This window comes from Trifolium pratense, linkage group LG7 (assembly GCF_020283565.1).
Source record: "Trifolium pratense cultivar HEN17-A07 linkage group LG7, ARS_RC_1.1, whole genome shotgun sequence".
Lineage (NCBI taxonomy): Eukaryota > Viridiplantae > Streptophyta > Magnoliopsida > Fabales > Fabaceae > Trifolium > Trifolium pratense.
This window is the reverse complement of record NC_060065.1, coordinates 7,300,678-7,372,766: the sequence shown is the minus strand read 5'-3', so window position 1 is coordinate 7,372,766 and position 72,089 is coordinate 7,300,678. Positions and strand designations below refer to the sequence as shown.

General features: G+C 31.5%; 4 protein-coding genes across 7 annotated transcripts in view; 2 read left to right on the top strand and 2 right to left on the bottom strand.

Annotated features, from left to right (window-relative positions):
- The first annotated feature begins 25,965 nt into the window (after positions 1-25,965).
- Positions 25,966-29,784, top strand: LOC123894265 (AP2-like ethylene-responsive transcription factor ANT). Its single transcript, XM_045944218.1, has 9 exons — positions 25,966-26,462; positions 26,574-27,255; positions 27,435-27,517; positions 27,650-27,658; positions 27,894-27,982; positions 28,087-28,160; positions 28,262-28,312; positions 28,428-28,504; positions 28,855-29,784. The coding sequence occupies exons 1-9, from the start codon at positions 26,144-26,146 to the stop codon at positions 29,484-29,486; spliced, it is 2,016 nt and encodes a 671-aa protein (XP_045800174.1). The 5' UTR covers positions 25,966-26,143; the 3' UTR covers positions 29,487-29,784.
- A 12,064-nt stretch (positions 29,785-41,848) lies between these two features.
- LOC123894264 (probable xyloglucan glycosyltransferase 12) lies at positions 41,849-46,215 on the bottom strand. Its single transcript, XM_045944217.1, has 5 exons — positions 44,468-46,215; positions 44,048-44,356; positions 43,560-43,850; positions 43,352-43,465; positions 41,849-42,928 (listed from the first exon to the last, which is right to left on the bottom strand). The coding sequence occupies exons 1-5, from the start codon at positions 45,230-45,232 to the stop codon at positions 42,299-42,301; spliced, it is 2,109 nt and encodes a 702-aa protein (XP_045800173.1). The 5' UTR covers positions 45,233-46,215; the 3' UTR covers positions 41,849-42,298.
- A 17,702-nt stretch (positions 46,216-63,917) lies between these two features.
- Positions 63,918-69,210, top strand: LOC123894256 (squalene monooxygenase SE1-like). Its single transcript, XM_045944207.1, has 8 exons — positions 63,918-64,333; positions 66,175-66,286; positions 66,451-66,625; positions 67,053-67,221; positions 67,806-68,024; positions 68,151-68,426; positions 68,564-68,842; positions 68,931-69,210. Exons 1-8 carry the CDS (start codon positions 64,097-64,099, stop codon positions 69,033-69,035), a joined length of 1,572 nt encoding a protein of 523 aa, XP_045800163.1. The 5' UTR covers positions 63,918-64,096; the 3' UTR covers positions 69,036-69,210.
- Positions 69,211-69,489: 279 nt separating this feature from the next.
- Positions 69,490-72,089, bottom strand: part of LOC123894262 (dnaJ homolog 1, mitochondrial-like) — a 3,979-nt gene continuing 1,379 nt past the window's right edge. Inside the window, exons 4-8 of one of the 4 annotated variants that reach the window (XM_045944212.1) lie at positions 71,631-71,869; positions 71,137-71,173; positions 70,611-70,668; positions 70,410-70,520; positions 69,490-69,925 (exon numbers count right to left, since the gene is read on the bottom strand). In XM_045944212.1, the coding sequence (XP_045800168.1) occupies positions 70,441-70,520; positions 70,611-70,668; positions 71,137-71,173; positions 71,631-71,869 (414 nt within the window). In that variant the 3' untranslated portion in view covers positions 69,490-69,925; positions 70,410-70,440. The remainder of the gene's footprint in view (positions 69,926-70,409; positions 70,521-70,610; positions 70,669-71,136; positions 71,174-71,630; positions 71,870-72,089) is intronic. The other 3 variants (XM_045944214.1, XM_045944215.1, XM_045944216.1) reach the window with 3 other exon arrangements.

The window sequence follows — 72,089 nt, the reverse complement described above, 5'->3', positions numbered from 1 at the left end:
TTTCTTGAGGCATGACACATCAAATGACATTGCAACCATTTTTAGTATACAACAAATTAGATTTGTCAATGTCAAACTGTTTTAATACTTTTGCTATATAATCTTATTTAAATTATAAATTTAAATGAGAATATCTCATAAGCTCTTCGGGAGTCTAGATGATATTTTATCATTAATATAAGCCTCAGATATAAATAATTTATTGTCAAATATAACTAAATCCTTCAGGGATCATCATTATCAAGTGAGCCAGTAAAATACGTTAAAACACATATTTCACATGAATTGAGTATTTCAGATGCTACTCAACTTAATTAATTTTTTGAATTCACTTCAGGTGAATATGCTTCTTGAAAATCAATGATTGACATTTATCAATATACTTGATAAACAATTCAAACTCTAAACATTTTGTTTTTATTATTTTTCTCTTGAAAACTTATTCATATCGATTTATCTCCATCTGCAGATGAAATTGACTACTGGTCCAAAAATATTTCGCTGTGCAAAGCTAGTTTAATTTTGTATCAATTGCGTCTATCTATTTAGTCAATCATTTCATTGTCTATAATCCTTAATAGACTTTGATTTATGATCCTCATTGTCATTTATCACATATATAGCGCTTTATTATGTGCAAAAATATTGTCAACGTTGACTTCATCTCGGTTCCATCGTATTCCATTCATGACATAGTTTGTCGAGATCTCTATATTTTCGTAAATTACAGGTACCTGATAAGTTCTTCTGGAACTGGAAAATTAATTATGTCAAATACTATTTTCATATCCTCACTCGGGTCATCTTTGTTTTTAGCTCCTTTTCTTATTTGAGGATTTTTATCTTTGGAACCGATTTGCTTACCATGCTTCACGCGTGGTTAGGAATCATTTGCAATATTAGATTGTCCAACAGGGACATTCATTTTTATTAGAGCATTAGCAGCTGTTGATTGATTTCATAAACTTTGCAAATGAGTTATCTTTCGAACTTCTGGTTCATATTGATTTCTAAGAGGATCAAAATAACAATTATTAATTTATTTCAAAACATTTCAATTGAACTTCTAGTTCATATTTTTAGCTGCTTATTATCTCCCCCTAATATTGGGAAAACTAATTCACCAATTGATAATCAACCCATAAAGCTGTAAAAAAATCTCCAATTATTGGCTCACTTTGGAGATTCATATAAAAATTATTTTCCCAATATTCTTTTACTACCCATTTAAATGCATTATATTGGAGCAATTGAAACGTACCCAACACATCCAAAAATGTTTATATGGGAAAATATGTTTATAAACTAAAATTCAAATAAATTAGGGGAGAGCTTATGTATATAATAATTTGTTGGCATGATGCTATTCAATATCTCAACATACATGTTTGAATGTTCCAAACTATAACTTAGAATGGATCTTCAGGTCCATTATTTTTTTGTTTGTATGAACATATTTCATAAGATGTTTGGTATAAATTTCAATTAACATATGATATTTATCAAATACTTTCTAGAATAATATATATAAAATGATCTCTTAAAAATAATCTCATAAACTTCTGGTTGTGAGTTTATAACAAACATACATGTGACCATTTGGTTGATGCATCAATTCAAATTTTAGAAATCTAATCGGTCCACATGATCGGTGTATTGATTTACAAATATCACCTTATATATATTCTAAAAAATAAGAGACGCTCGTTTTCTTAATTTATCAATTTTCTTTGCGAGCTAGTAATACACAAAAAAATATTAGATTGAATGAACTTCTGGCCATTCAATACATATCCATAGAAACTTTTCGCATCATAATAGATCAGAGATGACCCAACTGATCTTGCCAATTACAAACTTATTATGATTTGTAAACTTCTGGTTTACAAGAACATGTGCTTCAATTGCACAAATATATATAAATATACCCCAAACTAGAGGCAAAAGTTGATAATATGTCTCGTAATATATAGAGATACAAGATCTCATCCGTTTCTTGTTTCAATATGATATTCATTTATGCGAACATCCTTCAAACATAAAAAATTTCTTTAAGACTTAAAAATATACAATACATTGGTAAAGTGTAACTTTGTTTCTCGATAGAATAATGTATTGGTTTCTTTTTTATTTTGATAAGAAATGTATTGGTTCTTCTGGAGCCTTCAATAATTTATTTATTTATTTATTTATTTTTTTTTACTACCAAATATAAAAATTTAATTCCTTCCAAAAAAAATATATAATCTTTAATTTTTCATGAATAGCAATAATTTACTTGTATGAGAATTAGAAGAAATTTTTATGTTGATTTCAGCGGAATAAGAAAATAGTTACATTTAAATTATTATTTTTTATTTGAAACCATAGTAGCATTTAGAATTAAAATCAATAAATTGATTTAAATAAGTAACCGAATAATTAAAATTAATTTATATTTGCAAACTGTAACCGAATTATAATTATAAGTAAAAAAAACCTATTCAAAAGCTTAACGAAAAATAATCAACATAAAATAAACTCAAAACTTAATGTATTCAAAGAAAATTAGTAAAATGTAACGTGCCAACATACATAAGGCTCAAATATATCATGTAGTCTTTCACATCACAAATGTGAATAACGTTTCAAAGTATTCACAAAATTATTTTCTCAAATTTGCTACTTCAGGAGCATATTCACGAGACATAAATAATTTTTCTGTTAATTTTCTTTAATTTTAGTCCAACTTATACTAAGAACAAATGAATCATATGGACTTTAATCGTATTGTAAAAATTTAGTTCTTCAGGAACTCAACAACAAATCTCTATTTAGAATGGCTGGAGAAAATCAGAATTTTACAATATTTCATGAATGTTTAAATCAGTAGTTCTTCAAAAAGTATACCTCTAGTATTCATAAAAATTAATTGATTATGAAAAATTATTCTTGAGCTATACTACAAGAATGCTTTAATATTGAATTTTAAGTTCTACAAGAACTATACAAATTATTTTTCATTAACGGTGGTTAAGGAAATTCATATTCTTTGAGCAATCTATCATAATATTAAAGCTTTAATTCTTCAAGAACTATATCACAAGTGATCTTCATATAATGATCACAATGATCTTCATAATTTCTTCAAGGGAATTTCATTCTTTGAGCAATCATTAAAAGATGCTTCAATATATTAAGGTTTTTCCTTTTTCTTTTCTAGTTCTTCAGGAACTAGATAATGTAACATATATTTTCAATAGTTTTGCTAATTTGCCCACTTTTTCCGCGGCCATGACTATTACCACGACCATAACCACAATTTTGTCCATGGTAATCGTGTGTTGCTACATTCACTTCTGGGAATATAGTAACATCAGTGGATCTGACTTCATTCACTTTTGAGAATGATTTTTCATTCATTTATCATTGATACCATCATCAAATAATAAAATTAAGCAAATAATTAGATAAGCATAATAAACATAGTCAAATAAAAAAAATTCCAATTAATTTTTATTAATACTAATATAATGTAACGTACTAAAAGTTTATAATGCAAATTAAATAGTAGTGTAGTGAAATTAATAATAATTATAATGTAACCTATACTATGAATGAGATTAATTAGTAGCTTATTGATTTTTTTTTTTCATATAACGTATTGAAAATAAATTGTTTATGCTTTTCAATTTTTTTATAGATATACTTTTCAATATCATATACATACAAAATTGGCATATGATATACATTTTTTTTTTGTTTTATACAATATAACAATAAATAGATAAAGCCAATGAAAATTGTAAATTGCCAAAATTTTATAAAAATTGATAAAGTTATCCCATGGATATGTATATTGAATTCTTCTCGAATTCTTAGGAAATAATTTGATTTTTCTTTTAAGTTCTTCAGGAACTATATAATATTGTTATAATGTAAGAATAATCCTTTATGCAATCCTCATAAGAATAATCCATATTCTTCGTTATATTATAATATATCTAATTGTACAATCCTTCAAAGATGTATCCGTAATGAATTCTTCAGGAATTCGTGGGTAATACAAATTGATTTTAAAATTGTTTAAGAACTGTATAACGGATCAAATATATATTCAATCAGTTATTTATCCAATCCTTCAGGGATTGATGTTCATTTTACTTATATCTATGAATCTTCAGGATTCATATTTTAAAATTTCATCATACTATGAATCTTCAGGATTCATATTTTAAAATTTATCACACCATGAATCTTCAGGATTCATATTTTAAAATTTCATCATAATATGAATCTTCAGGATTCATATTTTAAAATTTTATCACACTATGAATCTTCAGGATTCATATTTCAAAAATTTCACCACGATACTTCTGGATCGAAGGTTTGTGAATCAATATAAAAAAACAAGAAGACAAAAAATTATCTGAAAGAATAGAATAAAAAAAATCATACATAAAATAAAATTGTCACTTCCCTTTGTTGCTATACCTTTCTTGAAAGGGGAGAGACTACCGTGCTGATAACGTGTTATAAACTATTTCTAAAGAATAACAAGAATATAGAAGGAGAAGAGAATGGGAGAAGAGAAAGGAATAGACCATTGTTATTATTCTATTCACAAGTGTGTGTTTACATGGAAATAAGGGTGTCATTTATAGGGCACACTAGGGGACAAGAAAACCTATCTCATAATGGGCATTCATTACATATTATTCATAACACTATTATTTTTTATTTTTTTCTCATATATATATATATATATATTCAAAATAATTACACATGAGTGAAAGACAAACGGACAACAAGTTTCGCCTTTAATTCTTTTTGAATGGCAAAACCAATCTTTTTGAAAACTACGTCCATAGACTTAAGAGAGACAATATTAATATACATGGTCTTTATTAAAACCAATAATAATAATAATAATATTCATTTTAAAACAATTTTTTTTTTCAAATAGGTAGGAGTGAAAGCATATCCTCTCAAGTCTCAATTGCGCACACATCCATTTATTTTCTATTACTTTGTGTGGTTAACCTAATTGAAAGACAATTAGATAACCATGATGCATATTGAAGAGGATTTGGTGGACTCGGTAGAAGGGAATATAGTTCTTTTTGGGTAGGGAATATGATTTCTTTTAATTCACAATAGAATGGGGTTCAAATCCAAAATCGTATACATACTATATAAATCCCTCATCGGACCAAATTTAACTACGATGGAATATAATTTAGATAAATTTATGTGTATTTGCAAAATTAATGAACATCTATATCCATTGGGTCAGAGGGATTCCCCAACTACTTACCCAACGTATCCTATCATGCCATGTGTACATGTCTAATAAAATGGTTTGTGGGGTTGGCTTTCTTTTTCATCACATTCCTGCCATGTCAGTATTGATGTTTGCTTTTAAATACCTACAATACCGTAAAAAGAAACATTTTTTCATAGGTCTTGTTCCACTAACAAGCTTGTGAAAATACAAGTCAATGTAAAAATTACTCCACAAAATGTCATTTTAAATAGTATTTATGGTGCCTCAAAAGAAAATAGTATTTTAGGAATATTTGTTAAATATACTAAAAAAATTAATATTGAGAAAATAAATTTTCACATTTTAAGTATGAAATACATATATTCTAAAATAAAATTGTCATATTAATATATTTAACTAATATCTTGGCAACATTTTTTAATATTTGCTTAAAATAATAGGAGAAATAATAAGTTTAGTTTAATGTGTTGTCATCATGATGCGAAATTATAAAATGAATTTAATTATATGCACCATTAGTCTAAAGTTATTTTGCACAAGCGTCCAATAATATACCGACACATTATGTATGGTAATTAAAAACACATGATGTGTCACATTCATTAAATGATTTGACAACGCGTCATTGGATATATGTGTAAAAAATATTTACACTGATTATGCACAACAATTAAACTCTTATAAAAATAACTTTTACAAAAAAAAAATTAACTAGTATAGTGTCGGGATGCTAATTAAAAAAAATATATAACAAAATCACATTATAACCTTCTTAGTTAATATTTATAAAATATAAACAAATATTATTTTCAAAAGCAAGATATATTTTTTTTTATATTTTAACTAGTGCTCTCAAGAAAGTATGATTAATAAAAATTAATGTAACCATTTCAGTTTCAAATGTAAGAAAAAAATATCTCTTTTTTAGATTTATTGAATAATTGATATATTCAATTTGGTTATATTTTAGACTATATACATGATCATTCTATAAATTTGTTATTCAAAAAATCATTCTATGAACTTAGAAAGAGAATATTTGCTTATATTTATAAACTCGTGGAAATATTGTCTGAAATTTTGAATTAAATATAGGATAAAATATATTTTCAGTCTCCACTTTTATAGCGAGTTTTGATATCCGTTTGTAAAATAAAATCACTGTTTTCATCCATACAAAAAAAAAAAACTTTTGTTTTTACTCCCTAATGGGCAAAATTTTGATATTTTCTTTACATTTTTTAACATAATATGGACTTATGTAGGTTTAACACGATGCATAGACATAATATAGACTATTTTAAACATAAAAATGTCATGATATTGACATTAAAATTCCAAAATTTTCCTCATTAGAGATTAAAAACAAAAAAAAAAATTATATGAATGAAAACAAGTAATTTTATTTTATAGGAACGAAAACTAAAATTCGCTATAAAAGTAGGGATTGAAAACATAGTTTATGTTTAAATATATTAACTTCCTTTTTCATAACTACTTCCTTATTGTTTTGGACTAAGATTAGTCCAACATCATATCTATTTGGCCCAACATGGTGTGCCCCACCACATCCACCTCAACAGAGCACGGTGGATCATCTCTACCAGAATAGGAGTAGAATGCTGCTCCCCCCACTATCTAATTCTAAGGGAAATATCATGGCAGTCTGTCTTATTGGGTCTAACAGATCCAGCCCATTAAGAGGACCTTTGGCCCAGTGTTGTGGGTTATATAAGCTCTCATATACAAGAGAGCAATGTAACTATTCACTCACTTACTTTCTCTCTTTTGTATCTCAGTGCTCTCATTGTCTCTCTAACTTTGGCATCGGAGCATCTGCAGGTACAACCCCCTCCGTGGATCAACTGCTCGACCCGCCTTCAATCACCTGTTCAACGGACTGTCAGCTGACCATCAACCTGTTCGGATCAACAGTTAAGATCACTTATATATAAAACCAAAATACATTTTATGAATTGTGTTGTCCGTTCTTTCCAGTTTTATGTTCTGTGCAGATTTGAACTGTCTATCATTAATTTTTTACCGCTAATATTTAATGATTTGGGATCAAATAGGATCATTAAGTTACATTACATAAGAGGATGCGATTCCATACAGTATTTTGTAGGGTATGGATTGTCTCGGGGTTTATCTAAATCTTTCATTTGTTTTTCTAATTATTGGAGCACACGAAGAAGAAGAAAAATGACTTAAATAGTTAAATTTTTAATGGAAATATAATGTGTAAAAACATCAGTGTGACGAAGACAAATAGCGACACCTTGTTGTATTATGTATGTATCTGATTTAACGACAAGGCAAGGGCATGTATTATTTTTTGAGCAACAAACCCAACCTTATCACTTTTGAGTAATATCTATCTACCTACCTATGAATTTCAAAATCCTAGCTACATCATTCATCTCCCAACTTCCAAGAACAAAGTTTGATATCCTTTTCACTCTTTGGGAAACTTGTGTACAGGGTGTTTCCTTTAGGATGAAGTTAGTATTGTGGATTTCAAACTTTCAATACACCCTTTTTCAGATTCCTCTCACATCATTCTATTTTCTATGGTTTTTGATAACAAGTGCCCATATTAAAGAATTAAAAAGGGATATATAAAAGAGTTTTGTCTTAAAAAAATCAAAGATTAATATTTCTAACTCATACAAGACAAAGTCGCTAGTACGCAGAGAAATGAAGAATCTAAAATTCGAATCTGACCCGCTAATAATATCTCTATTAACTACCTAGCTACTAAGTTACTCTTACGATCTTACGGACTCAGACACATTTGCCTTTATCTAATTACATTATGTAATGGATCAGGATTATCTGTTGTAACTGCGTAAGCAATTACATGCAGTAAACAATCTCGGGGACCTGGATTCCATGAATTCGTTTTTTCGGTGCATTCATGCAGTCGGGCTGTTTGTAGGCGTCCGATCAAAATCGGATGAGCATAATTTAAAATTGTATTTATTGACTGCATTTGTTTAAACCGTCCGATCGTGATCGAACGGTTATAAAATGACTGCACCAAAAATTCAAATTCACTGAATCCATTTTCGTTTGGTAAAATTTGGAAGGTAGTAAGATGAAAGAAACGCAGTCAAGTCACTACAAATGTCTCAGCATTTGATATAGTCTCTCTCTCTCTTCATTAAAGAAAGAAAAAAGAAAGAACAAAAAGAAACAGACTCTTGATAAGTTGAGAGAAAGAGAGAGAATCTAAGGTGATAGTGACTTGACATAGAAGCTTAGATTTTGACATATCATCACAGGCTGTGTTTGTGTTATAGGGGAGAGATGGGGGGGGGGGGATGACGAGCATGAAGAAGACTTGGAATAAAGTAAAAGTCTTTATTTATTAGGGTAACCAATAATAGGTCAAAAATTGCATGGCATAACAATAGTGAAATGAAAGTGTATTTAAATATAGAATTTGAATAGCCAAACATGATGGCAGAGTGGGAGCACAAAGGGGTGCAGAGGGCCACAACAAAAACAACAGAACAGCTAGATATTGAAAAAAGAAGAGTAGCCATCAGGAGAGCAGAACAGAACAGAAGGACAGACAGTGATTTCATAATCCAAACTTACTTTCTTGTGTGTGTTTTTCGACTTCTTTTTCTTCTGTTCTGCCTGCCGTGTGTGATGCTATGGATTTTGTTTTGGATTTTCTCATCTCACGTGATTCTCATTATTTTATGTTTTTGGGCTGGGCTTTAGCTTATTTCATACACTAACTAACTAACTAACACCATGGTTGTTTGTTGGATATCTAGGGATACAAAAATTCAATTCAACAGCTTTGTCTCCTCTCTGTTTTTTAAACTATTTCCTACTCCTTTTTTAGCATTAATTAACGATATCCCCGAGATTTATTTTTGTCATACTATCGATTACTCACGCGTCATACGCCTTTCTAATTTTACTATTCTGCTACTTAAGTAGCGGACGTTATAAAAATAAGAATTTTTTTAAAAATACTATCTGCTACTAAAGTAACGGATGTTATAAAGGTAGAGTGTTTTTAGGGGCGTCCATATCCGCTAAGTAGCGGACGGATTTATTATGATAATTTCATAGGTATTTTGATACTTAGTTTTTCCTTTAATATCAATAGTAAACTCTTATGATTTTAAGTAGAGATGTCAATTTTTGTCAAAAAAAAAAAGTACAGATGTCAAATGAACCGACTCAGTTCATAATTTCTAATTAGGGTTTCAAATCTTTATTAAATTAAATTAGATTAAATGCTAGGTAGTTAAGATGACAATTTTTTTTTAATCAAACAAACTTAACTAATTTTGTTAATAATAATAGGTTCAATATATAGAGGAATACAATCAAACAAAGTGCGACTAGATCAAGAAATGACCGCTCTCGCTAAGGTATGAGCCGCCATATTCGTTTGTCGCTTAATGAATTTAATCTCAAAGTTCAAATTACAATGTAATAATAATTTAATCAGAGTGTTTCTCATCATCTCATGATGTAATAACAAATTATTGACACATAAATCATACACATTATGAGGTTGAGGGGCTGCAAACAAAAACTATCTTCCCTCCGCAACCAAGGGTCAGTAATAATTTTAATTTTACAACCATTTCCAATCTTCCACCGACACCCACTCATAAGGGCGTCACTAGACTTCCAATTATTATGATGACAAATTTGTAACCCTAATTTCATCCAATATTACGTGAGATCCAAATTATATTTTAGGGTTAAATATGTTTTTTGTCCCTATAATTTTTCATAATTTTAATTTAGTCCCTGAAGATTTTTTTTCCGCACTTTTTAGTCCCTGAAATTTCCTAGAATTTTTATTTTTGTCCCTACTTTTCATTCAACTCGTGCATACCATTTTAAATTTTAATTTTCTTTTTCTGCGGTCATGTTTAGTACATTATATGAATCTCTGTTATAAAAATTTAAATTCTTTTAACAAAAGATGAATTGAATATGAATTTTTTAGTTTTTTGCACATAAAAATTCATAAATAATTTATCTAATGTTAAAAAATTCTAAATTTTTATCGGAGATGTTCTTATAATATTATAAACATAAATGCAAAAAATCATTCAAAAATATGAAAGTATACACGAGTTGAATGAAAAGTAGGGACTAAAAACATTGATGGAAAAAACTCCAGGGACTAAAAAGTGTGAAAAAAATCTTCAGGGACTAAACTGAAAATTTTGAAAAACTATAGGGACCAAAAACATATTTAACCCTATATTTTATATGGTTATACACTTCGCATATTGCATGAAAAGTAAGTGAGATGTTAAAACATCAAATGTAAAGTGGCAAAATATATAGTGTACATGACAAGTGTCATTTTGTATGAGATGCAAGTGATTTACTGAATATTTGGTGTGTTGTATATATGAGATGCAAATAACTGATGACGTATTGCATATATTTGGTGTGTTGCATGAAATGCAAAGTGACAAAATATATGTAGATGACAAGTGACATGTAATACCCATCTCCTATAAAAATGATCTTGCACGGAAGGCAGAAAGATTATGGTTTTTGAAGTTTTTTTGTTGTTTGCGAAATTTAAGTCTTAACAAATATAGGAGTTAATATAAAATAGGTTTGTGAAGAAGTGAAAGAACATAAATGAATTGTAAGAGCATGCAGCATGATAAAGTGTTTGGAAGTGGAGTAGGGATGGCAAAAAAAATAAAACCCGAGAGATCCACCCGAACTCAAATTCAAGTTAACGGGCGAAACCCGATTTGACTGGGTTTGAGTTTGGGTTCGGGTGACACCCGATAATATGGGCGTGGGTTTGGTATCAGTCAAACCCACACCCGAAACCCATACACCACCCGAAATATTTTATAAATACTTAATTACCCCCATAGTCTCCATCAATTTCCTTGAAAGACCTTAATTTTAGTTGTAATTTAATTTCTTAAAAGTCTATGTTGTAATTTCTTGAAAGTCTATGTTTGAATTTCCTTGGAAGACCTTAATTTTAGTTGTAATTTAATTCAAAGTCTATGTTGGAATTTAATTTCTTAAATTTGCAAATTATTTTCAAATGTGATGCGAGTTTGGGTTTGGGTGGAAAAAATCCGAACCCAATGGGTGTGGGCGTGGGTGTTGTTTTGCCACCCGAACAACCTTTGGGTTTGGGTGATAATTTTGGATGTGGGTTTGGTAAGTGTCAAACCCGCACCCATGGGCGCCCGTTGCCATCCCTAAAGTGGAGTGATGATTAGGTTATAATCAGTGGCGGAGCTAGTCCGAAAAATTGGGGCGGGCCGTTACAAATAGAAATCAAATATGCAAAAGAAATTACTAAAAAAAAGACATATCATATTGAGAGTCTGTCTAGTATGGATATCTCAAAAATAGTCAAAAGATAGACCATTAACATGTTTAATAAATAAATTTTTAAAATATATTATGAAATATATTTTATGTCAAATGTGTAAACTTCATACTTTTTAATTAGTTCTTGTATTTATGTTTATAATATTATATGCATCTATCTAACAAAAATTTAAATTTTTTTAACAAAAAAATTGATCAAACATGAATTTTTATGCACAAACTCTATTTTAAATAAAAATTTGAGTACTTTTTTCTCCAAAAAAATATAATTCAATAATTAGACAAAATAAATTACACATTTTAAGACATCTATAAATTATTAAACAATAAAACATTAGAAGGGATGCTTAAAACATAAATTAAGAAGTATATTTGAATTATTAATATATAGTAGAGAATTCTGGGACGTCAAATAAGCGGGGGTTTAAAACCCCCGCAAAATGCAAACCTGTTAAAGAATACTGGATTGTATGGTTTGAAACCCCCGCAAAATAAAATGTAACAAACTACTCAGAGTATTTAGCGGGGGTTTATAACCGCCGCTAAATAGTATAACTATGAAAAAAAAATTAAAATTTCTGGGGCGGGCCATGGCCCTGTCCAGCCCATGAAAGGATCCGCCCCTGGTTATAATAGAGTCCATGTGAATCGTTCAATCCATTACTCCAAACAAACAATTAATTTCTTTTTTGATTTCTCTTTTGAGAATAATATACTTCTACCTAAATATCTTTGAAAATTTTAAATTTAGATATATTTTATATTCAAAATAAGATATGATTAGAATTTAAGTATTTATAGGATTAATTGTTTTTTTTTTTTTGTAAGCAAAAAAAATATTATAAGGGAGTACAAGGGGTACTCAATCCCTTACAATATACAAAGCAAAAAATTATATGCTTTGAAGACAAACAAGTGGATCAATACACCAATTATAAAAAGAATAAGCGGATTGACGACCTGATCGACCACTGAACCATATCCAAGAGATAGTTTTAATGTTGTCCAATAAAGAAGAGATATTAGGGATAATCCCATTGAACACCACATTATTTCTAAGCTTCCAAATGCACCAAGTAGTTGCTAACCAAATCAAGTGTCGGACACGATTACCTTTCTTTGATTTAACCATGTTCTCAAAATAAAGAAAATGGTTCCAACCTTCCAAACCTTGCGGCATATATTGTCCTAACCATCCAGACACCTTTTCCCATACACCTTTAATAACATGACAATGGAAAAAGAGGTGGGAGCAATTTTCACTATCCAGAAAACAGAAAATGCAAGAAAGATCATGTGAATTGGATAAAATACCTCTATGATGCAAATTGCCCTTGTGGGTAATTTTTGTAATAATAATCTCCATCAAAAAATGCTAACCTTAGAAGGAATATCGTTCTTCCAAAGATTCTCAACAGCCCCCAATACATTTGAATCCACGGTAATAGAATTTCGTGATTGAAGCAACAAAGTATAGCAGGATTTTACGGAAAAAAGACCAATGGAAACCGGCATCCATCTCAACTTATCATCTCTATTCGGTTGTATAGAAAAACCAGTTAACAAATTTTGGAGTTCAGGAAGTTGTTGTTGTTCATTGTCTGATTGAGTAGCACGTCACTGCCATGACCCCACGAGGAATTTGCCATTCCAAAGCAACCTATCCGCAATCATAACTTCTTGGTTTGCATCTTTAATGAAGAGATTAGGAAATAATACACTAAAAGAATGATTACCGAACCATTTAAACTTCCAAAAGCCAATGTTCTTACCATTGCCAACACAGCAACCCACATTTGACATAAAACAGTCGACCTCCCCCTCCCTTGCCGTGCCAATAACATCTTTCCACCAAATTGATTCCTTATTGCCATTCACCGAAAGTACCCTGCTCAATAAACTCGTTGCTAAGTGACCGTACTTAAACCTCAACAATTCAGACCACACCGCTTCTCCTTCGGTTAAAAACCTCCATTTCCATTTGCTTAAAAGAGCCACATTAAAAAGTTTTAGATTTTTTATCCCTAGCCCTCCTTCCTCCTTAGGTAAGCAAATTTGGTCCCATTTAACCCAACACAACTTCTTATCGTCCGAACCACCTCCCCAAAGAAAGTTCCTTTGGATCCTCACTAACTGTTTTAGTATGCACTTAGGAGCCTTGAAAAAGGAAAAAAAAAAAAGAGGGATACTTGCTAGAACTGAATTGATTAAAGTGACACGTCCACCAAAAGATAAATGACGACTATTCCAAAAGCTTAATCTATTTGTCATAGCCTCAACCACAGGTTTCCAAGTCTCCCTCCTTCTAGGATTGGCCCCAACTGGTATTCCGAGAAATTTAAAAGAAGTAACATCTGATCGACAAGATAAAAAAGATGATCCAACATCCAGAAATCTAGTATCAACATTAACACCATAAAACTTGCTTTTCAGGAAATTAATTTTGAGGCCTGATACTAGTTCAAAACTTCTTAAAAGAACTTTAATGGTCCATAAGTTTTCCCATATGCCTTCCCCCATCAATGTAGTATCATCTGCAAATTGAAGGATTTGAAACTGGATGTTATTATTAACCTTAAAACCTTTGAACCTGCCAATCTCAACTGTTCTTTTCATCAAACCTGCTAAACCTTCAGCCACAATTAAGAACAAGAAAGGTGAGAGTGGGTCACCTTGTCTTAATCCTCTTTCAACAATAAAGTCTTCTGTTGGGCTTCCATTAACTAAAATAGACATTGAACTTTCAAAAATACAAGCTCGCATCTATTTTAACCATCCTTCAGAAAAACCCATTTTGATCATTATACGCTCCAAGAATTAAAGATATGATTTAGAAATCTATAACTTATATATAGGATTATATAGTCACGATGAATAGATGAATAGATAATATTCCCATCAGTATTAAATATAAGCATAAGTTAAAATGTATTTAGCTCAAATTTAGGACCCGTTTGATCTAGTTTTTTTTAGGTGTAGAAACTCTTTTAATCATAAAGCTAGAAATAATAATTTTTTAACTAAAGTTAAAATTGTTTGATAAATCTTAATTTTTTTTTAAAAGTTGTTGTTTTTTTTATTATAATAGGGTTAAAAAATATGTTTGATAATATATTATAATTTTTCTAAAATATAGAATGTTTTTTTTTTTTTCTTTTTCTATAGCTTTTAGAAATTGTTGTTTGACCTAACTTCTTACTTTTAAGTAAAAAGAAGAGGAAAAAAAGTTAGGCCAAACGGACCCTTAGACTAAATACATTTTGACTTTTGCTTATATTTAAGATCGAATGGAGTAATATATAAGAGCGCGTTTGATCTGCTAAAAAATAGGGGACTGGACTAGACAACTTTTGTTGTACCCTGTTTGATTTGAAACTGGTTATGGGACTGGACAAATTAGATAGCAAGGGACAAGACAAAAACAAGATTTTTTGTCCCTCACTAAACCACATGAAAACTTTTTGTTCACAGTACAATTATAAAAAATACGAAAATACCAATTTTATTTTCGAATATAAAAATATTATCGTCTTATATCTCTCAGGTACAATTTTATCTTGTCATGTATTATCTTGTTCTGTCATGTGCTGTTCTGTCCGGTACATACCGTTTTCGCCATTTAATTATTATATCTTAGGAGAATCTTCTCGGTATAAAAATATATTACCTAAATTCACAGTAAAAAAAACATCATACTCGTCATGTTCCTCTTCCCTCGCAATTTTGGACTAGCACCTTTTTCTTTCATTATTAATCGGAATCATTGCTATTTGAATATTTGTCTCTATAAGACCATAAAATTTTCCATGCAAAATCTGCGCGAAAAATTTATAACTTCCACTACCAAGCAAAAAATTTAGTGCTACACTGTCTTGGATCGGAAAATATACATAAATCGAATATAAGTGAAGTCGAATATATTTTACAAAGATAAGTGAAGTTGTTAGTAATATATTTGTTTAAATAAATTAACTGTAATGATAAGAAAATACACTTTGAACTAAGGATGTCAGAACCAGACTGGTCATCGAACCGGCGAGCTCACCGGTTCAAGGTTCAATCGGGGTCGAACCGTTTTTGATTAAATATATATTTTAATTAATATATAAATAAAAATATACGAATAATTGTTCAATATTTCATAATTTTACACATTAAAAAGATAAAATATCACGAGTCAAAATAAAATAAAATTTATAATTCAAACCAAATGAAAAATAGAAGAAAAACAAAAATCTTTCCTATTCGTACGACGTCGTTGTTTTGTTTCATATTTTTTTTTAAAAAAAAGAAGTTAAAACGACGTCGTTTTGCCCTATTTTTTTAAAAAATAAATAAAAAATCTGCAAAACCGCTTGAACCGCCCGACCAGTTCACCGGTTCGACCCCAGTTCACGCGGTTTTTTACCGGTCGATTTCCTATTCATTTTTTGCTCAAAACCGAACCATTTTCATGACCGGTTTACGGTCCGACCGATCCGACCGGCCGGTCCGATTCAGTTTTGATAACCTTGCTTTGAACATAAAGTTTGTTTTTGGGACCCTTTATCCATCATTTCTGGATTATTTCAAGCTTAATAGACCCACTTCCTCTATTTGTCTGATAGTAGGTGTTGACTACACACTTGGAGACAAAGGAAAAAAAAGTAAAGGGTTGTTTTAGCAGTTTACAAAAACAATTAGATGTTATTTAAATCGCATAAATGTGTAAAGTGTGTGATTGATAAGAGCATTACAAATTTTTATTTTATGAAATTAATTTGGCTTAGTTGAGTTTGAAATGAATTGTTCCATGTTTATTTTATTTTTTAAAAACAAACGGAGTCAAAATTTTATTTTATTGATTGCTCTAAACATATGACATATTTTCACCTCTCATTCGATAGCGTTCACAAGTCTTCAATATTTTTTTATGAGAGACCAACCTATTGCACTACCCCTCTTTCTATGCTTTAAACTTTGAACGATCACCTCTACATTCACTTGTATTTCCAATTTCACTATGCCTCTGCTTGGTGCTAAGTTAATTCGTTCATAATTCTTTTTTTTTTTTTGGTACAAATTTCGTTCATAATTCTACCATATATGCAATAGTAGTATCAAGCCTTATAGCCTCTCTAATTATATGTTGAAGCACTAATTAAGTTCAATATTGTTTACCACCGTGTTCAACACGGATCAAGAAGTTTGGTTTAATGAAAGAAGAAAAAAAAAAAGTCAATAATATTTTCTCAAAGATAACATTATATATATAAAAAAAGAGGAGGGTTATATTGACTCCAAGAGTAAGTTATAAAAGCTACTCCAAATCATGGCCTTTGATTTTAATATTTATTAATGGCTAAGATTGATTGATCATAAAACACAAAGTGAGTCTTATTTTTTTATTGTATTGAAAAATTATCAAAACATACTTTAAATAGAAGAGAATAAATTAATTATAATCATTAATTGTGAAAACAATGATTCCTCTCTTTTGCTTTTTTTTATCAGCAATGCTATATAGTGCGAACCGGTTTCCACGAAATTTCCACGAATGCTTTGATTTGGTTTTCTCTCACATGCACAACATTTGTTATCTCACTTTTTCCCTTCTTCTAACTTGGTCTTTACACTCATACACCTTAACTTGTTAGTCGTCGTTACTTCTACCATCAATGCTGCCACTGATTCATAATTTCATATAAGTAAAAGTGACACAATTTGTTTATCAATTATCACTATGCAAAAAGACAAGACAATAAACTCCATAGAACTCATCCACCAGAACCTAACGATCTCTAAGGTAAAATTAGAGAAACAAACAGACAAAAAAGCTACAAAGAAATAATGAGGTACACCAACATGACACTACAAGTAAGACACGGCAACAAGAGGACCTCCTAACTCAACGAGACCCAACAAGACACCACAACAAACTCTATCGTTTCCAAAATAAAGTAGGGTTTATACCCCACTCATAAAAAGAACACCTAAAAACCACTTCCAAGATAAAAATTTCACCCTATCTACCAAACACTTGATAGAAAAGGTCTCTTCCGAAAACAAAATACGTTATTTTGGGATTTCCAAATAATCCACACTAAATTAAATTGACAAGCTTGATAAAAGGGGAAGGGCGGTGGTAAGTAAAAAATTGTTTTCACACATTGAAACCTCTGCAAGATTGAAAATAGGGTGCGCGCAGTTTTTATCACCAAGATTAAATCTTCAATCACAACCGTTCAATTGGGTATGACCCACAATTTCCATAGCATGCCATATCATTCGCAAGGCTTCGTGAAATGTTTTTTTCGCTCTATTGAGCATTTTCCTTTTTTTATGCATAGAAAATTAACAGCAAGAAATAAAATACAATTGCATAAAAACAAATAATTGGTCTAGACCATGAAAAAAAATGGGTACATGTTCTTGTATAAATACTAGCACAAGATGAATCAAGGCTAAAGAGGAACAAGAACCTGCATACAGTAGAAGAAAACCATCATATATACTAGCTACACAACTCATTCTACCACCAATCAACAGCAAAGAAAAAAACTAACAATAATCCACTAACCAACCCCACCACCACACCTAATCGAAACAACATAAAACAAAACACTAACACCCTCCATGAGCTAATGAGAAATTAGTTGCCACAAACATTTTCAAAAACCTGCATTTGAATTTGAACAAACGTAAAATTAGTTATTATAATTATCAATTCAAATGAAATAAAATAACAAGGACAACATATCAATAGATTAGTGATACGCCATTTCAGTGGTGTGGAATCTTCTTTTTCAGTGCGATAAAAAAATAAGTCTCAATTAATGATTATAATTAATTCATTCTATTCTATTTAAAGTATATTTTTTTGTACACATTTAAACTATGTTTTGATAATTTTTCAATACAACACAAAAATAAGTCTTACTTTGTGTTTTATGATCAATCAATCTTAGCCATTAATGAATATTAAAATCAAAGGTCATGATTTGGAGTAGCTTTTATAACTTACTCTTGGAGTCAATATAACCCTCCTCATAAAAAAATATATATTTACATTTTCATGAATTATAAATACCTTCTATGCATTGGCACTTTTTAAAATATATATATATATATATATATATATATATATATATATATATATATATATATATATATATATATATATATATATATATATATAAGTTCTAAATATACACGTTTAAATGGCTCACTTAAAGAACACGAAAATGAACTCTGCTAGGGCACAAAATATGAATACGAAGAAATCATAGGACAATATTTTTTGGTTGGAGGTTGTTATTAGATAAATTGCCAACAAGGGAAACTCTTTTCAATAGAGGTATTATCACCAATAATCATGAGAGGTGCTGTATTTTTTGCTTTAGGGAGGTGGAGGACTCTCAACATATTTTTTTCGATTGCCAAGTGACTCAACAAATGTCTCATAACATATATAGGTGGATGGACATAAACCGTTTATCCTTTGAAGATATTCCTCAACATTTTATTTTGTTTGGAGACATTGCAAGAGGTAAACTTAGCAAATGCTTTCGACATATTATTTGGTTAGCGACGACATAGGGTATATGGCGTATGCGCAATAATATATTGTTAAAAGGAGATCATGTTAATATAGCTACTTCAGTGGACCAAATTATTTATATTTCGTGGTTTTGGTTAATAGGCCGAGGTAGTGATGTTAATGTAGTTTTCTCGAAATGGTACAATAATCTTTTAGCTTGCTTTCAATGTATTTAATGCGATTATTCTTGAATTGTATGGGTTGAGTACCCTTGTACTCCTTGTAATTCAAATTTTACTTATCAAAAAGGACAATGTTGATTTACAGGAATGGAGCACTAAGAAGATCAAAGGAGGTGAACAAGAATTTTTTTTTTTTTTTAGCATTCATCACAACTTAAAGATTATAGTGACTTGCTAGAGCTACAAAGGATCAAAATATATTTATTTTTTTTAAAGTTTAAACAAACCTATTCAAGAATATTCTATTGAAAACTAAATGGAAAGCTACTTTTTTATATTCACATTTCATGGTATGTGAAATGTATATTTATGTTAATTGTTAACCCATTTCATTTTAAAACAAAATTTAATTAGTAAAAATTTGTACTAAAATATGAAAAGTCAATTTAATTATATATAATGAGTAGGTAAACAGATTGTACTAATGTTTTTATGTTTCCCCCATTGTACACATTGCATGTTAGTAATTGTCTTCGTCACGTTGTTGGAATTTTGGCATTCATTCACTCTTTTTACTATCAAAGCAAAGCACCTAATGAAAATATAGATCGGGTAATATAGTCAACATAGGTCAGATTGGATGACACATCAAATAAACCTCTCTTTGTCAAGATAGACAGTGGACGATGGGTTGTTACCCATTCACCGTGCCAGCGTAGTACTGTAACATTAATATGTACTATTGGTCTGGTTTTTCAATTTTTATTATATAATTTTTGTATTTACACTATCCCTATTTTTCAAAAAATATCATATACAAATACATCTCAATTAATAGATGCAGAGATGTTTATATGCAGAAGTTTCAAATTCAAAGTTTTCAATGTAAACTTCACACTTAAGATGTAAATTTAGTCAATAAATTAAACTACGTGAAACAATTTTTTTTATTTCAAAGTATAATTTAAGGGTATCTCTACGGCTATTAAGTGAAATGTACTTACAAATATTATTAATGTTTTATATATGGTTTTATATTTTAATTGAATCATGATTTATGACATTTTATCCGATAGTAAATGTAGTACTTTTTTATTTAGAGTAAATGTAGTACTTCTTTCAATTGAAATTCGAATGTTGGATAGTAACTTGAGAGTTTTTTTTTCTTTAACAAAAAATAAATGATATCTATTAATTCAAATTGATAAAATATATCGATGCAATACAAATGTAAAGTCGTTAAAAACAAAAAAAAAATACGCGAACAAACTCATAACATCAATGTTAATAACATAAAACGACAAATTGCACAAGTGTACAAATATGAGTATATTGAAGTGTCCGGAATATTCATGTCTCCGAATATGTAGCGTCGATAACATCAAATGCGACATTGAAAATGAGTGGAATGAACACCGCGCAAAGACGAGACAAGAAAATGAGTGAAATGCCATACTCCCCTGAAATTTTAAAATTCGTCAAAGACCCCCATAAAATTTGGAAATAGGCATATACCCCCATGAAATTGTAAAACGTCAATCAAATTGCTCATTGTTTCGTTTACTCTGTCTATTTTGAGCCTTCAAAAGCATATTATTTGAGCCTTCAAAAGCATATTATTTGAGTCTTCAACCTTTTTGCAACCAGGTGAATAGCAATGAACCAAAACAGCAAAACTATCGCCACCAGAATCACATCATCATTATCATTGCTTTCAAAATCATAACCAATATGTTCTAATCACCCAATAGATCAATCTGAGTCATCAGATTCAGAACCAAACAAGAAACATAAACCACCAACATCATACTCTTTATCAATTTTTGTCTCATCCATCTTTTCTTCTCTTTTCCTCATTAAAATAGACGGAGTAAACGGAGCAGGTGCAATTTGATTTACGTTTTACAATTTCAGGGGTGTATTTGGCTATTTCCAAATTTCATGGGGTATTTGACATTTCACTCCAAGAAAATACATCATATGAAGACGATAAATCAAAACAAACAATTATGTAAAAATCACACTTATTTATTATAGCGAGAAAGAAAAAACGATTTGGAGGGGTGATTTCAAGCCAAGACCTGCAAGCATCCCTCTTTGATAGACTAAAAAAAAGAAAGAAAGTTGTGACGACTAGGATTAGAAAAATAAGAAGAAAGAGTAACTTGAAAGAGTGAAACATATTCCTACTCTATTTTTTTTTTTGGACCAAACTTATGTACAGTTCCATATACACAGTTCTTATTACTTTGCTAGATACATGGGGGAAGTTATTTTTATTTAAAAACAATTTTCTTTTTCTTTTTTTAATTAAAAATATAAATAACTATCTTTTTATGAGAGGAAAAGGAAAAACTGCATCTAAAGAAATACATATAAGTTTTCTCCTTTTTTTTTACTATACTCATTTATACATAGTCTTTAATTTTCTCTCCACTCTTCATTTTAATATAGTTTATTAAATATTTTTAATTAATATACTTAAAAATCCATTAAACGAAAATAGAAAACTACTGTCAGGGAGAATTTTAGTTTGATTCTTGGTGAAAACAATACTTCGGTAGGCTTTACTCATCTCATAGTTGAATTTTGGATTAACAGAGCTTTTTTCTCTTAAAAATCATAGGGTTAAAACTATATATAAAAAAAGTTCAGTAAAATAAAACAGATGAATATGAGAAATAAATTGATCTTATAAAAGTAGCTCGGTGGATAGCTACAAAAAACTTTAATGAAGGGATGAGGATTCAAACTCCAAAAATCATGATACTAAATATTTTAGTACACTATTTAATAACAAATACTTTAAAAAAAATTAAAGGTTAAAGAAGGTGAGACACTTGGTCTGGTGTACTACTATTTGGAGTATTTGAAATCTTAGAAATAATAATATTTTTAAAGGAGACCCGATCATTATAAATAATATAGTGAAAATGATTAAATTAATATTTCTCTTGATTCTGGTTCGTCAGTGGGAGTGGTAGAAAATCATGCTACTCCTTTACTAATTGGTGTACAAATTTTTTAAATTACCTTCAAAATATCTAAACTATCTCTTGTAATGGTTAAAGTACCCATAGCTCTTTGTTTTTTTTTTTTTTCTATTTGAGATTTGAACCCGTGGAACTGAAAGGGGCGGACTTATATGTATATATTGATATATATTTTTATTTTTATGGATTTAGACTTTAGCGAGATCGACACAAATTACTCGTATTCCGTTTGTTATTGCCAACTTGATTGAAAAATAAATGAATCATTTAATCTATCTTTACTTATTAAAAAAAACAAACCCAAAGATATACCTAGTTTTTTTTTGGTTTACAAGATATATCTAGTTCTAAAATAACAGGAACATGACATTTTTTTTGAATGTGAACGTTAAAGATATTTATGATAAAATGAAAAGCGAATAAATATGAATTGAAATTATAGTGTAGAAAAAGCAGAGAGTGGTGCAGAATGATAGTACTGTATGAGATGACCGCATGGGCAGATATGTCCTTCCCATCAAAATCTAAGGTGCACAGCTACGTTGTCACTGTAACACAACACAGATTCATAAATAAAAGGCTTGTGAATTTTTGTTAGGAGAATGTTAACTTGTGCCCTTAAGGGTACATGTTAAGAAGATAAATGTGGAAAAAATTTATTGAACTTGTGGTGTATTCAATTATCAAAACATTAAATTCTTTGTATCATTAAATACTATATTTCTATTTTTAGGTAGCTTACCATGTGTCCTTAGGGCACAAGTTAACATGACCCTTTTTGTTATTATCTTCAAATCATTCTAAAACTCATTTCCCCACTCAAGAGTAAGACCCCACTCGTCTATGCCCACTTTTTTTACAGTATAATTTTATCAATGCCATTAAAAAAGTACAGTAGTATAATTTTATCAAAATACAAATATTTTATTTATAAAATTCAAAGTTGATTATTACCAAATTATACGATGTAATTTAAATAATACTCTACATATAATCATGACTTGAAATCATTAATCCTAATATTATGAAAGCTTAATTAGTTTTTTTGTCCCTTAAAGATATTTTAGGTTTTACAATGGTCCCTTAAAGAAAAAAAGGTCCGGATTGGTTCCTTAAAGACACATCCGTTTCTCAATTGGTCATTTCCGTTAATTTTTTACAAAAAAACGTTAGTTTTAGTTGACTGGATTGTGGATGTCATTAAGTGTAAGTGGTCTACCAAAAACCTTATTAATTTTTAAAATTTTAACCATTGGAATTTTTTGTTATATTTGGAGTTAAAATTTAACGGAAATGACCAATATGACAAACATATATGTCTTTAAGGGACCAATCCAGGCATTTTTTTCTTTAAGGGACCAATCCGAACCTTTTTTCCTTTAAGGGACCATTGTGAAACCTAAAATGTCTTTAAGGGACCAATAGACCAATTAAACCTATTATGAACGAATATATGTATCGAAAAATTTACAATATTAACAAAAAAAATTTAAATTATTATTTAAATTAATATTTGTACGAATATATAGATAAAATAACCTAAATTATTTATAAATTTTTTATTTTTGGACTGGGCTGGTGTGTGTGGCTATAACCACACCTCGTCTTAAAGAGATTTGCCCTGATCCAGACACATTTTAAAACAAACAAGACATTAAGTCTTAGAATAAACAAGACACACCTCATCAACAAAAAATTAGAAAATTGTGACAATGAGTCCGTTTGACCTGATATAAGTACTTGATGGAACAGTACAGGATGGTACAAGACAGAACGACACATGACAAACATTTAAGGTATTGAATAAATTTTGTGTTGTACGATGTTTCGTTGACAAAAGTTGTTTTGGTATTTTAGACAACTTGTGCAGAGGACAAAAAGTTGTCCAGTGATTTTGTGGGGACAAGCATTTCAATTTTTGTGTTGTCCCCAACTTATCCAATACCAAAAACAGTTTTAAAATCAAACACAGTTTAACAAAAGTTATCATGTCCGTTCGAGAAGGTCTTTGCTCCCTTCTCTTACTACCTAACAAACAAGGACGCATGCAACCATGGACGGATCCAGAAATTTTAGTAAGTGGGGTCAAAATTATAACGTAAAAAAATATAAATTGTTATTTATATAATTTTAACATTTTCTTGTACAAAATTATTTATTTTGATTTATTAGTCAATACTTTTAAGATACTCATTAGTATTATAAATTAGTCTTGCTAACTTTATATTTGTTATAGTGCAATAAATTGACTATATAAAAATGATAATACCAAATATATGGGGTCACATTGCATAAATAATACTAGTATTAACTAAATATATAATGGAAAATGCTAAACAGTGCCCCCGGGCACTGGTTAAGCATGTTAAAATAGAAATTCTGTCTCGAAATGCGTGAATTCAATGCCTCAAAAGTACAAAAAGTTGTCTTTTCAATATAAATTTTTTTTTTTATTTCCTTTTTAGGTATGCTTAACAAGTGCCCCGGGGGCACTGTTTAGCATGACCCATATATAATAGGCAAGTGGAGTCGGCTGACCCCACTACCCCCACACTAAATCCGTCCCTGGATGCAAGAGGGGCCTTTGCCCCCTTTCTCCCTCTCTTATATACCGTAGATTATTCATATTATTTATATACAGTATATAGTTTTTTTTTTGAACATATAAATAGTTATTTAATCATACTCCCTCCGGTTTCGAATATAAGGAACAAAAAAAAAAATTGTTAGTCTCAAATATTAACAAAAGTTCTTGCAATCATTATGTTTAATGTCATAATTCCAATTTTACCCAAAAGAAAGATAATTAATTAATTTAATTTAAAACAAAAAGAAAGATAAAAATTGAAAATAAAATACTTTTTTTCGATCATTAAAAACACTTTACCTATTTTCTTAAAGGGAGTGCTTTTTTGAATTTTTGCTTACATACTTCTTTCAACGTTAGTTATTCAATATATATATAAAATTATATTTTTTTATAATTAAGGTCGGAAGAAGAATAAGACCGAAGGGAGGGAGTATCTAATATGGTCACTCACTAGGTTCAGCTAGTATATAATTTGAGCAGCATAAATACAGTCGTTTCCAATGCATACAGATTACAGAGTTGTGAGTCACAGATAGAATAGCCATAGCCATAGCCATAGCCCCACTAGCTGACCAAAATAGTTAATCAACCATTTACATTCTCGTCCCTTCTCTCTCATCTTTTTCGAGATTTACGCCTTTTTCTTTTTTGTTTTCTGTTTCCTATCACCACTCACCACCGTGTTTCTTAGTATTTATATTCTGGGTTTAACCAAGGTTTAACAAAATCCTTAACATAACTTACTTGTGTCTTATTGTTAATGTTAAATTGAAGAACAAAATACAAAGAGGTGTCTTTTTCTCATAACACAGATCCCTATGGAATGAATCAAGTGTTTGTGTGCTCCCCACCCAGCATTTTCCTTTGCTTCACTCTCATAACAAACACTTTGCTTTCCTCTCCCATAATTTATTCATTCCTTTTGTTTTGTTTAAAGAGACCACTTTTCTTGTGTTTCTTAACAAGACACACACACAAACACATGTTTCTCTTATAACTTCATCCAACATTACTTACAACAATGAGTTTATGTTTCTTTTGTTGGTAGTAAACAACAAATTTCATTTTCATAGTTATAGATTTATAAAACCAAAGTCTTCTTTCTGAGCAAGAGTTAGATTTTTTCAACATGATTATTACTAGTATGAAATCTTGATTGTGTAACAGATAAATAGATTCTGTTAGGTAATAGCAAAGTTGAAAACTTTTTGAAAGAAACAAAACAAGATGAAATCCATGAATGACAGTAGTAGTAACTCTGATGACAGAAACAACAACAACTGGTTAGGTTTCTCTCTCTCACCCCACATCAAAATTGGTGATGAACTTTCTTCTTCTCCTCTTCATAATCATTACCAACAACCTTCTTCAGCTTCCAACACTGTTCCTACATCTTTCTATTTTTCACCTTCTCATTTCACCAACTCTGCTATCTGTTATGGTGTTCCTGAAAATGCTAACTTTCATTCCCCTTTAACTGTTATGCCTCTTAAGTCTGATGGGTCTCTTTGTATCATGGAAGCTCTTGGTAGATCACAATCACAAGGTTGGTTTTTTTGTCATAATTAAAAAAATGTTCTTTATTTAAAGTTGTTTATGGGCCTTTAATGATTATGTTGTTTTTTTTGTTTTTGTTTTTGTTTCCACTATGATGTAGTGATAGTGTCATCATCTTCATCTCCAAAACTAGAGGACTTTCTAGGTGGTGCAACAATGGGAACTCATGATGAATATGTTAGCCATGAAAGAGAAGCAATGGCTTTAAGTTTGGATAGTATTTACTATAATGGTCAACAAAATGCAGATCCTCATCAAGCTAATAGAGACCATTCACTTGAACTTCTTTCAGAATCATTCAGACAACAAACATCATCACATCCATATTATGCAGCACTTGGTTATCATGGAATGTTTCAAACACCATTAGAGGTAGTAGTAGAATCAAAGGAAAACACAAACCATGTTGACGTTTGTAGTTCTCAAATGCCTCAAAATTGGGTGTCATCAAGAGATTATTCTTCTTCTGCTTCTCTGACTTTGGAGCAACAAATGAACAATGGTGGAGCTGGTTCTGGTGCTGCTGATGGTGGAGGAGGTGGTTCTGTTGGTACTGTAGGGTGTGGTGAGTTACAATCTTTAAGTCTTTCAATGAGTCCTGGTTCTCAATCTAGTTGTATTACTGCTCCTAGTCAGATCTCACCTACTGGAACAGAATCAGTGACTATGTCTATGGATGCTAAAAAAAGAGGAGCTGCTAAGCTTGGACAGAAGCAACCTGTCCATAGGAAATCTATTGACACTTTTGGACAAAGAACTTCACAGTATAGAGGTGTCACAAGGTATGTGTTTGTTTGTGTTGAACTTGATTTTCATTATAGTGTGCTTTTTATTATTGTTTGATAAGGATAGTGATTTTTAATCATACATGTTTGTGCTTTTTGAAGCTTTCTTGTGTGTTAACTTTTTTATAACAAAGTAAATGTCAATCAACTCTCTTAAGTTTTATTCTCTCAATTAGGCATAGATGGACTGGTAGATATGAAGCACATTTATGGGATAACAGTTGCAAGAAAGAAGGACAGACTAGAAAAGGAAGACAAGGTTAGTGAGAAAAAACAATTAATAGTCAAAATTTTTATAAACTTTTTTCCTACTTAAATTTTATACTAACTTTTTTGTTATGTGTTCATGCTTTTGGATGATGATTAAATCAAACTTTGCATGCATGCTCAGTATATTTGGGTAAGTCTTATTTTTTTCCTCCTTAGTTAAGTAAATGTATGTTTGGTGTCACGGTGGATGTTTCAGAATCACGGTGACAGAGTGTAGTTTCTGCAAAATCACGGTAGATCACTTTGATTCTGGCTAACTACCGTGATGCTATAAACATACGCTAAAAATAAGATAAAAAATACTTTCAACATTATTGCTACTATTTCTAATTTTGAGTTGGTTAATTTTATTTTTTTAACTTAAGGTGGTTATGATATGGAAGAGAAAGCTGCAAGAGCTTATGATCAAGCAGCACTTAAGTATTGGGGACCTTCAACACATATAAACTTCCCGGTACATTTTTATTTCCTTTGCATTTTCTTGCTAGCTTTGGAATTTATGTTAATTATTATGTGCCTAAGAATCACATTTTTGTTTTTCTCTCTTTCATTTTGCAGTTAGAAAATTACCAAATTCAACTTGAGGAAATGAAGAACATGACTAGGCAGGAATATGTTGCACATTTGAGAAGGTACATAAATCTGTTATTACTGTAATTATCAATTATGTTGTGAAAAAGTTACCAAAATTATATGATAATCATGATGATTTACTATTTATTTACTTTTACAGAAAAAGCAGTGGTTTTTCTAGGGGTGCTTCAATGTACAGAGGAGTCACAAGGTTTATTCAATTCTCTTGTCCTTTTTTTTTTCCTTCATTCAAATTAGCAATACTGTTGTTTGTTTTGAGATTTGAGCTAAATTCACTTTTCTTTGTTTTTTGTTGTGTTATGCAGACACCACCAACATGGTAGGTGGCAAGCTAGGATTGGAAGAGTTGCTGGTAACAAAGATCTTTACCTTGGAACATTCAGTAAGTAGATTCCTCAAACATTGTTACATAAAATGTCTTAAGTTGTTGTTAACAAAAGATTTTAGCATTTGTATGAATGCTTATACATTGTTAAATTCATTCATATGACTTTAATTTATTTATGTAATTTCTGCTTCATTGATTCTTTTCCAAAACACTAGTAGTGAGTGGTGACTGATAATGCTTTTATAAGGCTGAACATTTTGCTACTTTGAGCTCAAAATTTCACTTTTTCTAAGGCTGAAAAGTGTATCTTGAATACAATGGTGCAAGGAAAGTTTAGAATTTTGTAATCTCTTTTGTTTTTATGTTTTCAAAAGAATAAATTTTTCTTGGAAATGAAATTTTAGGCACTCAAGAGGAAGCAGCAGAAGCATATGATGTAGCAGCAATAAAATTCCGTGGATCGAATGCTGTCACAAATTTTGACATCTCTAAATATGATGTTGAAAGGATCATGGCTAGTAATACTCTTCTGTCCGGCGAGCATGCAAGGAGAATCAAAGATAACGTTCCACTTATCGAATATAACAACGATACTAATGTATCGAGCCAGAACATTGGAGAAGCTGCCCAAGTTCGAAACAACAATGAAAATGATTCTAAATGGAAGATGGTATCAAATAGTTGTGACCAAAAAAATGTTGTGAATTCTAGTGGAAGTTACAAAAATTCAGATTTCTCTATGTGTTTACAAGACCTTGTTGCTGGCCAACAACATGTGTTGGATGATTCTAACAAGATTGGGACTCATTTTTCAAATCCATCTTCATTAGTGACAAGTTTAAGCTCTTCAAGAGAAGCTAGTCCTGATCATAAAACTGGTCCTTCTCTACTTTTTCCAAAGCTTCCAATGGAATCAAAAATTGCTACTAATGGTGTTAGTTCTTGGTTTCCTTCACAAGTAACAAATCAAATGAGGCCAACTTCTTCTATCAATTTGTCACATTTTCCAGTTTTTGCTGCATGGAATGATGCCTAGAAAAAAAAAGGGTAAAATGGGAAAGAAAATATGTATTGAAAAATCATATGGGTATATTTATTTTTCCAAAGGGTAGATTGGGAAATTGGGGGGTTTAGTTAATGAATCAATGTTTTAGACTTTGGTCCACTTTGTATGTTTTCATTATTATGTAACACAAGGGTAACATTGGACTTTACAAACATAGCCTTTTGGCTATATGTTGGAATGAATGAGAATATGCATATTGGAGGGAAAAAGGAATTAATTAAAGGTGACACTAATGATTAAATTCTATATGAAATGATATTTGACAATATGGAATGTGGCCCTCTAAAAATAATTGAATTTTCCTTTGGAGTTGCAATACAAACTTTATTTTGGTCTTGTTAAGTACAAAACCAACTCATTGTTTCTCAATAATGCATATAAAAAGTATAAAACACCTTGCCTTTGACCACATCATCATGTTCTTTTTTATAGCTACTAATACCTCCTTAATCTTCATAACATTATCATTACATAAACCTTTCTTTTTTTAGCTTTTATTCAAAGTTAACTAAATTTTCTATTCATTATTCAAAAAGGAAATATAACTAAGTGATTCTTGCATCAAAGTGGCCAAGTTTTGATGATTAACTAGGGACACTTGTATTTTCTTTTTTAAAAGAAAAAATCTTTCATTGTTAAAAAATTTCTTTAACTTTTTTTATTCCAAGTGTGCCACATTCAATAGAGAAATATAATAATTTTTATATTATTGGAAGGTAAAAGTGATTTCATGTCTTGTGTGGATATACTTTAGTGACTTAATAAAATTTGAGTCCTTATTGTTATCAAGTGTTTTCCCACGTGTGTGTGAGTTTCCTACGTGTGCATGTACATTGTGCTTGATTGCAAGATTGTTGATTCTTGACTATAACAATATTATGTGACAACAACGAGGAATCAATGCCGGAAATGCTGGAAAATTGTAGTTTGAAATTGAAGTGGTGAATAGCTGTTTTTTCTGCATGTTCTATAAATAATGTGTTGATAATAATCCAAAATATTTTATACTAATACTTTCTTTAATTAACAAGAAGAGAAAATGACATGTTGTAGTGATTGATTTATAATGGGGTGTGGATTAATGATACATTGATCAAGTTAATGAATCCAGCTACCTTATTGATACAGTTTTGTTTTGAAAAGTTGTTTTCCTAACCAATTACAAAAAAGTAGTGCAGCCACATCAAATTATATTAGATGGGTTAGGTATTAGTAACTGTTTGTTCATACCACATTCGCCACTATAATTAGTTAATTGAGATAATTTGAGTAAAAAAAAAGTTAGTTGAAATAAAATAAAAATGCACAGTGCAGATTTCTGTTCCAAATTAATAAATAGTGCAGTTTTTTTTTAATGTCAAAATTCATTAGATTAACTAAGGTTTAAGGCACCGTTTAGAAAAAAACACTATAAGCTCTAAGGCATAAAGTATTGGGTCACCGGGACACCCGGATGATCATCTATATTGGGTTTAGAGTAACTTTACAAGTAAGTTGGACGTCACATTTTTATTTAAAATTTTAAGACATTAAGTTTATGAGTTATTTTACGTATAAAGTATTCAATATTTGCGTTTCTAAACAATATGAGGCTTAACTCATCCCACAACGCAAAAAGATGATAACAAGGCAAAATAAACCCAAGGATTATCACAATTCACAATAGAGTCCCAAGACAACTTCACAAACATATAGTGACATGAATCGGATTATATTCGATCACTATTGCATGTAGTCGGTTGATTAAATTCTTTAGATTTTGTTGGTGTTTGTACATCAAATGAGTTCCAAACTTTGTAATTATCCGAATTATTGTATTTTTTTTTTTTGGAGTACAGTCTTTACTTACCAGTATTTTGATCTCATGTTGATTGGTTTAAGGCATTGGCATCACAAACAAGAAATATTAAAAAAGTGAAGCGCTAACTATGTTTGCATTATTTCTAGGTGGATACTCTCCCTTTCTCTATTTATTTATTGAGGAAGTATAGGGTACTCACAATAGTTTGGATACATAATCTAAGCACTCACACTGTCACACATACTTGAACAATAAAGAGAATAGATATATTAATTTTTAAAATAAATATATTTTTATGTGTGCGCTTTATGTATTATTGACATCCATATATAATTACTAATCATTAGTTAATAAAGTGTTGATTGACACTATATTTGGTAAGGAAGACCACGATTCAATCCTTTGCAATTGCGATTGAGGAGAAGTCTGAAATCATATGATGTCAGAACTGATCCCCGAATTAAATTAGACAGTCTAATAAGCTGAATATTGATTGTGAAAAAAAAAAAAAAAACATATACAATTGTGATGATCAAAGTTCAAACTCAACAAAAACGTCCGTCATAATAATTTCCACATCATCAATTAAACCAATCTTACATTCGACCACTCAAGTATTTTTGAATTTGTTTTGTCAACATTCTTTTATATTTTTAACTTTCTTAAGATGTACACTTAAAACTCAAGTCAGCAAGATTTTTAAATTAATAGATGTTTTTATTATTTTATTTTTACTATATTTCTAATTTATAAATTTTCTCATAGAACAAATTAAAAATATAATAATAGTTGTACAAAATTATAAAAGATACTCCCTCCGTCCCAAAAAGAATGACCCATTTTGAATATATGCACTATTCATATATATTGTTTTGACCATATTTTTCTACTAATAAATAAAAATAAATATTAACATATAAGATGTTGTTAGATTCGTCTCGATGAGTATTTTCAAAATATCAATTTTTTATAATTTTTACTATTATACAATTAAAGATATTAGTCGCCAAAGTTATGCATTGGCATGCGTGTTTCGGTCAACTGAGTCATTCTTTTTGGGACGGAGGGAGTATGGAGGTAGACCAAACATTCCATCGAATACACACATTTTTCTTTCTCTTTCTTTTGGCGGTAAGCTTACTTTTTTTTTTTCCACATAAAAACGGTGCAAATGAGAAGACATTATTTATTTTCTTTTTTACTTGTTTAATCCAAATTAAAGTATATATTTTGTATTAAAAGTGAAACCTTAGTAGCTTTGAGTTTTGACAAAGGAAAAGGAAGAATGTCTAAAAGTGAAACACAACAATATGTAGATTACATGAAAAACAATCGATGGTCAAAAAGCTAGCAAGTCTTGTAGAAAAGATAGGAAAGTTAAAGATGCACACCTCACTCACTCTTCACAGTGGCAAAAAAGTAAGATCCACTTCAATTCTATTGTTTTTTTTCATATCCAAAGACAATTATAGTCAACAAATATGATTACAAATTTTATTATTGTGGACAGCTTCATCACATAAACAAATAAGACATATTTGGAAAAGCACTTGTGCATGAGCTGGATTATATTGATTTATAGTGCTAGCTAGGTTACATGAGATGTTTTTTGTTTGTTTTCACCACCACTAATATCCGATCAACTGTACTGTTTAATCTGGTTCCGGCAGTTCTACATCAAATGATTTCAGCCTCCTCCTGGTTGCAGTTATGAGAATTGAACCGTGATCCCCTTATTAAGTTCAACGTCAATCACCACTAGATTAACTAATGATTGATTATTTATATAAGAATTTGAAAAACGTGAAGAAAATTTTCATGGTTAATAATGCATGTAGTACTTGCATTGAAGGCATTGAAAGGACTTGACAATAGGATGTGAAATTAAATAATGTAAATGTGGTAGTTGAATTTCAATGTGAAAATAATAAAAGTTGAACAATTAATAAGGTACTCAGAAAAATAAAGATGAAGCTAGTTAGGAATTAGGATGTTTCATATTTGAGAAAATTGAGTTGTAAAGATGCATAGGTCAAAATTACCTGCGGCCCATTAATATCTATAGCCTTTTGTAGTTTACCCTTTGTCACAGAAAATCTTCCATGATTGGGGGGTAGTAGTTGCTTAATTTGTGGGGTGCACATTGCTCATTCTGCTTGTATTTCTTTCATACAAGGCAATGCAGCACAAGCAATTCAATTGTTCATACGCTCACAAGGTGCATATGGATTGATCAATGGAAATGGTAGTAGAGTGTGTGTAGTATACAATCCATAAGAGCTTCGGAAAAATATCGAGTCAAATGATCTAGAAACACAAAAGAATAAAACGTAACATTTTCATCAAAAACTTTAAGACATTAAGTTAATGACTCAAATCTCTTATAAATTCAAAGTTTGCTTTTAAATCTTAGGAAATAGTTGTATAAATCTTACCCAACATATTTAGAACTTCTAAATATATTTTATAGCGAGGTTTTTAAAAATAAATAAATAAATAAAACAACACAATTTTATAAAACTAAAATAAATGTTTTTTTGGTCGAGTTAGATAAGTGGGATGACTATGGTTCAAACCCCGACCCGTGCATATATAATGCAATGTTTCCTGAGTCAAGCTCAAATTATGTTTTAATGAATGTAATGTTTTGAACATGAATTAAAGAGAATATGAGGATCTAGTCTTAACTAACTACAAAGATCTATCTATATATATATAAGGAATAAACATCTACAACTAATTTGTATTTGTATATTATATATTTAATAAATAAATTGAATTTTTTGATAGTTTTTGTTGGTCCAAATTTTGTTGGCCTAAAACTTTGGCTTGGCTACTGGGCCATTAAACAGCCTGTTCTGAAAATCTATGATCTAAAATGTCTTCATTTTTAGATTCATTGTATTTTGGTGTATATTTTGTTTATTGATGCTGAGTGTTTGAAATTAAACTACAATCATGTAATACTTGGTCAAAGATATTATAAAAAAAATGCATTTTACACGTTTCGATTTTAAAATTCAAATGTATAATTTTTTTTTTAAAAAAAAAAAATTAACCACAATTTAACCATGACAAAATTAACCGTGGCTAATTTTTCCCCTCATCCTAAATGGAGGGATTCACATAATAAGTGTCCGGAGTATATAATCTAAAAGTAAAGCATCCGGATTTTAAAATTCGAATGCTTTTAAAAGGTATTATTAGATTTTTAGGGAACACGAAATGCGTGGGGGTGGGAAAATAAATCTACTTGGGCTGATCCGCTTCGTCATTGCCCAAACAAATTGAAAACGAATTATATTATAGTCCATGTGAGGGCTTATGAATTAAAGATCTTCGATAGTAGGGTTTAAATAGAAAGTCTTAACTAATGATTTAGGCCAAAAATAGTTTCATGTAATTTTGACCTAAACTGCGACTTTGGATTTTTTGATAAAATAACACCATGACTTTGGAATTTAAAACATTAAACTAAACATGTTTTCAGTATTTAATTTTCATTTTGTCAAACTACATCGTTATGAGTTGTTGACCCCTAACATTTTCCATAAGTTTAAGATCATTATTGTTGATCAAATGCCAGTTTGATAAAAAATCTGGACGGGAGGGATTCCAAAATTTCCACTTTTACATTTATAGTGAGTTTAGCAGTAGATTATTGGACCAAAAAAAAAAAGTCTCAAAACATAATTCGTATTAAAAATTACGTTCGGGTATCGATCTATGAACTTTTTTTTTTTCATACACAAGATACAATAATTAAACTCTATGTTTAAAGAGAATCTAAAATCCTTACCACTTAGATCAATTCATTGTTAGTATATATAAGTGTCTAATAGAATATACAAATAAAATTATTTAATTTTAAGAGATAAATTTATATGCATCCTGATGGTGATCTTGTATACAAATTAAACCCAACAACAAGGGTTTTTTGTATTAACTCTCTAATTTTTAAAGGAATGAACTTTTTCATCCAAAATTCAACGGACTACACAAGACTAATTAATAAGAACATCTCTATCACCGATAGACTCATAGACACATGTTTTCTTTGGATCTGGATTTGCTACAGTTATAAAATCACACAGTTTTCACGCAGTTTCAATCTCGGCCATTACTTGTTGATCAGACGATTCTGATCAAATCAGCTGTAAAATCCATCAAAACAATCACAACCATACATATCAGATCGGACGGTCCACATTTAGAACTGCGTAAAAACTGCGTGGAATATTACAGCGTGAAATCTGGTTCCGTTTTCTTTTCCACTCAGCTAGCTTTTTAACCAACATATCAATCATGACACATTTGCTATTCCTATTATTACCATGCAAGCACAAATTAAATATATTTTTTTTCCTGAATGATACAAACGAAATATTTCATGAATTGAAACTTAGAAAAATGTGAGTCACAAAAAAAAGAAAAAACATTCACATAATATTATAAGATGATAGGAAAGCAAACTAAAATGAAAAAGAACATGAAAAGATAAAAATGATGGTTCAGTCTTGTGCAAGTTTTTATGTGCATAGTCTACATTGCATCAAGAGTAAATTTGCACACCTCAACTTTTCCAGCAAAACTTCATTTGCCATTCCACATCTCCGATTGCGTCTTGCGTCGTAACCTGCATGCAGGAATATGCTTAAGGAGAGGATAACCACATCTCCGAATCCGATTGTGTCGAGGATAATCATGACCGTAGACATAATGTTCACAGGACCATTAATTGAACTTGTTGAGTTTTTCTTCCTCTGAAGAGAACGTTATGTCACGTTTTTTGCAATGATCTTTGAACCCTCTTTGAAAGTCTGCTTCAGTGAGCTAGTATTCACAATGTTAAGGCATAGAACACATGGAAACATTAAAAAAAAAAATGAACACAAAAATTAAAGACATGGTTCAATATTATTATCAGTTGCGAATAAGTGATTACTTATAAAACAAAATGCATAAGAGCAATATGGTAGAAAACAAGCTCTTCATCAAGGAATTGATTCAAAAATAGTAATTGGGGAAATTACTCATGTATCCATAAACTAAATTGAAATAATTAAAAGGCACGAGTGATCCATTAACTCAGTTTTAGGATGAAAAAAGTCAGATCATATCATATGTTTGGAACAAGAAAAAAAAAAGGAGTATTTGTCGGGCCTGTTAAAGCTGAAGGCAAGAAGGATTGAAGAGTTTACTTATTTCACAAGTTATTTCACCCGTGAGGGAATAAAAAATAATCTTTTTCAATCATTCAGATCATATCAATCGGTTGAGATTAAAATAGAGAACATATGTGTACAATAGTCTATACATAATTACATATATCCTGTCATATATCTTTTTCTTCGCACAATAATATCTAATCGACGGCGGACACAAACTCCGGTGAACGCCCACACCACTGACACTGACTACGCACACCAACGACAGGTAGGGACAGACCCAGAAATTTTGAGCAGTGGGAGCAATGTGTATATTATACTATAGTCTCGAATATAGGTAAAAAAAAAGTCAATTTTGTTTAAAGAGAATGCTAACATGTGTTTAAAAAATTCATCTTAAAGATGTGAATTTAATTTTTAAAAATCAAATTTTTATTTTTCTGAGTATAAATACGCCGAGGCGATTGTTAATTCTGATGTTAACAATAATGAATTTGAGGTTCAATCTGATGTGAACCATAAGACCCGGACAATTGAATCCTAACTGAAAGGAAGGATAATTGCAATAAGGATTTCCACATAACAGATAATCCCCTGCTTCTTCCTTCCAAATCAATAGACAAGAGTCATATTTGAGCATGGCCGTTATATTCTCCATTTTTTGAAACTCCAACAATGTATAAGACAAAAACAGTACATCAAGACCATAACCTTGAGCTATTACAGAGATTAGGAATGGCACTTAGGTTGCTCAGACTCCGACAATTTCAATTCAGAATAATCATTGGTCCAAACAATTCTAACTGTCAGGACCTATCGATAAAAAATGTTGTGATGTAACAAAATCTCCATTCCCCACCTTCTCCTCCTCTCTTCTTCTTATCCTTTCAAAATGGACTTCCATATCAATATGTCTTTAGAAATTAAAACTCTATTTTATGTATTTAGTCTAAAACATTGTTTTATTTATTTATTATTATTTTGAAAAGCAAAACCGGGGAAGAGTGGAGGCGAATTATTACTTATATTGTTTATGCTTTTTAGAGTATATCTAATAAAGGTATCTAAGAGAGTTTCATAGGCTAATAATACGGCACTTTATTTTTTTTTATTATTGGAGTTCCATGACGTGACACATAGGGTATCAAAATTGAGGATACTGATACCTTAAATAAGTTACCGTATCATCAATTTAATGTTATTATTTTTTTTGGTATATAAATTTAATTGAATAGCATCCATATTTGTCACAAATATTACCGTTGACATTCAATGTTTGTTGATCTTGTTTTTTTTTTTCTTCTTTTATTAATATAGGAAGATTTTATTTCTTTGGCACCTTTCATTTCATAAATTTTCATTTAATTTTGTTTCTTCCACAAGATTTCTAATATGTATAATAAAAATATTCAAGCTTACATGAATTTGTTCAAAAACCAATCTCCTATCGGTAACAACTTCCAAAATCCTCCTTTTTTATTTATCTATGTATTTATTCAATTAAATAATTTTTATTTTTATTTAGACAAAATAAAAAAATAAATATAGAAGGGACCACTTGCTATTAATGTATGATACTCAAAAAGTAGTATCACCATTGGAGCAAAATATGTATGAGTTGCATGAATATTACATGACATTATAGGAACCACTTATTATTAATGTATGATACCGAAAGTGGTATCACCATTGGAGATGCTCTTAGTTGACACATTTGTTTATTCTTATTAATATCATGCAAGTACAAATGGAATATTTTCCTTTCTTGAGTGATGGGATGCTCACGGTTCGGTTTGGATCGGTTTTGAGGCAAAACTTCATTCGATACAAAAATAAATATATTCGCGGTTTGGTTTTGGATGACAAACAAAAATATCCAATCCAATCCGATCCAAATTTATGCTGTTTAATTTGGATCGGTTTTTGGATATCCAAATTATAAATTGTAAATTTTTTTATTAAATATTAATATTATAAAAAAATACTATAAAATATAAAATAATAGTTTGACTTTTTAGAAAAAATAAATACTCCTTTACAGTCTACGGATGATGAAATATTTCATGAATTGAAAATTAGAAAAATGTAATATTCATTGTATGTTTGGTTTAGCTTTTAGACGAGCTATAGTTGACTTTAAAGGAGTATAATTGATTTTGACATGTTTGTTTATTTTTGAGTAGAATTAATTTTGACTCGAGAATTGAGTCTATTTGAAACTAAAAGTTGTAACTTATATGATTCTAGAATTTCTTGGTGTTTGTGTCCGGCCTTCTCTCATTTTTCTAATCCAACGATTATTGATTCACAAAGGAAAAAAAAAATAGTGCAGAATAGAGAGAAAAAGATGCATGTAGGGCTAAGATGAGAACATCAGAGAAAAAACTGGAGATGATCTAAATAGTTAATATTTGGCTTAAATGCAGTTTTACCCCCCCTATTTTGAAAAATGCGGAATTTTACCCCCCTATTTTAAAATGCGGAATTTTACCCCCCCTATTTTATAATTTGTTGGATTTTGCCCCCCACCAAAATTTTGCACAAAATCTGCTTCTGGGCCTCAAGTTCAAAGCTACACACAGAACTCAATTTGGATCAATAATTCACCAAACTGATACCGAAACGACCGCAATCGAGTTAGTTTTCCACAGAATCAAACTCCACTAAATTTGGAGTTACAGAGAGAGATTAATTACTGTTTTAGTGAAGGTCTGTTCAAATTAATTATCGTATGAAACTACTACTGGTATTCTCGTCATTCCTCTCACCCTGTAGCTCATTTTTTAATACTATTTACATGTATGGAAATCTAACGAAATTACCCTTGTTGGCATTTCAATTTCGTCGAATTTGGAGTTACGATGTGTTCGGTAGGCGATGTTGAATTTGAAGATCACAAGTAGATTTCTGCAGAATTAGTAATTGGACAGACCTTCACTAAAACGGTAATTAATCTCTCTCTTTAACTCCAAATTTAGTGGGGTTTGATTCTGTGGAAAGCTAACTCGATTACGGTCATTTCGGTAGCCATTTGGTGAATTATGGATCCAAATTGAGTTGTTTGTGAAGCTTTGAAGTTGTGACTCGAAAGCAGATTTTTTGCAGAATTTTGGGGACATACCTTCACTAAAACGGTAATTAATCTCTCTTTGTAACTCCAAATTCAGTGGGGTTTGATTATTTGGAAAGATAACTCGATTATGGTCATTTCGGTAGCCGTTTGGTGAATTATGGATCCAAATTGAGTTGTATGCGAAGCTTTGAAGTTGTGACTCGAAAGCAAATTTTTTGCAGAATTTTGGGGGACATACCTTCACTAAAACGGTAATTAATTTCTCTTTGTAACTCCAAATTCAGTGGGGTTTGATTATGTGGAAAGATAACTCGATTACGGTCATTTCGGTATCCTTTTGGTAAATTATTGATCAAAATTGAGTTGTGTGCGAAGCTTTAAAGTTGTGACTCGAAAGCAGAATTTTAGGGGGGGCAAAATCGAACAAATTATAAAACAGGGGGGTAAAAGTCTGCGTTTTAAAACGGGGGGGGGGGGGGGGGGGGTAAAATTCCGATTTAATCAAAACAGGGGGGGCAAAACTGCATTTAAGCCTTAATATTTACATTCAAATTTATTGTTCAACTCTCCTTTATTCGAATATATCCAAATATATATATTTTTTTAACTCAACTCAATTTTGCAAAACCAAATAGTGAGAATAATTCTTGATCAAGTTTTATTTATCTCTCGATTACCAAAGCTTCTTTCCTAAGATCGGAGGGTTATAAAAAAACAAAAAAAAAAACCATAAAAGTGTGGGTATGGAGCTGGCATAATGCTGTCAATTACGTATATAAATGGAGTGGGGACTGCAAACATAGCTCAACCAACTTCCTTCCTACAAAACGCATGCCATTGCTACCTGCCTTTCTATCCATCACACACACTAATTCACTACTCTATACACCAACCATTAAATTAAATCTCTCAATTTGTTCTACGGATCAAAGTGCTTTCCAATTTCAGCTCCAACCTAATGAGGAACTCTAATAAATATAGCCTCCTAAAAGTGCTCCAATAAATATGGAATCACAACAAAGTTAAAGATCAATGGTGTAGGTGTTCAATCAAATTTTAAAATGGCCTCTGGCCGACGATTTTTATATAACTATGTTATTGGTTTGAAATATCAAATGATTTAGTTGATGGTTAATTTTCTTAAATTTTTTTACTCGAATCCATGATCTTTGGTATACTACTTCAATTGATCACCAATATAGTGTCATGTAATATTTGTATTTTAATTTTTTAGTAACACAACTCTATTACTAAAATATATTGGGTCATGATGGGTTCAAAGAATCAAGTTTTGAGCTATAATTGATCGATGAGAGTTTCACAAAATCACATGATGCGTCGTCGATAGCTTTATTTTAATCTTTTTTATTCCGTTGTAATTTAGCCTAACGATCTCTCTTATAAAAGTTCATATATTCCAAATTCCTAAAAAGAATATGCATTTAAAAAAAAAAAAAATCATCTTACGGTATAAATCAACTTACATAAAATTTTCTTGATCTTACGGTCTCATACCAGCACAACACAACATTAAATTAAAATCACTGTAATTTAGCTGTGAGTATGATATATTTCATGTGCTACTTTGTCCAAAACAATCCCATCCCATGAGCTGCGTCACATCTCAACCAGACAAGATAAAGCAGTCATCTAATCTAACTACCGGTACATAGGATTTTCATTAAGATGTTACTGTAACCAAACCGTGGTTGGAGTTATTATGTAACCATTCATGAATCCACGTGCATGCACGAAATCACTACATCATCATCATAATATCTATCTATTTATTGTTATCACACAAGGTACATGTTTTGGTTGTCTTCAAACTACATTTCCCTAGCAGAACCAAAATATGCGATGGTCCCTTTGAAACGGTGCACTTTCAAATTAATCTCTCAATAACTTATACTTCAATTTTCCTTTTTCATACAGATAGAGTACAATGGCAACACACACACTGACACATTCATAATCAAAGCTTCACTGTGTTTCAAGTAAATGAATACAACAAACCACTAGTGGAAACATAAAAGCTAGTGAATATAGGACCACATTCAATTGCTATCGGCGCCTCCTTATCTACATATACACCTCAACAATTCAAATTCTTTATTCAGTAGACAGTACCATTTTAAAACCTGACTAGAGTAATAAATTTCATTTGGTAAAGTATTTTATCTACATTGCCAGTTGCCACATACAAAACGATGGAAGAGTGTTATGCAGAGGTCAGAGTTCGATCCCTACGGCTAAACAAAGTGGTGGAGGGAAAGTAGAAACAGGATGATGATGGCGAGGAGAATATTGTTTGTTTTCTCATGTGTTCTTGTCCATAAAATTTTATGAACCACAAATTTTCTTACAAAAAAGAATGATCCATGAAGAAAAGAATCCACATAAAATTACAAAATGAATTAGAAAAAAAGGGTAAAACATACACATTGAATGAAAAAGCCTTCAATTTGTACCCGTTTCATCTTTCCAAACCAAAATCTTCCTTTTCAGTCCATGATGATCATAACAGAACGTAGTCTCATATTGATTTTGAATTGAATTCACGAGCCTTGAGTGAGGAGCATGAGCAAGCAAAAGAAACACTCTTTAAGCTCTTCAATAAATTGTTGTCTCCGGTGATTCATAGAGCCTTGATTGTGAACCCTTTGCTTTTTCCATGTGTATAATTCGTGCGTGTATCTCTACATTGTACATAGTCCAATTATTGCTCCTGCTGTTTTTTTTAGTCTACTTGTTCACCAATCAAGTCTAGACCAACCAAAAGGAATGATACTCCTTGGAATAGCAAGAAGTAGAAGTGAATTCCTTGAGCTGAAAGGAGACTCCTTGCTGAAGCTGTTAGAAGTAAACAAGCCAAAGCAAGTTCCTTCATATACATTTTGTTATGTTTTTTCTTCTTCTTCGTAGCCACGTTTTCCTCATGTCTCCTAATTTCCTCTTTCATTTCCTCAAGATCAGGTGCTGATGACCCTCTTTGATGCTTTGGTTTCTCGATCAATGAAACTAGATCACCCTCCGAAGAACGGCCGGATTTCTTAGTTACTACCCATTCGTATGCACTTCCTAGCTGGAATAGACCTGAGATCATGGCGTTGAATTTTGTAACCGACATGGTGTTCTCAAATAGGAGATAAGGTACGATGAAGGGAAAAGCTTTTGGTGCTGGAAGAATGTTGAGAAATGACATGATAGCTGGGATGTAACAAACGACCCATGCAGGAATCTCGGCCTCTGGTACGAACATTGTCATGGGAAGAATTATGCAGAATAGGGTGAATGAATAGAATGGTAACACTAGTTTTCTAAGAAGGAAAAAGAGAAATATCATGTTGAATTTCTTCCATATGCTTATCTGCAAAAATGCACAATTCATACCGATAATAAGCACAACTGTAACAAGTTTGTCCAGAGTAAACAGTCAGTCAGTTTTTCCCTAAATATGTGAGGCGTTATCATTTAAGTCCCTAACTAAATGTATCGAAATTACAAAACATTCCTAAGTGTGTTTTCGTACTAATTTTACTGACCAAATTACTATCGGAATGCACATTAGATGATCAAACTAACTAAAGAAAGACATATTCGAGGACCAAACAAACTAACGAAAGACACATTTATGTATTTTTTTTTTTTTGCAATTTTGATGCATTTAGGGGAAATTGCGACAGCATCTCACACATTTAAAGGTCAAAATGACTGTTTACTCTAAAAATGTCTCAAGGTAACTTTCATTAAAAAGAGGGCCTTTGAGTCTTGAGAATTGAGATACACATACCTTGGCCTGTAGGACATCAGGCAAACAAAGACGAAACAACTGCATTGGCCCAGAATGCCATCTATGCTGTTGTTTTCTGTAAGCTTCATAAGATTCAGGTAACTCACATTGGCACTGGAAGAAGCATCAACAACTAATCAGAAAATGAACAAGCCAAGATAAACAAAACAAACATTTGGTGTGTGAATCAATGTGTTGTTTGCATTACCTCAACATCATTAAGGAAAATGAATTTCCATCCATGAAGATGAGCTCGAACGGCAATATCCATGTCCTCTACAGTGGTCCTCTCCAACCAACCACCAGATTCTTCCAAAGCCTTAATTCTCCAAACTCCAGCAGTACCATTGAACCCAAAGAAATTAATGAAAACACTATTCACTTGTTGTTCCACTTCAAAATGGAAACACAGATTAATATTCTGCAACCTTGTTAAAAGGTTCTCATCCTTGTTCACAAAAGACCATCTAGCTTGAACAAGTCCTAATTCGTCATTGTCCTGTAGCGTCATCACCAAGTGGATCCAAATCCAATCAATTATTAATTAATTACCAACTATATACCAAAACACATGACACATCTACCATAATTTCTTGAAGCTATACGACAACATATATTAATAATTCAACAAACAATGCCAAAAGATAAAAAGAAACTACAATGAATCAGAATCATCAATCAATTTAGTAGTAGTACCTTAAAATGAGGAACAGTTTTCTTAAGGAAATCAGGGGTAGGCTGAAAGTCGGCATCGAAAATTGTAACAAATTCATAATCTTTCACATAGCTACAATTCATGGCAGATTTCAGATTACCAGCCTTGTAACCATCTCTAATCACACGGTGTCGGTACAAAATGTTGGCACCCTCATGTTGCCATTTTTGAACCTCCTCCTGAATCAATGATGATGTTACTGGGTCATCTGAATCATCCAAAACTTGAATCAAGAATTTGGACTTTGGCCAATCCAAATTACACACTGCAGCAATAGATTGCTGATAAACCTTCAAAAACACAAAAACACAAAAACAACAAACAAACAAACAAAAAAACATCATTAATTGCATCAACATAACAACAAAAAACCAATTTAACGATTGTAATTTGTGAATTACCTCTTTCTCATTGCACATGGGGATCTGAACAAGTACCATAGGGAAGAAACCCTTGTCTCCAGATTCAAGATCTAAACCATGGCCACCTTTAGGAATAGGTTTAATTTTCTTAAACTTGATCCAAAAACAACCTAAACAAAGAACCAATCTATCCACACTCTGAATAAGGAAAAGAACAATACAAGCATTTGTAAGGAATTGCAAAGGTGGAGCAAGATACTCAACACGAATCAAAACCCATCTAGCATAAAACCAATCAAAAACATCCTTAACCCCAAATGCTGGTGCCCATAATTCAAGATGTGGAGCACTAAAATGCCAACCTTTAAAATAAGCAACAACCTCAAAACACAACAAAAACACCGACAAACAAAGAAACATTTTTATAAATGTATAAAACCTACTTTTCACAGTAGGGTTCTCATTTTCTCTACCACCACCAACACCAACACCGTCAATATCGGCGTCTGTTCTACCGGAAGCCACACGGCGTTTAACGGCGGAAACAAAACCAAACAATGCAGGAGCAATTGAAGTTAAACAACCAGCAGCTCTATGAGCTTTAAGGAGAAGAACCCAAGTGAGTTGTTTAGCGTTTTTTCCTCTTCCTTTGTCTCTTGATCTTGAAGAAGGGTTTGTTATGAGTAAATCTTCTTCTGAAGGACCTTCAAGTTCAACCATGGACCAATTTGGATTCTCCATTTTAACAACAACTGGTGTTCCTCTATGACTATCTTTCACACCCCAATTGAACAAAGGTGCCATTTTTTGTCTCTGATCTCAGAAATCAACCACACAACACAACCCTTTTTTTTATGGTTTTTTGGGAAAAAAATTTGAAGAAGATGAAGAAAAAGTATTAGTACTACAAGTTTGATCTCATTGTCAGAAAATGAGATGAAAACGAGAAATGATGACGGTGAAAGACGCGTGGAGGAAGAAAGCAGAGCAATGCGTCGCAAAAGAATTGTGACATTCGGAGGAAATCTATACGCAGTGAAACTGTTTGTTTATATTACTGAGAGAGAAATAGAAATAGAAAGAGAAAGAGAAAGAAAGAACACTATGACCTGTTTGGATGAGTCCAAAAACAACACCAAACTTGCAACAAAACGGGGTTTCAAAAACCTAAATAATAAAACATGGAAATGAAAAATGGAAAGTGGACATATAAAAGGTAACAAACTGCTCAACACGTTTATGGCTTTGATTTGAAGAATTTCATTTTTTCCGAATAAAAAAATGTATTAACTATTAAGCGAATTCAACAAGAAAATTACCGAGAAAAGCACTTTTGCCCGTCAAACACAAAAAAAGTGTTTATATTTTGGTATTTCAATTATGAGAAGAGAGAAATCATAATGATATAATAAATTGAAATTGATACGGGTAGTGACAATACTTAATGCTACAATTGATAAAAGTGTAACAAAATCATGTAACGCACGATTTTTCCTTTTTTTCACCACCAACTCCGTTTTTTTTCCTTTTTGGTTTTTTTTTTTGTTGACGAAACAAATACCAACTCCTCTTAATTTTCAATAAACATTCACAACAACCTGACAACTGGAAATTTACTCAGAAGATGAATGAAATGTTATTTTTTTTCTTTTGCACTAGTTTTTTTTTTTTTTTTTATGGGTTTGTTAAGGGTTTTGAAAATTATTACATGCATTTTCTGAATTCTGAATTTTACTGTAAGCTTGGATCCTTCTACCTTCTGGTGGTGGGTCTTTTTCTTCGCCAGTGAGACAAAAAATAGAATTTTCAAAATGTTTATTATTATGACTAATTATTTTTTGACCATTTTGCCAAAGAAGAAAAACAATTTTGACCAGTTTTTTTTTCCTTCAAAAAAAAAAAACAATTTTGACCAAATTTTTTGACAAACTTTTATTGCTATATTTTTTTTACTACGTCCTAAATAAATTACTCAAATCGAATAAATATTTATTCCAAATTACATGATATATTCAACCTTCAATACAATACTAGTTAGTATATTTTATAAGGTGAAACATATTCTACATCTTCATAATTTAGCTGTATATTTATCCATTAAATAATGAGAACAAACAATTTAAGTAGATTGTTTTTGATACCCACAACTAATTTGTAATTAACTTTTATTTCACAAGTTGCAAATACTCTCAAATTATGAAGTCATAGTTTAGAAAAAACCATTTTATAATTATATTAATTATTACTATTTTCATCCCAAAATATCTGACATACTCAACTTTCAATGCAATATTTTATAATTAGAGGAAAACTAACTTGTGGCCTTAAAGTACTTGTTAGTGCACTATAGATATTAATTTTGTATAGGAAATCGTAGATTTTATCTTTTTAGAAATCAAACATTATTTTGTTCAAGAAATAATTGTTATTTGAAGTGTCTTTTAAGATTATGAAAAATAGTGTTTTTATATTTTTAAAGAATTAATTATACAAATTTTAAAATTATTTTAATATTTTTTTTAATTCTTAACTAATGTCCATAAACATACAGTAGATAACATTTTCCTAAAATAAAAACTAATATGACGCTCTCTTGACTGTCACCAGCCAAGCACAAACCAATGCTTAAAAAAAATCCAAAATGTGTCCATCATTTTTTATTTTTTTATTATTATTATTTACGTAGGAGTGTTCATTGTCCTAAGTTAAGTCTACTTTTTTATGAAAAAAAATTCAAACTAATTTTATTCCATGGATTATTATTTATGTTTAAATTTCAACCTTAGTAGTGGAAAATGTGAAAGGGATACTGAAAAATCCGTAGCCGTCCCCCGTTTTAGGGCTGACCAGGTCCTTAATAACGCGTCGCTAATTCCAAGCTCCAAATCAGCTCTTGTCCAAAAAAAGAAAGCTCCAAATCAGCTTATACTTAATTAATTATCACGAAATTTTAGTGACGACCACTTTTCTGAATTGCTATTTTTGCAATATAGTTTGATGGCTAAATCTTCTGCGTGACCAACAAGTTTGATGGCATAAATATAACCTAACAAATTTAATAAAGCCGATGGTTTGTGGACTCAAATATATATGGCAAAAATCACACCTAACCAGATTTATCTCTTTGGTTAAAAATAGGAGTCAGGTAAAGCCATCAATTATCCATTGATCAATCAATGGGATAGATATTGTTCTACTTCTATACAAGGACACATAGGAATGGAGAGACAAACTAGCTAATAACATTAACGGATTCTTTGAGACAGAAACCCAGCTAAAGATAGACATATAGTGTAGTTAATTGTGAATTTGTGATTTTGAAGTGATATACAGTATATTTACTCATAAAAAATGCATAATAAAAGTGTTTGTTTTTACTTTTTACCAAAAATGCATAACCTTGCCTTTAAAAGGTTCGGTAAGCGTGGATGTGTATCGGTACAAAGCTGAAGTGGTTAATATGTGACAAACATTTAATGCATATATTGTTTCTTTATTAAGTTTTCTTTATTAAACACTACTTTTTTAATATTTACAAATGTATTCTTCACATAAATATAAGATGAACTCTTCGATACACATATTATGTGGATGTGTATCGACAAGTGGCAAATATTTAATGCAGATTATATTTCTTTATTAATTTTTTTATACCAAATACTACTTTTTAATATTTGCAAATATATCCTTCACATAAATGTAATCACTAATCATGTTCCACAATAAATCTTTCATCTTAAATTTTTAAGGTTTTTTTAAGCAAATAATTTTTTTACAAGATTAAAATAGTATAATATTATTAATTTTTAAAACATAGTATAATATTATTATAATATCCTATAAAATAATATGATTTTAGTTTTTTAACAACACATGGTATTCGTAAAAAAAATGGTATTATTTTCTTAAAGAAAAACAATGTACAAATCTAACAACTTATTATTATTATTATTATTATTATTATTATTTATTGGGTTAAATAAGTTTTTTGTCTCTGCAAATTACTAAATTTAATTTTTCGTCTCCATAACAAAATGTCATGTTGTTAAGCTGATGTGTATTTATGATAATTTTGTAAATATGTATGCATTATAAAAAAATTGTCCAAAAAGAAAGAGCTCAATATTTGATATTTAGGTCAAAATATTCGTTACTTTTATCTTCATATTTTGATTTCAAAAATTCATATTTAATTCATCTTATTTTGAAAAATAATAAAGTTTTATAAATGATTTTTTTATATTGTTCAAGAAATGTTTGATTGTCGAAATTTAAATTCATAAGTTATTGTTAGTCCAATTATGTGATATTGAACGACTTGATTGAGAAAATTTGAATTCCTTAATGAACATAATTAAGTATAATTATAATTCGAAAGTGATTCTCAAGTGTTGGTTGAGGCAATTCGTACCAAAAGGCGAGACAATTCAGAGTTTCTTTCAATCGTTAATGATATTATTCTTGTTATGTTATCTTTGGCAAACTTTGAAGTTAAGTTTATTAGGAGACAAGTGAATTTGGTTGCTCATACGCTAGCTAGGGCGGCCAATTCTTGGATTAGTTTTCATAGATTTGAGATTATTCCTTCATGTATTGAACTTTTGGTGATTAATGAAATGCATTAAGTTTGTTTCGTTAAAAAAAAATTATAGTTATAATGGTAGTATTTTTGAAGAAAATCAAATTTGAAAGATGTTATTAATTTTTGTTTAGAAAGGTAGTATTTTTCAAGAAAATCAAAGTTGAAGATGTTGTTAATTTTTACTTAGAATGGTAGTATTTCTGAACAAAATCAAAGATGAAAGTTGTTGTTGATTTTTTTTATTGTGCTCGGCGACATAATGGCATTAAGGGAGTGAGAATTATTCAAAAGTTTAAAACTAAAAAAAAAACTCTTCTTTAATAAAATGAAGAGGATCTGAACTCATCTATTATGTTATTTTCACATTAAATATGAATTTTTGAAATCAAATATGAAGATAAAAGTAATGATTATTTTGACCTAAATATCAAATATTGAGTTCCTTATTTTTGGACAAACTTTTTATAATGCTCTATACATATTTACAAAATTATCATAAATACACATCATGACATTTTGTTATGAAGACGAAAAATTAAATTTAGTAATTTGCAGAGATAAAAAATTTATTTAACCCAATAAATAATAATAATAATATGTACCAAAAAAAAAATAATAATAATAATAATAATAAGTTGTTAGATTCGTACGTTGTTTTTCTTTAAGAAAATAATACAATTTTTTTACGAATACCATATGTTGTTAAAATATTAAAATCATATTATTTTATATGATATTATAATAATATTATAATATTTTAATCTTGTAAAAAAAGTATTTGCTTAAAGAAAACGTAAAAATTTAAGATGAAAGATTTGATCCATGTTTTTTTTTTTTTGATAATCAAATAATAATATTAAAGAGAGTACAAGGGGTACTCTAACCCATATACAAAAGTGAGAAGTCCGGACCAAACATCATAGCAAGAGAAACTACCCACCTTCTATGAAGGGTTGTAGAATTCCGCCAAATCATGTGCTCGAAAATCGGACAGAACCCAACAAAGTAAACCGGGCTGCATGATTACAATTTAACAATAAAAAGCAAAAAAACAGAGCACTGTTTGACAGTGGTAAAACCTGCTAAACAAACAATCCTCCAAGACTAATACATGATGACAGACCCACTAAAGTAAACACACATCAAGCACAATACAGACTTTGCGCACCAATCTTCAAAGCCTCACAACTCCTCAAATACTTTGTAAGCAAGAAAGATGATTAATACACCAGTTATAAAACATATGATCCGCCTTGCGACCCGCTCTACCACTAAACCAAAACCACGAAATGAATTTAATGGAATCAACCAAAATCGAGTAGTCCACCGTCTCTCCTCTAAACAAGATATTATTCCTCTTGCGCCATATACACCAAGTAGTGGCCAACCAAATCAAGTGTCTAACTTTCATCCCCTTCTTCACCTTGACTAAAGATCCAAAACTCAGAAAATGTTTCCAACCCCCTTCCCGGTGTCTGTAATCAAAGCCCAACCACAGAAAAACATGCTTCCAAACTTCTTGGATTTTAAAACAACTAAAAAATACATGATTGCAGAATTTCAACTAGGGGCTAGCAAATACAAAAAGGGGTAAACTTGAGGGGCCAAAATCGCACAATTGAAACTTAGGGAGCCAAGATCGCACAATTGTCAAACTTAGGGGGTTACAATCACACAATTGAAACTTGGGTGACAAAATCGCACAATTGTGAAACTTTGGGGTCAAAACTGCAATTAAGCCATGATATAACTATGCACATATTTTATTAAAAAAATAGTTTTTTTCCTTCTAAATTCCCAACCACAATCCCATTGTTGCTTCAGAGGAAACCCACCAGTTCTAGTTTGGGAGAGTGCCTTTTAGGCCCATCGCCATCGTTGTAATGGCATTGCGTCGCTTTTGTTCTCGTCAATCGTCTTTTTGACTTCATGGATTTGTCGCAAGAGGATTTTCGTTGTTCATGGTCACTCAATATCCTTTGTCGGAAGAGGATTTACGTTGCCGTTTCCCTTTGGGTTGCAATTGAATAGGTTTCCACCAAATTAATGATTATATTTATGTGAAGGATATATTTACAAATATTAAAAAGTAGTATTTAGTATAAAATACTTAATGAAGAAATAAAATATTTGCCACTTGTTGTTAACCACCTCAGCGGTGTACCAGTACACATCCACATAATATGTGTACCGAAGAGTTCACCCATTTAAAAATGGGTTAAATAATTTTTTTATCATTATAAATATCTCAAATTTTGTTTTTAATTACTCTAAAATATTTCAACAAGTTTTGGTCTTTTTACTTCTTAGGTATTTTTTGTCTCAACTTTTTATCTCTTATTTTAAGTCAACTAATGTGCATCTTTAAGCCACTAGATTTGGTCTAGTGGTAAGAGATTTAAGTAGTATGCATGAGATTCTGACTTCGATTTGCGAAAATACATCTAATTAATATAAATTCATTTAAACGCATAAAGCAAAAATCATGACGAAAATTTTGGATATTTATAGCTACCCAAAACTTTTACCTGTTTAATATTCAACTTCAGGTGTAAGGTGATTTAGAGTGCAATTTAAGGACTTCATTTTTAATTTTTATATGTGGTATTCAAACCCCTTAAATTGTTTGGGAATTACGTGACATGCTTATCTCTTTGACGCCGTAACTTTTTGTCCTGATGATTTTGTTGTAATTTTACTTTGCTTAACCTCTATATTATTCACACCTTATATTAATGTAGAGCGTTTTATTTTTGTTAATATAATTGGTTTTAGAATTGGTTGCTTAAAAAACAAATAGTGCAAAGAAATTTGTGCGAGAAATTGCAAAATGAATACTAAACATCATATCATATATGACAAGAAGCTCTTGAAACATGGAGAGTGGGATGTAGGGTAAGGTAATACGGAGTATAATATTGGGGGATGCAGAAATGGAATAAAATAAAGGAATAATTTTTTATACCAATTAGAAAATTTTGGAATGATACTCGTAAGACAAAATTATTCTAAACTTTCCTTTCAAACTTTTTTCTTCTAAAATTTAAATTTGTTTAAAATAATTAAAATAACGGACTATTATGAGGAAACTTGACTGTCCCTCAATGACTTCCTAACTCAAGTGATAAATATACCACTAAATATGACTATGGACCATATTAATGAAAACACACATGCAAGTCTTGTATGAGTTGGGTTGACTGTTGAGTACTCCTCTCCTCTCCATGGGAGCCCGCACTAATTAAACAAGAGGGAAAAAAGTGTGTTTCTAATAAGAGCCATTTAGTGCGCTGGATAGGGAGATAAGATAGTATAAAATTAATATATTCTGTTTAAATATATTTTTTTCTTGCACTTCATCTTCGACCTTTCGTTAAAATCGCCAACAAATTGTGTTTCCATTTATATAATCTGCAACGCCGTTCTTTCAAACACAGCCAATAGTTCTCTTCACTCCTATTTTCCTAATTCTTGTTTAAGAGATTTTTTTTGCCTTTATGAGAAATATCAGAGAAATTGAGTTTATTATATGATTTTAATTTCACAAATATTGTTGTTGTGTTGATGGTTTTCTTATTAGTTTCCCATGAATCTCTAATTTTTATTTCGTTCATATTCCTCATGAGAGCATTACGATATGCTGTGATGTTGTTCCATTTGTTTTCTTCTTGTTCTAATTCTTTTTTTAATGTAGAAGCTGTGTTGATTTTTTGTTTTAAGACTAGGCGGCTGCGTTGATGTTGTCTTATTTTACTGCTAAATTCTTGTGTTGATATTGTTGTGTTTTTTTTATAATTGCCTAAAAAATGGTTTTTTGGAAATAATACAAGTTAATTTGAAAGAAAAAAATTGGACTACAAGACAAGACGCTTTTGTCATTTAATCATAATATATATCTTATCACGTTATTACCCGAGAGCGCATCAAACACATGATATGATATGTGTCTATCCTATTTTTATCATATCATATCTCTATCCAACTTTATATCCTATCATGTCTCTTGTTGAATGTGTAGTCTGTGTTGTTGGAATTTGTTTGAAGTCCCACATTGCTTAGGTTCCCGAGATGTGAAGTGTATAAATATGTGAGGGCAACCTCACCCTTTGAGCTACCTTTTGGGGTTGAGATCCAAGCATATTTAACATGGTATCTAGAGCTTGTTTCGATCCTCTTAGATTGTTTGTGTTGTTCTGTTGCCGAGTTCCCAAAAGTTTGGGAATATTGTACGATTGGTTAGATTGAATTCCCGGGTATTTTGAATTATTTTGTTGGATATTTCTCATGTTGTTTTGAAAGAATCGGCTGAAAAAGAGTGTTGTGGCTTCTTTGATTTTGCAAGCATCAGTATGTTGTAGAAATTTGCGTTTCACTACTTCAGTGGATTTGTTTCGGTAGCTTCAATTACCTTTGTTGGTCAACAAGTCTGTAAGTGTTCATAAGTTTCTATATGCCTCCTATTTGTGATTTTGGATACATTGCTTAATAGAAGAAAAAGAAAAGGGCCACACGTTTGATTATGAGGAAAATTGGTGGATAACGTGTTGGATTTTTTTTTTAAGGTTAGCATATTGTATTCTTTTGTCCCCGGTAACAAGAATTTTGGCAGAGCAATTTTATGACTATTGTTGAAGGGATCAGATGGAGTTGTGAAACGAGCGGTTCTATTGTTATTAGAATTGAATTGATTCAATTGACTGTTCGCCTTTATTTGAATTCTTTGTGGTATTTCTATTGAGAAGCAATTTGAATGTTTAATTGGTTGGTTGGTATATTGTTGATTGAATTCCTTATTGGTTGGCTCTATTGTTTTGGCATTGTTGGTGATTGGTTGGATTTCTACGATTGAAATAATTGTTTGTTGGTCCATTTGATTGTTTGATAATATGGCAATGTCTTTGGCTGCTCCTCTTCCTGTTGGCATTGGTATTGATCATGTATATCCACATAAGACTACTTCAAGAGTGTTTGATCTTGCTGCACAGTTTCAAAAGTTTCTCGCCACCCAGCCACATGCAACGTCTGTCTCCTCTATTAAAGGTTTGACCCCTTCTGATTATTCAAGTATTTCCTCGATATGGATCCTTGATTCTGGAGCATCGCATCATATGTCATATGATCGTAAGTCCTTTTTGTCTTTAAATTCTACATCATCCATCTCAGTTATGACTGCCGATGGCACTCCTATGCCATTAGCAGGAATTGGGTCAGTGTCCACATCTAATTTGTCTCTTTCTGATGTTTATTATATTCCTAATCTTACTTTGAGTCTTGTTTCTGTTAGTCAGTTATGTGATTCTGGATATTCTGTTACGTTTTCTTCTACTCATTGTCATGTGCAGGATCAACATTCAGGGAGGTTAATTGGGAAAGGTCGTAGACATGGGGGACTTTATGTTCTGGATGAGCTTAGAGTTCCAGATACTGCAGCCTCAACTTCTACTTCCATTGATTTATCGTCTTTTCGTTTGAATTTATCATCTTCTAACTTTTATTTGTGGCATTCTCGTCTTGGTCATGTTTCTGCATCTAGATTAAAATACTTGGCCTCTACTGGAGCTTTGGGAAAATTGCAAATTAGTGAAATTTCTGATTGTTGCGGTTGCAAACTTGCTAAATTTTCTGCTTTGCCGTTTAATAAAAGTACTTCTATGTCCAAAGCACCTTTTGATTTAGTTCATTCTGATGTATGAGGTCCATCACCGGTCCTTACCAAAGGTGGTTCTAGATATTATGTCTCTTTTATTGATGATCATACTCGTTATTGTTGGGTTTATCTAATGAAAAATCGTTTTGAGTTTTTCGGCATATATCAAAAGTTTCGTGCTATGGTTAAAACTCAACATAATGCTGTTATAAAGCGTTTCCGTTGTGATCAAGGTGGTGAGTATACTTCTAATAAATTCTCTGAGTTGCTTGCTTATGATGGTACAATTCACCAGACTTCATGTACTGATACTCCTCAGCAAAATGGCGTTGCCGAAAGAAAACATCGTCATATTGTTGAAACTGCTCGTTCTCTTTTGTTGTCTGCTTCTGTTCCAACTGAGTTTTGGGGTGAAGCAATTCTCACAGCTGTACATGCTATTAATAGGATTCCGTCGTTGGTCACCTCAGGTTTGTCTCCCTTTGAAAAATTGTATGGTTCTAGTCCTGATTATTCTTCTTTGAAGGTATTTGGTTCTACTTGTTTTGTTCTTCTCCCACAAGTAGAACGAAATAAACTGTCTCCTCGTTCTGTGATATGTGTTTTTCTTGGCTACGGGGATGGTCAAAAGGGTTATCGTTGTTATGACCCTTCAAGTAAAAAATTGTATGCTTCTCGTCATGTTGTGTTTCTTGAGCACATACCATTTTTCTCTCTTTCGTCTGATACACATACTCCTAGCTTGTCTGAACTAACGAATATTGATCCTTTCGGTGTCGATAATGATATTTCTGCTGACTGTAATTTTGAGAACTGCAGGGATGATACTAGTGCTACTCCAGATACATATGCCCCTTTTGTCCCATCAACTACTCAACAACCTCCTCTGACTGTTGTTCCTACTGCACCACCTCCACCACCAACACCACCACCTCCTCCTCGTTATCCTTCTCGTGATCGTAAGTCTACTCAATTGCCTGATTTTGTTTATTCAATTTATTCTGCTTCTTTTGCTTCTTTTCTTACCTCTGTTCATAGTTTGTCTGAGCCTTCGTCCTATAAAGAAGCTATTCTTGATCCTCTTTGGCAAAAGGCTATGGCTGAGGAACTTGCAGCTTTGCACAAGACAAATACTTGGGACATAGTACCTCTTCCGCCAGGAAAACGTGCAATTGGGTCTCGTTGGGTATACAAGATTAAAACCAAGTCTGATGGGTCAGTTGAGCGTTACAAAGCTCGTCTTGTGGCTAAGGGATTCTCTCAACAATATGGTATGGATTATGAAGAAACATTTGCTCCTGTGGCCAAAATGACCACTATTCGCACTCTTATTGCTGTTGCATCTGTTCGTCAGTGGGATATTTCTCAAATGGATGTTAAAAATGCGTTTTTAAATGGTGATCTTCATGAGGAAGTTTATATGGTACCTCCATCAGGTGTTTCTCATAATCAGGGTGAAGTATGTAAGTTAAAAAAAGCTCTATATGGTTTGAAACAAGCTCCAAGAGCTTGGTATGAGAAGTTCTCTACTGTGATTAGATCTCTTGGATTCTGCTCTAGTGATCACGATTCTGCTTTATTTGTTAGGACAACTTATCATGGTCGTATTATACTCTCTTTATATGTTGATGATATGATTATTACAGGTGATGATGTTGATGGAATTAATGAGTTGAAATTACAGTTAGCTAAAAGATTTGAGATGAAAGATTTAGGCCCTCTTCGCTACTTCTTAGGGATTGAAGTTGCCTATTCTCCTAAGGGTTATCTCTTATCTCAATCCAAGTACATTGCAAACATTCTTGAGCAAGCTCGTCTCTCTGATACTCGAGCAGTAGATAGTCCTTTAGAGTTGAATGTGAAATATGTTCCCTCTGATGGGATTCCTCTACCGGATCCTACTTTGTACCGTACTTTGGTTGGAAGCTTGGTCTACCTTACTATTACTAGACCTGATATTGCTTATGCAGTGCATGTCGTTAGTCAGTTTGTTGTTTCTCCCACTACAATACATTGGGCAGCCGTGCTTCGTATTCTCCGTTATCTTCGGGGAACTCAATTTCAGAGTCTTTTGTTTCCGTCATCCTCTTCCTTAGAGTTACGTGCTTACTCTGATGCTGATTGGGCTGGTAATCCTACTGACCGTAAGTCTACCACAGGCTTTTGTATTTTTCTTGGAGATTCTCTCATCTCTTGGAAGAGTAAGAAACAAGACATCGTTTCCCGCTCTTCTACAGAAGCTGAGTATCGTGCTATGGCATCTACCACTACTGAAATAGTTTGGTTGCGTTGGTTACTTTGTGATATGGGTGTGCCTCTTCCTGAACCAACCCCTATGTACTGTGATAACAAGAGTGCTATTCAAATTGCGCACAACTCTGTATTTCATGAACGTACCAAACACATTGAGATTGATTGTCACTTCACACGTCACCATCTTCAACATGGTACCATTACTTTGCCGTTTATTTCTTCCTCCTTGCAGATTGCTGATTTGTTCACGAAGACGCATTCTACTAAGCGTTTTCGTTTCTTAATTGACAAACTCTCGATGCTTCATGTTAACACATCGTGAGTTTGAGGGGAGATGTTAGATAATATGGCAATGTCTTTGGCTGCTCCTCTTCCTGTTGGCATTGGTATTGATCATGTATATCCACATAAGACTACTTCAAGAGTGTTTGATCTTGCTGCACAGTTTCAAAAGTTTCTCGCCACCCAGCCACATGCAACGTCTGTCTCCTCTATTAAAGGTTTGACCCCTTCTGATTATTCAAGTATTTCCTCGATATGGATCCTTCATATCCTGACCATCAAACAAGCCTTTTGTTATTACAATTCTTATTTTAAATTAGGTTAGCAACATGGTAGGATTTGTTAAACTTACACACCTTTGTCTACCTTCGATTCAGTATGTGCCTAAGGAGAGTAGAAACAAAGGAAAAATATATTTTTTTTGAACACCTATCCGACAAGTGTTGTACCAATGTCTTAAAGGTGTCGGATACCAATCTAAGTAAGAAGTGTCGGAGTAAATGAATTTTTTTTTTGGACACTTGTTTGAACCGTTTGGTACAAGTCGTCAGTGACGGAGCCAGAAAAATATATTCAGGCGAGCCACAAAAAAATTATAATATATAAATTAAATACAAAAATTATTTTACATATAAAAATTTAAGCTATAATAAGCATAAAGTTGATTATAAATTTTTTAATTAAATACCTTAAAATAATATTCTATGTGTAGCAAATGACTTGAAATCATTAACAATTAATTTTAAACTAATACTTATACAAAGTTGATGATAAACAATTATACATATCTTGCACAAATTTGATGATAAACTAACAACCGAAATCTAATCTATATAAGAAAGTTGATTGTTCTAGAAAACTCACAAATAATCTTGTTTTAAATGATGCCATGTGTCTAAAGTAAGTGTATTTGGTGTCCAAAATTTGTGTAACTAAACTAAATTGCTGAAAATCGAGTCATATTGTGAGCCAACCAAGCCATTTTGTAAACTTGTGAGAGAAAAAATTGCTTTTTGGCTAGCCATGATTACATGGAAACACATCTGGTTGCTTTTCAAACCAAGCCAACCAAGCTATTTTTTATGCTAAATATTAAATGCAATTGTCACATGTCATTGTCATCTTTTCAACTTTGTCATACACTTATCCAATTGGTCATAGTCATATTCAACTCTTTATTTTCCCACCAAAGAACAATTTGAAATTTGAATATCAAATTCCATGAATTATATTTTTTATAACTTTTCAGTGATAAAAATTTTAAGTCATGTACGGTATAAACTATTACTGATAAAAATTTCACTGATATAATTTTTACACGGGATAAGTTATAACTGACATAAATTTTAACTATCATATGTGCTATAAACTATCACTGATAAAAATTTCAAAATAATTATCATATGTGAGACAAGTTATAACTAATGAAAATTTCAATAAAACTATTTTACACGGCATAACTTATGACTGACATAAAATTCCAAATAACCATTATATACAGTATAAATTATCACCGATAAAAATTTCAAAAAAATTATCATATGTGAGACAAATTTTAACTAATTTCTTTTTCAAAAATAAAAATAAAAATTGACACGGGATAAATTATAGCCGACATAAATTTTAACCACCATATATGGGATAACTTTAATATCAAAATTTACATTAATCTATACTTAAATATTTATAATGTACTAAATAAATTAATTAAACACTGTTGTACCCAAAAAAAATTGGATAAAATATGCTATCAGATACGGGACAAATTATAACCGATAAAAAAATTCAAGATAATTATCATATACACTAATTAAATCATACGCGGGACAAAATACAATACTGATTCAAATACAAATTTTTTTTATTTATAACTACAAAATATATACATTGGTAAAAAATATGCTTTCTCATACGGGATAAATTATAACTTATAAAAATTTCAAAATTGCTATTATATATACTAAATAAATCATTAAATATTAATGAAAGTCTTATGCTTGTTTTTTTTTCTTCAAATGACTGTCTTAATGCAATATTTTATTTTCTTAATTTTAATTAGTAAATTGTAACTAAAAAAATATCGGCGTAATGTTACGACCCGTGCGATAGCACGGGTCTATTACTAGTTGTTAAATGTAGTTTTATCTAATTTTTTTTAATGTAGTAATTAATAGGTATATAGATATGAAAAAGCAAATTTTTTTTAAAAAGATGTATTTGTTGTTTTAATGTATGAGTACAATATTATATTCCTCAAAGGCACCTCTTCAAATCCTCAGGCTTCTTGTTAAATTTGTAAATTAAAACAAAAAAATTTAGTAAAAAAAAATTAAAACAGAAAGAAAAAAAAGCAAAAAATGAGGTAGCAAGGAGTAGAACCCACAACCTTCCATTCACCAAAAAAAAAAAAAAAGAACCCACAACCTTCCGTTCGTTGGGTGTTACCCGGCCACCAGGCTGTTTCAACAAATCATTTAGGCTAATATATATAGTATCTTCCTGAAATTTTATTAAAATACCATAGGCATAATAGTAATTTCCAATTATTTTGGGGTGGACCAAGGTTCAGCCTGGCCACCCCCTACCGCGAGTCGTAGAAGTGTTCCTGCTTCGTAGCTTACAAATTAGTAAACCATGAAAATGATTTCCGAAAATTCGCATAAACGCAATGAAGAGTCTAAGACCAACCAACATTGTTGCAGCAGCTTGCAGCCCGTAAGACCCTCTCTGACATTAAATTCTTATAGCACAACCAAAGCATATAGAGAATCAATTAAATTTGTGGTTGGGGTGGTGAATGAACACGTTTCTTCTGATTATGGTTCACGAAAGATAATCATTGAATCAGTGGAAAAAAAAATCTTGGTAGTAATTTTAGCTATAAAAAATATTTGTGAGGTGAGGTGAAATAATAAAATTGGAAAAAAAATATTATTTGTAGGGGTAAAATATAAATGTAGGGATGTAAGGTAAAATTTCTTAGTTTTTATTCTCTTAGATTAAGAGCAATTTTTCACGTTATCATATGTGTCAACTTTGACAATTTTTCTATTCAAGTTCTACAAAAAGAAAAGAAAAAAAAAAATTACAGGTCATTTATCTTATTTTTTTGTAACACTTTAGTCTTTTATTATTTTTTTTAACACTTTGGTCCTTTATCTTTTTTTTGTAACACTATGGTCCTTTATTATTTTTTATTTGTAACATTTATGTCATTTATTTTTTATAACTAAATAAGATAAGGACCAAAGTATACCCACTTGGGTTGGTGCATTGGTATTGGCTTGGGACCTGAGAGTGTGCTCCTCTTGAGGTCTGAGGTTCGATTATCTCTGGTGCCAATTTGGATGGGCTAATTTAGCTTCTTCAAAAAAAAAAAAGATAAGGACTAAAGTATTACAAAAAAGTAAGATAAAGGATCTGCAGTGTAATTTTATAAAAAAATATTTAACATTATGTTTTGCACTCTATTCAATCACCATATGCTACTGAAAAGAAATATGCTTACTTATCTAGAACATCATTATGTAATATGTAATGCTATCTAGATTCTTTATCATTAGGGCCCGTTTGATGCGCAGGATAAGACAATAGGATATGATAAAATTATCATATCCTGTTTAAATCTCTTGTTTGGTGCACCAAGAGGAAAGGATAAATCTAACCTATTACTAATCATATCCTATTACTCATTTGTTATTTTAATCCTTAGTTTTTGGTGGGTTACCAACCTGATAGGATAACTTTAACATGCGCGTGATTTTTCTATTCCACAAAAGTACCTTCTTCGATTCCCATCATCTACCAAGCTCGTCCTTTTTTTTCCAACTCCACCATCAATCATTCACAAAAATACCTTCTCTCCTGATCCACTCTTGTCAGTTTTTCTACAATTGATTCAATTGTTTGCACCTTCTTCATGTTACAATCCACAATTAATTTGCAACATCCTCTTTTCTCTCAATTCCACTTTCTTTCATGTAACAATTTAAAATTGGTTTGCTTCTAATGACCATAAATCGATTTGATGAGCTTCTAATTCCTAATTAATCTCTAATTTTGTTTCTCAGTTCCTAATTTTATTCTTCTGTTGGCTGAAAACAAAAAGTACTGTGTTGTTGTAACCTAATTTTGTTTATCAGTTCCTAATTTTGTGTTCTAAGGAAAATTACATTTTGTTTGATTATTTATTAATATTTTAATGTCATTTAAAAATATGAAAATTTATTTACTTATTTTTTTAAAAAGTATTTATTTCACTATGATAATTTGATCATTTAAATATAACTAGTTAAAAGACCGTGCGAATTTTTTCGATATTTAAGTTTGTCATTATATTAAGGTAAAAATTTATTTAAAATAAAATATTTAAAAATTTATTATATAATATTGCTAAAATATAAGTGAAATTATTGTACTATTTTTTGTAATATGTATTTATTGTCAATATTAAGTTGCACCAAACACATGATATGATAACATAATGCTATCATGTTTTTTATCATGTGTGCTCCAAACACAAGATATGATAAGTGTTTATCCTATCACTATCATATCATATCCTTATCCAGCTTCTTATCATATCCTGTTAATATTCTATCCTGCGCACCAAACGGGTCCTTATGGTATAAGAATTCCAACAACTCACAAACAAATTACCATTTGTTCTCAAGGTATTGATAGTTTCACGTGGTGCAAGAATTTGGGTAAGAAGCACGGGTCTATAATCATAATCATAAAGAAAGTACTCATGCCAGTGTGGTGAAGATTTATTCCTTGTTGAAATTTTGTGATGCTCTCTTTACTCTTCCTCATACGACAGTGGCTAATTCCGCAAATCTGCGGCTAGTAACTTGGTCCAGGCCTGTGAGGAACTGTATGTCTCAATGTTGATGGTAGCTTGTTGGGCGCTTCAAATACAACCTGTTACGGCGGTATGATGCATGATAATGATGGAGATTTTATTTTGGGTTTCTATGGGGTTGCTGCAGTCCGAAGTATTTTATTGGCAGAGCTTATGGTAGTGTGACATGGTTTGCAAATCTATCGGGGGAGTGGGTTCAGGCAAATTACTTGCTTCAGACCAGTGTTTTAAAAACCGGACCGGACATCGAATCTGTGAGGGCACTGGTTCACTGGTCGAACCACTAGGTCACTGGTCGAACCGCATGACAAACCGGTAGAATGAACTGGTCTCTATAATAAAACTATATAGGTATTAAACCGGTCGAATAAGATAACTCGGTCTTTGAAAAAATGCATAAAAAATATAAAAATTTGAAAATGCCATAAACTCATGATGCCACAAGTTCTTAAATTAAAATCTTAAACATTGTCATCACATCACACACATTAAAATAGTACGGAGTACAAAATAAAAATCCAAATAAGTTTTAAACACGATAAAAAAAATTAAAAGAAAAGTAAGTAACAGAGCATAGCATAGATAGAAATTAAAAGAAAACACAAAAATAGAAATTAAAAGATTAACAATAAAGTAAGTAACAAAGCATAGCATAGATAGAAATTAATAAGTACCGAACACAAAGTCAAAGATAGAATAAAGCACAAAAAATTTGAGCTTAGCATAAAAAAAAACTAACGATGAAGGTAACTATCAGATGAAGCATAACATAAAAAATTTGCTCATTCAGACCGGGAGAAAAAAAATTGTATTGAACACAAATTGAACACAAATTGAGCATAGCATATGATATGATTCATCAATATCCAACCCATTCCCTAAAAGTAGCTATTGAAGAAAAAAAAGAAAGTTGAGAGAAGATGAACCTGTCGAAATAGCAATTAGAAACAAAGAAAGAAATAGAAACACTCACCGACACCGATGAAGCTACGACGGTTGACGGAGATTCAAAGAAGGTGAACTGATGAAGAGGCCGCCGCTGCTGCGCTAGGGTTTAAAGCAAAAAGATGAAGATGAACTCAGTTTCTATTTTGTGATTTTGTCGTTCTCTTGTTTCTTTATTTTCTAATATTTAGTTTTCTAAAAAAAAAAGTAAATTTAGTTTTCAGTTTTTAGGCAAAACGACGTCGTTTTGGGCTAGGAAAAAATATATATGCAGTTAAACCGCCGGTTCACCGATTTTCACCGGTTTTACCGGTTTTCGCCGGTCCAATAGCATGGGCGATCCAACATACGTACCAGACCGGTCTACCCTCCGGTTCCTGGTTCAACTGGTCGGACCGGCCGGTCCGGTTCGGTTTTTAAAACACTGCTTCAGACAGTTAGTCTAATTCGAGAAGGAGTTTCTGCTCATCACCGGTTCGCGAATGAAATATTTAGTATTCATCAATTTCTTGCTAGAGATAATTGGGAGGTTGTGACTAATCATATGTTCCAGGAAGATAATATGTGTGCGAATGTGCTGGCAAAGATGAGTGCTCTATTTGACTCACCTTTAGTGAAAATTTCTACATTTCCTAGTGATATTTCTATATCTCTTCTCTATTTGTAACAAAAAAAACAAATAATACCATTTGTGAAAAAAAGAAAAGAAAAACATATTACCATAACATAATTGAATTTGCAATTGGTTAATTTTCCAAAAGATTTAATATCAAAATCAATCTCAAATTTTTTTTGAACAATTCGTCAATTTTTTATTTTTTTTTATTAACCTCAGTTCAAACTCAATACCTCTAATTAAGGTGAAAGTGACTTTATCAAATTATATAATATATTTATTTATTGTGAAAACAACTTTAATTCAAAATAATTTTTCATAAAATTTCTTGGGTTCTATTAAGCCACGCAAGCAAACAACAACAGTTATCTATGTGTATGTATCCTTTCAAATCCACATCGCGTCCAGCGAAGCAGAGAGAAAGATAGAGGGAAAATACAGCACAACACCGCACCGCCATCTTCTCCGTCGCGATTGAAATGGTGGACTCTTACGCGCTCGAATTCATAATAACCTCCGTTATCACCATCTTCGCACTCTACAATTTCATTCTCTCTCGTAAGAATCGTTCTGAAGCAGCAACCACTTCAAACACAACCGAGAACATTACAACCGCCACCGGTGAATGTAGATCTTTTAATCCTAACGGAGACGTTGATATCATCATTGTTGGTGCCGGTGTTGCTGGCTCCGCTCTCGCTTACACTCTCGGCAAGGTATTTTACTATTTTCATTTCCTAGTTTCTCTTCTTAGATTATAGAAAATTAAGTTGCTGTGGATTTTGATTTGTGCTTAATTTGATAGAAAAATTAAGTTTCACTTGTTCAAGGAGTGTTTATTGATTTTTAAATTCATTTTTAGTTTCTTCGTTGCTTCAGAATTTAAAATATTATGTTTCTCTATTAAGTTTCTTCATTGCTTCAGATTTTTGAATAAGTTATTTTAAAATTATTAATTTTTTTGCTAACTTTGGGAGAAAATTATTAGGAATAATATGTTTATCTTCTTCATATTGAAATTCAATTTGAAATACTTTGCTTGTATCTGGTTTTATGGAATTATCGATTAGCATGTGTTACCTATGAAGCGCGAACACAGACACAACATGGACACTTACACGTTTGACACCGATAATAACTTATAAAATAATATAATTCAATGTAATTATAATTGTCAGTGCTGTGTCGGTGACAGATACATGTTCGACACTGAGACACGTCTAATCCGAAGAGTGTCTGTGCTTCATAGCGTGTTACTATGAATTACTACAAGGCAGTGTTGATGGGGAAGGGGTATGATAGGGATGATAAAATTAATGGTATCTGTAGATGTCCATATCTAGGTTAAACCCGTTGTGGGTCAGGTTTTAGTTAGGTTTATTGACAGTACATGAAGTTTTTTCCTCCACCACTTATCAATGAAGTGGGGACAGATATTGAGACGTCCATGATCTATGTTTGTGTGCATCTAGTCCAGTTACAATCTACAGCTTTCAATTTATGTCATAACTTTCAATTAAGGTACTTTTGGTACTTGTTTGAGCAGAATACCATGTTGCTGTTATTATAATTTTTTTTTTGTTATGGATAATATAAATAATATTATAAATTTATTTAAGTAGTATTATATTTTAATTTCAAGTAATATATCATCACTTTGTATTACATAAGTTACTTCAAATTAAATTTTCTTATGATTTTCTTAAACAATTTTTATTTACCATATTCTAATTATCAATAGATATCTATGGATATATGTCAAATTTATTTTCATTGATATTTGAATAAGAATGGAAAGTCTTACATGTGGTGGATAGATGCAATTTTCACCCATAGGAGTGGCCAAATGGGTAGTTGAGAATTGTTACCCTGTGCCCGCCCCACTTTTCGATTTCTAAGTACAATAAGTAGTTATGTAATTAAAAACTTAACAGTCAAACACTCTTGTATTCGAAGCAAATATTTTTCTTCTAAGCAAATGTAAATGCAACATCACCTTTGAAAAGACAACCACTAACTTTGTTCTTTTTTTTTCTCCTTCTGTGTGTGCTGCAGGGGGATATTGGATGATTGTAATGATAATCAGTTATAGATAATTAGTAAATAATCAGTTAGAGTTAGTTTTAATTAGTTTGAGGGTGTTTCTTTTAGTTTATTAATTCTCTTGTGAGGGTATTTTAACCTCATTGTTTTTCCTCCTTGTATAAATATCCCTTTGGGGTGACAAAGGGTTCATCAATGAAGTTAAGATTTAGTTTTCCATATTCTTTTTAGGCTAAAACTTGAAAACTGACTCCTAACTATACTTTTGGTCTCAAGGTTCTGAGATACAGCTCAACTGGTGTGGTCCTCCCCTTTTTCCTGTCTTTTTGTCTCCCATTTTATGTTTGTGTTGATCAAGTTGATTCATGACATATTGGAAGTTTTTAATTAAGTACTGTTTTTTTTTTTGAATGTTTAATTAAGTACTGTTTTTTTTTTTAATGTTTAATTAAGTATTGTTTTCTAAAACAGATTCACTATAAACTTTTGATAGTATAACTATTATCTACTGTAGGATGGACGTCGAGTACTTGTTATTGAACGTGATTTGAATGAACCGGACCGAATTGTTGGAGAGTTGCTACAGCCTGGAGGCTATCTCAAATTGATTGAGCTGGGTCTTGAAGGTACTGCAACGCGCAAACTTAACTATGTGTATATGACACATTATTTCTTCAACTTCTACATTCTGGCTGATCTTGAGTGCTGGAGTACACATGATTATTTTTCCTCTTCTTTAATTCCACTTACAACAAAATGGAGAATGATCATGGCTTGTCTATTTTTGCAGATTGTGTGGAGAAAATTGATGCTCAGAAAGTGTTTGGATATGCTCTTTTCAAGGATGGGAAACACACACGACTCTCTTATCCCTTGGAAAAGTTTCACTCAGATATCGCTGGCAGAAGCTTTCACAATGGGCGTTTTATTCAGAGGATGAGAGAGAAGGCTTCCTCCCTTCCCAAGTAATGGTTTCTTCCTTTACTTCACAGTCCTTTTTTGTTGGATATAAAGTTCGGCTTGCTACTGTGTTCTACCTGCCTATGACTCTACATTGCACGCAGGATTTATTTTCTGCAAACTGTTTCATTTGACCTTTTTTTTCTTTTTCTTTTCAATTTCATTCTATTAGTGTCAATTAAGCTGACTTGGATTGATATTTTAAGGATCTTGTTAACGAGATACCTAAGAGGCTAAGGCCATTGGTTAAGACTTAAGAGACTTAAGATAAACTATACTAAATACTTCTAAATCTTTAAAACACAATTATTATGTAATAGTGTTGTTTTCAAACAGTAAATGTTTTCTTTAACATTAAACACTTTTTACTTTATTTCTCCAGTTGTAACTCGTTAACGTTTGTCCTATTATCTTATATCTTATATTATGTAGTGTACGATTGGAGCAAGGAACTGTCACTTCCCTGCTTGAAGAACAAGGTATAATTAAAGGTGTACAGTACAAAACGAAAGATGCTCAGGAATTATCAGCATGTGCACCTCTTACCATTGTTTGTGATGGCTGTTTCTCCAACTTGCGCCGTTCTCTTTGTAATCCTAAGGTGATAAAATTTTCAGCTTAAATATATTTATTATATATGATCTAGTTTTCATTCTACTATGAAGTTACTGAGATGAAATTGTTGCGCTTGATGTGTGGAAATACTAGATTAGATATGATTATGAATGATAGCGTTGGAGAGTTCGGGTAGCATTTATAGTAGATAAGATAGTTGAATATTGACTAAAGTGATTTGGGCATGTGTGGAGGAGACTTTTAAATTCCATAGTAAAGAGAGTAAAATCAGAGGGTAACTCAAATGCTAGTAGTAGAGGAAGACCAAGAAAAACTATAGGACAAACTATCAAGAAAGAATTGGTGGTCGATGATTTGGACATTTGGATAAAGATATGGTCCATGATAGAATATCATAACGTCGTTTGATCCATGTAGTCAACCTTATTGGAATAAGGTTTGGTGGTGGTTGTTTTATGAAGTTATAGGCATCCACAAAACTATAAATATCACATTTTGCATTATTTTCTCCCCACGTCTATTATTGCCAGCCGTCTTTGTAAAAACCAGTAGTCTGTAAACTTCTGGATTACTGATTTTATTTTATTTTTTATCTTTCTATGTTTGCAGGTAGAGGTTCCCTCTTGTTTTGTTGGCTTAGTTTTGGAAAATTGTGAACTTCCATGTGCAAATCATGGTCACGTCATACTAGGAGATCCTTCACCGGTTCTGTTCTATCCCATAAGTAGTACAGAAGTTCGCTGTCTGGTTGATGTTCCTGGTCAGAAGGTTCCATCTATCGCCAATGGTGAAATGGCAATGTATTTGAAGACAGTGGTGGCTCCACAGGTACCATACTTTTGGTTCTACAAGTACAAATTGTTTTTTAGTCTCAGCATTTAATTACTTTACACTCAGTGAGAGCAGGATTAAATTTCACATCCTTGGCTGATAATAAGGGTAAAAATATTGCAGGTTCCCCCTGAGATTCATGATGCTTTCATAGCTGCCGTGGACAAGGGTAACATAAGGACAATGCCTAACAGAAGCATGCCAGCTGCTCCTTATCCTACTCCAGGAGCCCTTTTGATGGGAGATGCATTCAACATGCGCCATCCCCTAACCGGTGGCGGGATGACTGTGGCATTATCTGATATAGTAGTGCTGCGAAATCTCCTCAAGCCTTTGCGTGACCTGAATGATGCACCTAGCCTTTGCAAATACCTTGAATCCTTCTATACCTTGCGTAAGGTAATGACTTAAACTGACGCAACCACCTCTTCACCCTAATTTTTGTTCTTTTTGAATTAAAAAGATGATGCATAAGTATTCATGAACCTTTTTAACTGTGCTGAATGCCTAAGGTATCTTAATCTTTGAATATACAGCCAGTAGCATCCACCATAAATACGTTGGCAGGAGCACTTTACAAGGTTTTTTGCGCATCACCTGATCCAGCCAGGAAAGAAATGCGCCAAGCTTGCTTTGATTATCTGAGTCTTGGGGGTTTATTCTCAGAAGGACCAGTCTCTTTGCTTTCAGGATTAAATCCTCGCCCCTTGAGTTTGGTTCTTCATTTCTTCTCCGTCGCAATATATGGTGTTGGACGTTTATTGTTACCATTTCCTTCCCCTAAACGCATATGGATTGGAGTCCGATTAATTGCTGTAAGTAGGAAGCTTTTGGGATTCATTGTTTTTTTTATAAATTGTTAGAAAACCAACTTTAATTGCTAAAATCATTGTCATTTGGCAGAGTGCATCAGGAATCATCTTGCCCATAATTAAGGCAGAAGGAGTACGTCAAATGTTCTTCCCTGCAACTGTTCCAGCTTATTACAGAACTCCTCCGGCTGCATAAGTTTGTAATCCAGTAAATATGTCTTTAAAAGTCAAAGTGTTTTCAAGATGAATTAGCATTGTTTTAATCAGAAATCTATTGAATTTGATTGAGACACATCAAATGTGTAAACATTCTGGCTTTTAATTTTGATTCTTTATGGAGTCAATATTAAATTGCAGGGTTCTTTGCTTTATTTTTTTTCCAGTTTGAATTTCATATAACATTTTATAGTTGGTTGTTATTTCATCATCATTTGATTGAAACTTCAATAAAAAAAAAATCTTGCAAGAAGTGAAGTCATAATCTTAAGTGGCGTAAAATTATTTTGCCAGACAACAAGTTATAAACCAATAATCATGCAAATATTGATGACAAAACTAGTATGAAAAATGAATATATCGTACAAAGACCAAAATAACATCTTAGCAAAGTGTAAGTGCTACAGAATTTCAGAACTAATTTAAATTCAATATTCAATAAGGGGGCATTCTATAAAATGTTAATCATATAAGAGCTTAAATTTATGACGCTTTTACAAAATTACAATCGAACACAAAAAGGATGCTCTGTATAAATTTTCTATGAACTATTTTGAGAAATTCATAAAAATAAATTGAAAATTGCTTATGAACATATCATAAGCTATATTTATTAGTTCTTCCAAACACTTGTTATACAGATGCTTATCTCATAAGATAAATTTATAAAAAAAAACTCTTCCAAACAGCACTTAATTGTGTCCATCTCTGTCTATAGCTTCCATATTCAACCTTTGAATGTTTGCCGGCTGCGTTCAAACATGGCAATGGCATTGCCTCTCAATGAAGTTGCGCTGACTACAATGTAATATTATTCCGAGATTTTCTTTGTACATCTCAGATGAGTTACATATCTGTTATGTGTCAATTCTGTTAATTGAAGCATAGAGACAAAATTAAACTGCTATGATCAGTATAATCAATGCATAAAACACACATAAGTTAAAACACTTTTAAGATCGTACAAGGTAGTTTTTCTAGTTAATATTTGGTTTCAGAAACAAACAAGTGATTGAGAAAGAAAGTACTAGTGCAAGCAAATTGTATCCAACATTATATGTAGCAATAATAATGACAGTTGTGAGAAAATAATTTGACTAGTATGAACTATGAAAGAGCTCAAACTGCATACAGAAGGTGAATTATTAAGCGATCACTACTAAGACCACAATACAGAGGTATTACATTTTGGAATTCTAATTAATTAAATACATATCTTAAATAGACGAATTTCCAAAACACACAAAAAAAAAAACTCTAATGATTGCAGAAATATTATTTGCAGCAAATTCATAATTTATCTGAATGAAAATTAAATGAATAAATAATGAACTCTATTAATTACTTGGAATACCTTACATCCTTTCCTGTTCAGAGTTTGACAATTACTGATTGTGGTTCTTCCTTTCCTCTTTTATGGCCTCGAATGAAGACATCACTTCTTTGAACTTAGCTTCAGCAACGTCTGCCATTATCCCATCCATGATTATGTGATTAATAATACCGAAGTTTGAGATTACAAGATCTTATGCACAGAAAATAAGTCAAGACCTACCTTTATTATCCTGGTTCTGATCAGGATGATACTCTTTTGCCTTTGTCCTAAATGCTGACTGCAAAAGTAAGAGGATAATTAAGAAACGAAACAAAAACAAAGTAACAAGGGAATGTAAGAAAGAGAGCAATAAGAAACAGTATCAACAATATCAGAATACTTAATAATCTGAAGGGAAAACAAGCTACAGGACATCAAATCAGGATAGAAGTCACTGAAATACTGTACGAATAAGATGGAACACTGCACTCTCTAGCAAGGCAAATAGTTGTAATATGTACATAAATTATGGTTTTACTACTCTACAATGGGATAATTATGAAACTAGTTGTTCAAGAATAGTGCTCAAACACAGTCTATGCAGTAAATTATAGAAGTTTCCATTCTGGTCATATCAAAAACACCAAAAGTAAAATGGGATGAAACACTTGTATCAAGATGATTGTGATGCACATAGCAATTGACAGAGACAAACAAAGAAAAATACCAACAGAAAGCTAAATTGAGTTTGAGAAAATAAAGCTACCTTAATCTCAGCATCTGAATATGGTGCTTTCCTAAACCTGAAGTCCACCAGAAAGCTAAATTTAATGGCTAATCTTGAAAGAAAAACAAGCATGCTAACTTCATTTACAGATAGCACATAATCATGTACATGTCTTTAAGCATTTACAAAGTTACAGTTTAAGCAAAATTTGGAAACTCCATTCACATATACTGATGGTGCAAGTTGCAACTATTACTAGGTACCAAAATCACATGTACTTCTTTAGGTTTAAAGTACATACTGTTTAAAATTACATGTAATTGACGGCTCTGGATTTACCATGTAAGCATGTATTAACCCATAGAGTATAAGGCATTTTCTTCATCAATACAGTTCTCATTTGTTTTCCTTTCTATAATCTATAATGAAAACAGTTATCTTGTACTTCCTAAGGTAATATATGTAAACAAAGCACAATATTTACTCTAAAACTACAAATTAAATGGACAATTGTCTTAGATTTCTGTGAGTACCTGTCAAGACCCAAAACTGAGTAGTGATGTGATAATGCATAGTTTCCACTCTCTCTTGGAGTTTCTCGATAATTAGTCCTCCTATCTCTGTATGAAGCATCAGTCTTCCAATACCAATCTTCTCTTTCGAAATGTTGATGATATTGGCCCGTACCATTTTGTTCCCTCCAGCTTTCATAGCCTCTTTTGTGTTTATTTCTTTCTCTGTTAAACACGTTTTGCATACGCCTTATTCGTTCCTACAAAGAGCAGATGGAAAATCGCCTAGTGAGTAGTGATGCAGAATACATGGGCACATTTATAGATAATTGCATTATATAGGAATTAATATGTTGTTTTTAGGTTATTTTTCCCCCTCTCATATTAGAGATCTTTCATCGTTTTTAGAAATACATCCTGCCTAGACGAGCCCTTTTTATTTTTTGGCAGAGTACACAAGGAGAGAAGTATAAATGGTGG

Bases quoted from the DNA above. Each gene is read 5' to 3' on its own strand.
- LOC123894265 (XM_045944218.1), top strand. From the start codon at position 26,144: ATGAAATCCATGAATGACAGTAGTAGTAACTCTGATGACAGAAACAAC. The intron at 26,463-26,573 runs GTTGGTTTTTTT...ACTATGATGTAG, and splicing joins TGGTAGATCACAATCACAAG to TGATAGTGTCATCATCTTCA. The intron at 28,313-28,427 runs GTTTATTCAATT...TGTGTTATGCAG, and splicing joins ATGTACAGAGGAGTCACAAG to ACACCACCAACATGGTAGGT.
- LOC123894264 (XM_045944217.1), bottom strand. From the start codon at position 45,232: ATGGCACCTTTGTTCAATTGGGGTGTGAAAGATAGTCATAGAGGAACA. The intron at 43,851-44,047 runs GTACTACTACTA...ATGACGCTACAG, and splicing joins AAACTGTTCCTCATTTTAAG to GACAATGACGAATTAGGACT. The intron at 43,466-43,559 runs GTAATGCAAACA...TGCTTCTTCCAG, and splicing joins TTTTCCTTAATGATGTTGAG to TGCCAATGTGAGTTACCTGA.
- LOC123894256 (XM_045944207.1), top strand. From the start codon at position 64,097: ATGGTGGACTCTTACGCGCTCGAATTCATAATAACCTCCGTTATCACC. The intron at 66,626-67,052 runs GTAATGGTTTCT...TATATTATGTAG, and splicing joins AAGGCTTCCTCCCTTCCCAA to TGTACGATTGGAGCAAGGAA. The intron at 67,222-67,805 runs GTGATAAAATTT...CTATGTTTGCAG, and splicing joins GTTCTCTTTGTAATCCTAAG to GTAGAGGTTCCCTCTTGTTT.